A 70,898-nucleotide genomic window follows, 5' to 3' on the forward strand; every position below is an offset into this window, starting at 1 on the left:
GGTCAAGGGCTAGTTTTCCTTTTCTCCCTTCTCAACAGCCCCGGGGGATGCTGCAGACCCCAGCACAGGAAGGGCCTTCCTTGTCGAGGGATGGGATCCCCACCCTGACCTCAGGCCCAGACCTGCACGCTGGGCGGGTCACTTCTGCCTCCTCCAGGCCAGGTTTTCAGTGGAGGGGAAGTCGGATCGGATGGTCGGGGCCCAGGTCCTTGGTTCCAGAAAGCACAGGCACCCTCGCCATTTCTTTCTACCCCGCTCCGTGTGGCAGCTGTGCCATCATGAGGTCGAGGCCCACGAAGTTTTGTGATGTGGATTTCTTCCTTTCCTACAAAACTCACCTGCCACGCAGCATTCCTGGGCCCTTCCTCTCCCCTCACTCATCGTGGCAAAGTCAAAGGAACTGAACAAAACGTTTAACTTAAGGCAAAAGCTTCCTGCAGCCTGCTACTAAATTGTCTTTAAATTAACAAACTTTACTCGGACATTCTTCTCTTAAGCCCATCATCTTCTGGGGGCTTCTTTAAAGCCTGTCTAGCTCCCCCCAACCTTCCCCATGAGTGGCTGACCCTCTGGATGTTGGGGTTGCCGGGGGGAGCAAGGCAGGTGGGCCACCCCTGTTTTTAACACCTTTTCTGGGCCAGCAGAGCCCTCCCCACCAGAGGTCAGCAAAGAGCTCTGAATGGTTGTGCTTTATCACAGGAAGTGGGATCACTTAGAACTCTCTAGATGAAATGTAGGCAGCTCCAAAGGAAAAAAAGCCCCATGGCTTTTTTGGGAGGGCATCTTGGATCTTAGGTTGGGGTTTCATCCCATCCTGGGCCTTTGGGAGGTTAACACCAATCCTGCCATTCTGTGCTTGGAAGACATGGAGAGCTCTGATCTGTCCATTTGGGGTGTCTCTGCCAGTCCCTAGCACCCCAGCATACACACACCTTTTCTTTTTAGGGGCCCATGCCCCCTCAGAACTCAGGACCTCCCACATGGTGCCAGATTGCCCACTTTTGCTTCCCACAGGACTGGCTATCTGCCTCATTCCTGCCCTTTGTCTTCCAGAAGTTGTACTTATTGTTAAAACGACCTTATAACATTACAGGAAATCCCCCTACCCCACCCTTGTCCGGCCATGATTTTATTTCTCCTCTTCTCTACTGAAACGTGTGGATGTTTCTGGAGGGTATTAACCACGGTGTGCAGACAATTGTATTTAGTCCCTGCCCTCCCGCCACACACAGACTCATTTCCTTCGAGTGTTTTCCACGGTCTCCATTGTATTTTTTCAACATGCTTTCCCCTGCTCAGGCCTTTCACTGAGGCGGGAAAGGGGGTGGGGGGATCCGAAGCCCTTGGTTTTGGCTTCTCTGAACTTTTGAAACCCAGGCATCCTTGTGAATGGCTCAGAAGTTAAAAACGAACTTAGCCAGTTCTTCGTTGTTGAAACAGAGAGAAAGAAGGAGCAGAAAAGGTCCATTTATCTCCTAAGAGATACATTTTTTGAAAGGGAAAGAGAGAAGGAAGGAAGGCCGGGGTGGGGGAGAGAAGGGGAGAGAGAGCAGAGAGGAGCGGGAGGGAGGGACGGAGGGAGGGAAAGAGGGAAGCAGTGCCTTTGCTAAGTTTAGCTTTGACCAGATGGACTCCTGCCCTGTAGGAACTTACAGTCTGGAAGAGGCCAAGGGAGGATCAGGTTGCAAGTAACGGGAGTGGCACCCGGCAGGAGCTGGAGGGCCGCCAGTGCGAGGTGGCGGCCAGCACAGCTGAGGTGCCAGGCTGGCCGTGACCCGGAGGGGAGTGTGGAGGCAGGCCCAGGGCTGCAGGCCAGGGGGTGCCATCCCCCTCGTCCCACTGCCCATGGGGTCCCAGGTTGGTTCCAGGAGTTTGGTGAGCAGGACAGGGGCTGGGGGACTTGGGGTGGTTGCCAGGACCGAGGCCCCCGCCTCCCTTCACCAGCCCTGGCCACTGCCCTCCTCTCCCATGTGGGTCCTTCTCCCGTCCCTAAAGCTTCCTCTCCTGATCCTAAAAGGATGATTCAATTCTCGTTGCTTTTTCTTTAACTGCAACAAGCCCCTTGTACACAACCTGATTTTCCAAGTGTTTTCACATGCCTTACCCCACTTACTGGTTTCGTTTTGTTTTAAGAAACCTGGCACACAGTGGACCTTTTGGTCCTTAAAAAAAAAAAAGAAGAAAAAGCCAATCACGAATTCTTTGATTCAATAATTACTCGAAACAAAACACAGCAAATCCTAAAGTTAAAAGCACACGCCCTGTACATTACGTATATATCTCAGATGCTGAGGAAATCCTTAGAAGTTTACAACGTGATGGCCCCAGCCAGACCCAGTTTATAGGCATTGTGTTTTTTTTCCTTCCTTCCTCCCTTCCTTCCTTTCTTCCTTCCCCCCACTTTTGAAAAACAAGTTTTATTCTCCTGGGTATGTTCATTAGAGAGGGGAGACAATTCTGTTTAGTAAGGAAGGGAGGCGGGGGAGGGGGGCGACTCTGCAGGCAGAGACTAGGCTAACGAGGGGCCATGGACATCCTCACACCCAGATGCAAATCTCAGGCTGGAAAAACGTGCACAACACACTGGGGCTGACCTTCAGTTTCCTGCCGTTCACGGGGAAAATGTTCTGTCAGCTGCCTCTGTGTCCTGTGCTTTATTCATTAGCACCAGTGCGAAAATAAAATCAAAATCTTGTTCTCATTTGTTGTGGTAGGACCCCCCTTCTCTCGATCGTTTTTGCCTTTTAATTAACCCCCTCCCCCCTCAAAACACAACACGGCCCTCAAAGGCTGAAGCAGTTTGCTAGGTTGCCCATGCTTCTATTCGTTCTGGAGGTTTAGTTTCTCTCCTCCAGGAAAAGTTCACTTTCCCAAAGCGCCCAGAGTTAGAAATGTGTTACTAATTGATTTGAGCTAAATTTGTATTGCTTTGAGATTTAGCAAGATGGCTGACTAGGGACCAGGGGGTGAGGGTGGGGTGGGGTGCAGTTGCTGTTCCAATAGCCAAGAAAAGGGACTCACCACAAATATGTTTATAAAATGGGCCTTATGTGACACTCAGGCATTGTTGGGGGGAGGGGAGGGGTGGTTCCAGGGGAAAAAAGGTGGTCGGGACGTATTTAAATGGGAATTTAGCATAAATGACACGCCTGATTGAGGAAAAATCATGGTTCCAAAGGAAAACAGTTGTCATGAATTTCAAATTTTTGACTTGGCAGATCGGAGGTTTACCTCATGTGTAGATGGTGTCCAGCTTGGCAAAGAGCATGGAACGCTGCCCAGTTCCTGGTGCATATGTACCCATTTCCCTTACCGATACGTTACTTTCTGATTTGGGGGTTTACATTGGACGCGGAAATAGCCTTGTTTCCTTTTTTCGCCTTTGTAGTAGCATCTCTTAGCTTGCAGCAGCCGCTCGTGTGTCCGCCAAGCCTCTCAGGAGGATGAAATCCTTGCCGGGTCGGTGAGTTTGCCTTTATTTGGGCATTTCATTCATTCATTCATTCAATCAATCAATCAATCTGTGCGTGTTGAGTGCCTAATACGTGCCCTTCCCCATGGGGAAGACAGAGGTGTAAGACACTGCGGCTCCCTTTGAGGGTCTTTCAGTCCAAACGAACCCAGAAAGGGGACAAGGCTGGGCAGTCCCTGCTGGGGGTCAGTGGTGTCTAAGAGAAGATGGAAAGATAGTCAGAAAACGGACCCCAGCGACCTCCAACCCGACCGCGCAGCTCGGGCCAGACCTGGGACTTACACTGCAGAAAACCCGGGGCGACCTGCGCGGGTCAGAAGGAACCCCGGTACCCAGGCGTGTGGCAGGCACAGCCGTGCGGCTCCCATGCCCGGCGGAGGCGGAAACTTAACCACGGACGGCAGGGCCGGACCTCGCGGGCCTCGGTGGCCGCCGCCGGCCCTGGACGCAGCCTTCCTCCCCCGGGCGCGGAGCCCGGCGGGTCGCTGTCTCGCGGGGGGCGACGCGCTCAGTCTCGGGGCGACGCTGGAGGGCAGGCCGCGTGCTGTTCTGTGCAGGGCTTCTGCCTCCGCTTCCTTGATCCCGGCCTCCGCCTCAGCCCCTGGCCTGCCCGCCATCTTAGCTTCCCCTCCGTCTTACATCCTGGCCCGCGCGCCATCTTAGATGTTAGCCCGGCCTCCATCTCAGACCCTGGCCTGCTCCGCCATCTTAGCTTCCGTCCGCCTCAGACCCTGGCCTGCCCGCCAGTTTCATAGCTTTCAGACTCTGGCCCCTCCAGACCCTGGCCCGCTTCACATCTTAGCTTCCTCCGTCCTACATCGTGGCCCGCCCGCCATCTTAGCTTCCCCTCCGCCTCAGACCCTGGCCCGCCCGCCATCTTAGCTTGCACCGTCCGTCTCGGCCCCTGGCCTGCCCTCCCGCCATCTTAGACCATCTGGGCCTCTTTTTCCTCATCCCTAATGCAAATGCAGGTATTGCATATTCAAGGACTGTAATTAATTTTCAGTCGTTGCGGAAAGAAAAACATTTTTAATTTCCGAGCTTAATCTCCAGTTTCCTCTCACAAATCCTCCTAGTTGCCTATTCATTGCCCCTGGGACACCGCGTCTTCCTGCGGGCCGCGCCGCGCGCTCGGCACCGGGTGCGTGGCCGGGTGTTCCTGACAGTGTCCACAGACAGGTGGGGGGCGCCGGACCGCAGGGCCTCCCCGGCGACTGGGCTGTCGCCCTGGCTGGCGACACGTGAAGCCCCGCGCGCGCGGATGCCCGTCCCCGGGCCCCCTTCACAGCGGTCGGGAACGGGGCCGCGTGAATCGGAGCCCCGGGTGTCGGGATGAGCCCGTGGCACGTTTGCAACGCGGGGCTTTGGCCCCGGGCCTGCTCACCTCCCCGCAGGTGGCTGTGTTCGGTTCAGTTAATCCCATGAGCCAGCGGCTGCGCTGCACGGACATCTGCATTTTAATAACGAGCGCCGTGAGGCTCGAAGGCTGGAAGAGTCGCATTTTTAATAGCGAGGTCCCCCTTAGCCCAGGGGGCCTTGGGGAAAGGCTGGGGAGGGGGCGTTTGGCTCTTGACCTCCTTCCCCACCCCTAGTCCGGCTCTGTGATGGCCTAGCAGCCCCAACGCAGTGAATTCAGCAAATTGGCTTTCTTCCCCCCCCCAGTGACCCCAGGACTGGGTGAGGGTCCCTCTCTCCAGCTAGCAGCACGATGCCTTGTTGGGTCTTTCGAGAAGTTCCCTTTGGGGCGGGGGGCATCTGAGCAGCAGAGCAGGTCAAGATGGATGAAGCCTTCCGGTGTCTGACTCATCCCAGCTCAGGTCGATAAGGACAAGCCCCATGTTTTTCTCCAGTGTCCACTGCTATGACACACAGAATCGTCAGGAAATAAGAGGCTTGAGTATTAATACAGTTGCTTTGCTCTCTTTAAAGATGGGGAAAAAAAAAAACCCAATGTTGGGGGTGGTCGGAAGAAGGAGCGGGGAGGCAGGAGGCCAGGCCCGCAGATAATCAAGCAGCAGAAACAACCTTGTTGCTGGCGTGTTACATAAGCAGCGCCCCAGCTGTCCTGCGTTGCAGCCGTCAGAGGAACTGGTGCTTGGTGACACCTGGGCCGACTTCACACCTTAGCCCCGGGTCCCTCAGAGGGGCATTAACAGCTAAGGATTCAGGAGGGAGGCCTGGCTTGTCGTTTTGTCTTGCCAGTTATTAACAAGCCCTTCCAGAAACCCGGAAACTTGCCAGTCAAGTTCTCCAGCATAGCTCAAGATGAGCCTTTCCAAGATGCACAACCTTTAGGAAAGGGAAATCAAGCTAATTTTGAAAGCTGCTGAGTTTCCTTAAAGTGTGCATGGTCAAAGGCTGGGGTGGACGCTGTGAATGCCTCACAGAATATGTATTTGAATGTGTGTCAGGATCCCCACGGCAGGGCTCCGAACTGCTCAGGGCCATGGCTGTTTTTCTCTTTTAAAATTATTTTTCTTTTTTTTTTTCCAAACGTTAATATGTTCCCCACCTGAAATGTTCTTTTTAGGAAGTTTTGAGGTGGCTGACAGGATTAGAATGACGTTTTCACATTTTGTGAAAATGAAATGAGATGCCACGGCCAGAACCCCGAAACACCGTGGTGTCGGTGACAGGCTTGGGGGGCCTGGCCGGGAGGAGGGCGCTTCATTGCCCTCGTAAGTGACAGCTTTATTTCAAACACGGACACGGAGGCCGGCGAGGATGGCAAACACGCAGTCGTGCTTTTCCTCTGAGCGTGAAAGGCGCTCGGATTTTATCTTCCCAGATCCAGAACCTATTTACTTCCTTCTAAACAGCTTCCTCCTGCCCTGAGATAAGTCAGCAGGGAGACTCAGCCTCCAAATGGCACTGGGAGGCCGCCCCTGCCCCCCACGATGACTGCCACAGGGAAACCTTCCTGCGGCCGGGCGCAGAGGTGGCAGCGCAGCCAGCGTCTTGCCGCAGAGACGGGCCACCCGGACCCTCCCTCTCTCCCAGGGCTAGGCTCCTGCTTGGAACGCTCTGCTTCCAGCTAAAATTTCCATCACCGAAGGGCCTCGTTTCAGGTCGAGAAAGGACCACTTTAGCAAACGAGAGGAGAGGGATGGAGAGGGTCATTTCAACTCCGCAGAAATCAGCCACGCCGTTTTCCCTGACAGCACGTTAATTAGGATGAAAGAACAAGATGTTTGGTTTTCACAGAGGAGGCTGCTGGTGGGGGGAAGGGAAGGGACCTCTGAAAGAGATGTTAGCTGCCGAGCCACACAGTGCAAAGTGGGCTGTCACCTCGCGGTGATGGATACACTCGGAGAAGGCGTCGAGGGAGGCCACCTCCCGCGGTCCTCGGTCCCATCGCCAGCTCTGTCCAGCTCTGTCGGTCACGCCTTGCTGTTCTTAGCCAGGGCTGAATGGCGAACAGGAAGGGCCCCTAGGGCAGAACTCCCCAGTGCTGGGGCCCCTTCCTTCTGTGGGGTCAGCTGTGACCTGAACTCCGGGGGTGGGGGGGGGTCGAGCTTGTGTTCTGCCCCACTGGCTTTGAAAGCAGTGGAGGGGTTTCAAGTGGTCACACGCCCCATTGTTAAAAATGGTGTTTTTCTTTAGAGTCAGGTGCGCGGTTCCAGTGGACATTCAAGGGCCTCGGAGCTGCAGAGGGAAACAGCCCTGCAGGCGTGGGGCCCGGTGTTCTGACGAGCAGAGGCCATGTTTCCGGGACGGCGAGAGAGCTGGGAAGCCAGATGTCACAGGCTTCACGCAGCCCGGGCAGGAGTCAGGGGAAGGCCCGTCCCAGCCCACCCTGTCTGGTTCGTCTGTGATTCCTGCCCCGACCTCACGCTGAGTCCGTAGGCGGCCCGCCCCCCGGTGGGTCACCGCAGCCCCCAAAGGTGGCCCTGGGTTCCAGGCTGGCAGTGTTTACAGAGAAGCAAAAGCGAATCCTAGACTGTCTCGGATGAAAAGGGCTTTAGCTTCTGAGGATGGGAGCGCAGAAAGAGGGCCAGGGTGCATCCAGGTCAGCGGCCGCGGCCCCGGCCCCGGGCACGCAGGGAGTGGAGGACAGCGGTGGGCACCGGGGGCGCATGGTCCCCCGTGCGGGGACGCAGGCGGCACAGAGTCCGCGGAGCGGGAGACGCGGCGTGGGGCCCGCTCGTCCCAGCTGCCTTCGTGTAACCGAGTCGCACAACGTCTGCCAGGAGCGATGTCGCTGCCTCGCGCCCCCCGCGGCCTGCGATTAACACCCCCCTCCCCAGGAAGGCCCCCCAGGCGGCACCTGCCCCCAAACGATTCGTGATTTTCTAGGGTTCCTTATCTCCCTCCTTAAATTGTCGTGATGCCGGAGACACTTCTAATTTTGATGGTTATTAACAGGCAGCAGATCATGAAATAGCAGGGCCTTGGGGGTACGTGAATTAGGGACGTTTACGAGGACAGCCACTTTATTTCTTGCACTTAACACGAGGATTAACCGGCACAAGGCGACATCTGCAGAGCCTTCTGCGCGGGGAGGGTCTCGCCGCTGCAGGCGGCCGTGCTGCAGGGACCGAGAGCCGCCTCTCCCTGCAGCAGCTGCGGGCTCCCCATCCCGGCCGAGCCGAGATACCGATCCTCGCTCCATCCAGGCTCACGGCCGTTCTGCCTGCTGCGGAGATGGAGGGCCTGGTCGCGCTGCTCACAGCCGACCGGCCGACGGGGGAGCCGCAGAAGCAATGCGTTTAAACCCCTCTTCTCCCCTCTCCACTGGGAAAACTCTATGGGGAGCAGGCAGGCCAGTCTGCAAGGAAGAGGGTTCCAGGGCAGCACCCTCAGCCATGGCCCCCAGGGGGCTGGGTTTATTTTATTTGAGAGCGATTTTAGTTTGAAAGGGGAGAAAAAACCCAGATAAATAAGATACAACAGCTCACAGCGTCTGGGGGTCAAAGGCAGCCCACTTTAGATCGTGCCTTTTCAATGTCAGAATAAGGGGAAAGTGTGAGGGTTTGTCAGACCCTCTTAGGAATAAATAGGCACTTTGGAAAAGGACAACATCCTGTTTTTTGAGAAATGCAGTGCGGTGACCAGTTAATGTCAGGGTGGTAATCATAACCCTGTGTGCATAAGCAGCCGGTCTAAAGCATGACTGTCGGTTGAGATTAGATGGCTTCTTCGTTGGGACCACTCACTTCATTTCGTGGAGGGCTGAGAAGGAGGGCCTCCAGCGACAAAGCCCAGTTCGTAGGGACAATGTAACCTTAAGGAAATCCATTCTCTGCTGTGGCTTTGCTCTGGCAAAGTTCGAATCATTTAGCACAACTCGCATTTTCATTGCTAGAAAAATGCGTTGTTTCCTACTATCGTGTGGCTTTGTGTTGTCCGAGATCTCCTATTCTGGTGACCTTTTCGACTTGAATTTTTGTCTTCTTGACACCGAAGCGTCCCATGGATTTGGTCCAAAGTTCAATTGTGAAAAAGCATCTGGTGGTTTAGTCTACAGGTGGCCTGAATATTTGAGGGGGTCGGCTCATCTGAACACCTACCCCGAAGTCACCCCAACACAAGCCCACGTGCTGTAGATGAGCGTATTTTCAGGGACGGGAGGGAACAGAGGTGGAGGCCAGCCTGTGCGCCGAGAGACGAGCGAGACGTTGGGGTCTTGCCTTTTCTGCGGTGGGGGCCGGAAAGCTGCAGCAGAGGGAGGTGGGGATGAGGTAGCCCGCCAGTCCTTGCCTGCAGGCGCAGGGAGGGACACCGTGTGCAGAGAGGTCTTGACGACTGGGCTCTCGCAGCATCGTGATCAGGGTCCGGATGTGTCGGTGCCTGCAGCCATCTTAGAATTTAGAGGAAGCTGAAGCCACCTGCCCTTTATGTCTTAGGTTACAACCAGCTCAATCTAGCCCGTGAAAAATAAGGACGAGAAGTGCTGTTTTATAGAAAAAGGAAAAAAAGTCCATGATTCAATTTCTCAGAAAAGCCGACACCGTTCCCGCCCCCGGCATATCTTTTATCTCAGAGGTCACCAAAACTAGGACTGGATCATCAATCTTTGTCTTTCTCATGTGGATAGGCAATTTAGACTCTCTGGGCTACACTTTTTCCTGATCTTTCGATGCAGTAAGCAGCCAGGCAGGTGGGGGCTGATGGAGATGGGAGGGGAGGCGGAGGGTGACAGCTCTGTGGCACCGCTGCCCACACACCTCGGTCTTGTGCCGCTCACTCCCGTCTGCACGCAGCTTGGCTCAGAGCCCTGACGTTGCCCCCCGGGCGCTGCGCCCCAGCCTTCGTTCTCATTTTCCCTCTGCAGTGCGGGCAGGGGGGAGCCCAGGTGTGCTCAGACCTCCAGAGCCACCCAGCCTTGACCCTTTATTTTTAGGGTGTAGTCACAGAACCTTGAAAATGTGTTTTCAGCAGTTTACCACATACCGTGAATTTCAGGGGGGCGGGGAAGGGTCTGAAATCGGTGACTTAGACTTATTAGTGGCCCCATGAGACAGACCTCAGAATTCTAATCATGGGTCTTCCCTAGGCAAATCAATGTCACTTTTCTAAAAGGAAAAGAGTGACGGCTGGGTGATTTCACAGAATTATCAGGTTTGGGGAGGAGGGGTAAGCAAGGGTTCAGTTACCATGAATGAGAGTGATTTGTTTGTTTTCTTGGGTTTTGCTGCTGCTGCGAACTTTTTTCTCTTTCATCTGTGTCTTGGCTGTTTTGCTTTCCCTGTCTTAGAGCTCATACACCTGCCTCCCTTTAAGAGTCCCTCTACCTTCAGCAGTCATTGTAGAAACGACATTTTTGCGTATAGTTTTGTCCTTCTCTGCCTTCTGTACCCTTAGTAAACCTAATGGACGTGTGGTCATGCCAGGTTGGGGAAAACAGGTTTATTTAACACATTTAAAAATGTGCAAGGTGGATGAACTATAAAGGTATTTTCTAGCTAAGATTAAAACATTAAGTGGTCTTCGGGATCACGCTAGTCAACAATTTGTTTTTTTCTCATTCTGCATTCAAGTAACCCCGGACAGCTCACTGAAAGGATGTGTTCAGAATAACTTCTGATTTCATTAATAGCCAACCAGTTAAGAAATGTGCTTTTAAGGCTGAGAATGACTTTAAATTACCCTGCTCTGGGGTGTCCCCCCGAGGCATGGGTTGATAACATGGTATGATTTGGGAACCACTCGTGTTTTTCTATGCTTCGGGATATTTCTAATAGTTAGGAGTAAATGGGGTGTTCATTTACCTTGCAGATTAGATGTTTTTGGGTCCCAACTAAGTTTTACATTAGCTTCCTTTTTTGAAGCAGCTCCAGAGAGTCCAGTTATTGAAAAATCCTGGTCCTCGGAAGGTAGCGATTATGTTTTCAGAGTGAGGAAGCAAAAAGACCTCGCTGTGCGTCCAGTCGGTTGATACCTTCAACCACCATCGTAGTGAGAAGCATCCTGACCGGAACCAGTCTCCAAAGTGGGAGGCTTGGCGGCACCTGGGGCTGCTTCTCTGTCCATCAGTCATTCGTCGTCGTCTTGCCAGGAAGACAGGGACTAGGGGTGGACCGAGGAAAGCTGCATCTAGGACCCCTCTTGGTGTGACAGAACACAGCGGGCCCCCCTCCTTCGCTCTGCAGGCCAGGACACCCTCTGGGCATGGTGCAGTTTGCTCAGGCCGCCCTTTGACCTTTCACAGTTGCCCTGTCCCCCGCACGCTGATGTCACAGCCGCACGTCCAAGGCCAGGTCTGGAGCCCCACTTGCCTTTCTGCACTGTCAGCAAATCCCCGCAGACGCACCTGCATTCGCGGTGACCGCCGCTGTCTCAGCCCAGGCCAGGCCGAGGGGCTCGCGCAGCCTCTGTCGCACGGCCCCACCCCCAGGTGTTCACGGCTGGTTTCTGTGAAGGGCTAATTTTGTAGAGTTTTTATTTCTTGGTGTTAGGTCACTGCAACCCTGGGATAAAAATAGGGATAATTAGTATGTTACGGATTAGACTCTGCATTTCTAGCTTTGTGCCACTTCCTCTAATAATACCAATTTTGGTGACACATTTCCTAGAGTCCCAGACTTGCTTCGAATGCTAAAACCCTCCAAAAGCCGATTATAGGATAGACCTGTTTGCTTTAAAACCTCGAAGAAGGGTTTGGTCCCGCTCCGACCTCTGGCTCCTACTTTCTCTTTCCCCTGCCTTCCGAGGCCCGTCTTGATTTTCCTGTTCTCCGTTCAGGCGCTGCTTCCTTTCTCCCTGAGGCTGGTGTTTTCGTTGATGGCTGAACACATGGGCTCTGTGTCAGTGGCCAAGGGCCCTTTCCTGGCGAGCTCCAGAGTCTCCACCAATTAATTGGGTGGGAAAACTTGAGTTAGGCATCCCAGTTTCATCCACGCTGGGAGTACATCGGGTGCACCTGTCACTTGAGCCCCGAGGGTCACAGCTGTAGCATTATTTCAGCATGAGCAATTCAGTATTTAATGTTCCTTGGAAAAATGAGTTACTCCAAGCTGCCGCTGTTCACCTATTAACCCTTATGGTGTTTCTTGGAGGGCGGGCGGGGGTTGGGGTGCTGTCCGTAACTGGCTGGGCCCGCACGAATGGCACACCCTTCCCGACCCCCCATCTTTTAAAGACTGTTCTACCTAGTGGAGAACGGGCTGTGAGACAGCATCTTATGCTTCTGCCGCCGCCACAGCCTTCTAGGGGGAGAAGTCAGAGTTTCATGTCACCCATATCTTTACCTGCATAGTCCGAGCACTGCTTTCCACGGGTCGGCACTTAGACCAGCCTGCCATCGTTGGCAAGTCTTTTCTTCTGGCGGGGTGGGGGGGTGGGCAAGTCTTAATTTACAGTTGTTAAGTGCTGGGGCGGTGGGGAGTCGGTCATTAATCAGATCTTCTCTTTTTATGTAAATGCCTCCCAAAAGCAACACGGATTTTAAATGTGTCCTCCCAGTAGCTGAGCCCTTCTGTCACCTGGGTCTTCGTGAGTGAATTGGCCACCTGCAATTAATCCATCTAGTAGAAATGGTTTGAAAGCTGAGTTGTCTGCCTTCTGAAAGAAACTGGCTATATTTAGTTTTTAAAGCAAGCCTGCTTTGTGTTCTTTGTAAAGTCAGCGACATTCTTTCAATTTTTCGGTGTAATTAGCACAAAGGAGGTAATCTGAGAAGGTAGCAGAGACTAAAGCCACCGAGAGACAGGAATGTTCAAGAAAAGTGGGCAGAGGCAGCTTTCCCAGTGGCGAGTGGCATGCAGAGACCAGGACGTGGCTGTGGGTACGGCTCAGGTCTGCAGCTCATAAAAATGTCATCTTTTCGTTGGATCCTCAGGCTGGTTGCGAATGTTTGATGCTTTAGCTGAATAATTTTCTCCTAACTTCCAGAGGTCGGCAAGGACCGTAGAAAGCCACATGCTATCTGGGCTCTGCTGCTCTCGGGCGGGCTCCTAACAAACAGGCCAGGGTGGGAGCTGTGAGGCCTGCCAGGCCCTCGAGAAACTGCTGAATTGGCGTGGGGGTGGGGCGGGGGTCAGCCTCTGGGCTCCCCAGCAAACGCTGCATTGTGACCAAAGGGAGGCCAAGTGGAAATGGGGCTAGGAGGGCAGGCAGGGCTTGTGTGTAGCCACGTGCGAAGGAGGACACCGCCTTCCTCATCTGTGAGCCAGGCCTTCGCATCCCCGCGTCCCCATGGCTCCCCCCCCAAAGTCAAACCCAGGGAGACAGGTGGAACTAAGCTATAATTACACATTTTTTATTTCAATTTAAACGTGTGTGGGCAAACACAAAAAGATGAAGAGGTACCTACGTTTCTAAATGAATTAAACGTGTGACTAATTGTCACATTAATTGCTTAATGCAGGGTTTACCAACAGCGGATGGGACTGGGACAAGAAGGGGGGTTTCAGTTGCAGAGGCAGATGACACCCGCAGCCTCACCCCCATCTCTGTCGTCCCAAACTGAGGCTACTTCCTAATTGCAAGGCTGTCTGGGAATGATCAGCCACTTTGGTTGGTAGGTAAATAAAGACCCAAGATATAAAACTTGTATTTAGCCGTTGTTTCATCTGTGTATATGTAGACACAGAGCAGCACTTAAGGAAAGGAAATTTATCACCTGATTATTCCAGAGCCTTTAATGCTCTAAACTCTTAATTATACAGGGCTAAATTTGAAGACTTGGATACAATGAAAAAAAACTAAAATCTTTAAAATGAGATCGTTGAGGGCTGATCTCATTTGAGGAGGAGGTCTCAGCAGTCTCTTGATTGCACCAACTTGCTTTTTGTTTCTTTCCTGTTCTTATTTAGCAAGATGTTGGATCAAAATGTGATATATATTATCTGGCACCTTATAAATAAAAACAAAAGTTAGCTGGACTGTACCCTTTTAACTAGTCCTCCCTGCGCAGTTCCCATCCTCAAGGCCAAGTTAAACATCCTAGACAACAGGTTTCCCCATTACCTTCATCCTCGTGAAAATTTTTCTCCTCCAGAGAAGTTAAAGATGGTTTAGGACAATTGACTTCCCTGCTGTAGAGTGGTGACACTTTGTTTTTACCCAATTAGTGGGTCCATTGGTCTGTGTTTGGTGTCATCATGCCCATAATCCAAATTGTCCAGCTAGACACTTCAGCCCAGGCGAACGTGGGTAGTGTGTTATTTAGGTTTAAGCTTTAACAAGGACAGGGCAGTGCGCGTAGTCTGTTTTTTTATTGTTTCCCCCTTTCAAAGTAGATGCTGACTTTGTTAAAACTTTATTCCCACCCACTCTGGGGCTCCTGGGGACCTTGTGACAAAGGCACTAATGACCTTGGGAACTGGGCCTCCCAGGGGACGAGGAAGCCCCTCTCATAGATGCGTCCCACCTATCAGGGTCAAGAAAGGTCAGTAAAGGTGCAGAAATCCTGTAGCCCTCATGTTTGGGCCATGATTTTAAGTAGATGCTTCAGCAGCATCTTAAAGCCACTGGCTCAAGAAATTGGGTCCACATTGGGCGGTGCAGTGCGCCCAATTCTGTTTAGAAGAGTATATTCAGAATTTTGAAAAAATGTCTTAAAATCAGTCGATGGAAATTAAATAGGGAAATTTCATATGGCCACTAGTTAATTCCTCCCTGGAGTTCAAGTCTTCTGACGTGAAGGGCCGCTAACTTACACATTGTTTCATTTAGAGTGCAAGTTTAAGACCACTTGTGGTTGAAGTAACTAGCTAGTGAATATGACAAGAAAAAAAAAAAAAGCCCTAGGTAATCACTACAGTCAGTTTTTAAGAACTTTATGATCCTAAGGAATAGGACCTTCTTGCCAGGAACTAACTGGGCCTGGGAGAAGGCTTTTTACCATACCTGCCTTCGTCACCTCTGCAGCACAGGTGTCAAGCCACACGTGCAACCATACTTCCAGTCATTCTAGGGAAATACAAGTGCAGAATGTGCTTTAAAGACAGCGCACTGTGGATGCACCAAACACTATTATTAAAACCTCACAGTCAAGGTTTCTGCTTCGGTGCAAACCTATTTATTGTTTCCTAGGCTATTAAAGTAATGTTATAATTATATTTTCTCTGGGCTCTTACAGCAGTCTCAACTATTGAAAGGCCAAAAAGAACACTCTTGTCCAAAAACCGAATTGCATCATTAAGCATAGTGATATTTTCAAGATTCTAGTCTGTTGCTTATAGAAGCAAATGCGTTCTCACTCAGACAGGAAGATGCAGAAGCGCCAAGGACACGTCCACCCATAAATAGGACGCTTACAAGACCACGAGACTCAAACCCTGACATGCGAATTCATCCGTTGATTGTAAAACACGCAGTGTTGGAAAGGACATTTGCTAGGCCGTCCCTCCGTGCAGCATGTGACACCATCTGTTTGACCAGGCTGTATCATTCGGTGACCTAGTGTTTTAGGTAGGGGTGTGTTATTATCCCAACTTGCTGGCTTCGGCTGGAGACAAATCACCTGAGCCAGGGACCTGTGCCCTCCCTAGGCACTTCACACCCAGGACATTCTGGCCATATGTCCCTCTCCGGACCATGACGTTTCCACCACTTCCATCTCTCCCTGAGCCAGATGAGAGGCCCCTCCGTTTGAAAAGTCTCTAGCCTGGGCTGTTCCAAGAATTATGCTAATGCATTGTTCTACTCTTAAAGGATAAACCAGGTACTTAAAATGGTAATGACCTAGTAAAATAAATTACTAATTCATATGAAAAGGTCGCACATGATGGCCTCCAAATCAGAAAGACTTTTTTTTTTTTTTTTTTAAATTATAATCGTTAAGGCCTGGGTAGGTCAAATGCAAGACTGAAAAACAGACAGTGTCAGCTCACCGTGCCAATTAAGTAAAAGCTCATCTTTCCCTTTGTGTCGAGTGAAAACAGAAAGCGGAACAGACCACAAATGGGCCTGTGTCCCTGAGCTCGTAGTGTCATTTGCTTACCTGTAAACCCTTGAGTCCACCTGCTGTCATTTATTTACAAAGTAAATGCTTTATTTGTCCATCAGTGGTTGGTCATAATAAAATATAGGTGAAACCTACACTTAAAAATTTTTTTTTCAAGGATGGCCTGCCAGGTTAGAAGGCAGAATGACTGAAGCCTGACCTTGCTTTATACACTTCTAGGACAATAGTCCCGATTGTGCTTGGCCTGTAATATGTGTCAGTATGACATGGGACAGTTTCATTCCTTTCAGAGTTTAGGCCTGATAACCCAACTCAGGGATCCCCGAAGGCGACTCTGCGTGACGGTCCTCTAGTAATGTGTAGCTACTGGCCTAAGTATCAAGGTGGATGGAGCTGGTTCCTATCTACCTTGTTCCGCTTAAATACAACGCATTTGTGCTTTGACACATTAGAAGCAGGGAGGAAAATGCTTTGAACAAATGGAGCGTAACAAAAATCTCTGATCTGTTCCTCCTTAATCTTCATCGGTTTTTTTAAAAAAGACAATCGATTAATGAAATTCAACCAAGAAGTTTTTATTTAATATGTAAAGATATAACACCGGGGCCCTGTTTTCGAGTAGTTACTCAGCTGGTTGGTGAATGATTGTGAGTTGTACTCTCAAATAGCCACGTAGGCATTGACTGTAAGGCCTTCCTCGTCGCTCAGCTTCCCAGTACGTGCGGGTCTATCGGTTCAATATTCTTATCTGCTTGTTTATGTGAAAAGCATCAACCTAGGAGTTGTGCCTTTGAGCTTTTTTTCAAAGGGTGTATTTTTGTGTGGAAAAAGAGGCCAAAATCCAAAGCGTGACAAAGTCCCCGCTCAGTTTGGTTTGGACATGGGGGGAGGGCAAGCGCAGCGACTTTGCAGCAGAGTTCGAAAAGTCGGGAGGCCCCGGTGAGGCAGAGTCGCAGCTGCAGGTGATGCCGTCTGGCCTGCAGCTTTTGCTTCCTGTTCTGAATCCCAAGTGTTCTTTGGTGACTTTGAATTGTTCTTGTTGCCCATCCAGATCCAGATAGAAAACGAGGCCTTGTAGAATGCCAGCGGAGGTGTAGCTGAAGGAGCAAAAGAAATAGTAGTCTGTGACATCTGCATCTGTCACGCTTTTCCTTTGAGTAGAGCAAGCGGGATAAGGGCAATTTTAATAGTCTTCTCGAATGGTTAGTGGTGTCTTTCTATTTTCAAAGAAAACTTAAAAACTATTGCAACAATTTGCTCCAAGGCCTCTGGAAGTATCAGACATCACCCCAGGCCCCTCGATGTGTCAGGCGTGTTTTCCCTCACGGGTGGCCTCCCTTCCTTCTCTTTTTTCCCTCAGCATCTGAAGTTTTACTGTTTAGAAGTCAAGGTTGAAGGTGGCCGAGTTCATGATCACTCTGTCCACCTGAGTGTGTCTGCAGGTAGGCCTGCCCCACACCAAAGGCAGTCGCCATGTCTTAGCCTGATCAGCTGGCTACTCCAGCTCACCTGGGCACCAGGTGGGCTTGGTGGACCAAACAGCTATTGAGTGAATGAATGAATGAATCAATGAATGGTACTGAAGACACCCGGGCGGCAGCAAGTGACTCAGCCAAGGTCCCGGGAAAAGTGAGCAGCGGCCCAGTCACTGGTTGAGAACTTGGCGTCGGGGCTCTTAACCTGGGGCTCTCTGCCGTACCCTAGTGTGGGGACAAGAGTGGGGCGGGGGCACTTTGGGATTACAAGCAATCTGCAAAAAAAAAAAAAAAAAAAAATTCTTGTTCAATAAACTACTTTTCCCTCTATTCCAGACGCCTCGCCCGCGCGGCACCCAGAGCGGGCCGCGGAGAACCGGGCCACCCCGTCTCCTGCCTGGGAAGACGCCGCGTGCGCTACTCCGCAGCCGCGGCCACCACGGCTTGGCCCGCATGCCCCCAGCACGCTGTCCGCCGCCTGCTGCTTCTGGCAGTGCTAGTTCCGCGCCCGCAGACCACCTCTCGTCCGCTCTCAACCCTTTGCAGGCGTCGCAATTAGCCAGGCTCGCCGACAGCCACCTCCGCGGGCGCGCGCCGCCGGGAGGGCGGGGTGGGTGGCGGTCCCCGCGTGCGCTAACCGGGAAGCTGGAGGTAAGGAGGCGCGCAGCAGGGGTAAGCGCCGCCGTCGCACACTTTGCACGCCGCCCAGGGCTACACCACTCACCGAAAATTGGGAGGCAGGTCTGGGAGGCGGGGTCCGGTGCCCACCACCTTGGGCGCCCCCGCGTTCCCCGTTGCTGCGCCGCCCGCGCCCCGCGCCCACTCCCGCGTGGCCCCCACACCGGCCCGCACCCCCAGGGTGCGTGGCGGCCCATTTGGGCGCGTCTTCCGCGCGCCGATTTTTCGGCTTCCCCTTCGGTTTATATGGGCCGCCACTGTGGGTCCGTCCTCTGAAGAGGCTGGGGCGTCATCGGGCTGGTTAGGAGCGCTGGTCTTCGGCGGGGACACTCAGTCGCGTCGGCACCGCGGAGCGGGCTGCGTCAGGTGGCTGGCCCCGCGCGGCGCTCGTTGGCTCGCCGGCTCTCTGGCTCCGGGCTGCGGCGCCGCGGCTGGAGCGAACCCCTGTCCCGGCGCGGGGCGGCGGCGGGCGGCCGGCAGGCACTGCCTTGCGTGTGAGTGCACCTCACTCACATGTAAGTCCGGGTGCCCCGTGGCCTCCCGCGAAGTGCGAGTCGCCCGGCGCGGGCAAGAGCCACCGGGGCCGGGACGGGGCAGGGGCGCCCCGGCGCTGCCGCCTTGCCCCGCGCCTCCCGGGCACCCCCCAATCCTCTCTTTTCTCTTCTCTCCTCTCCATTGGCGCGCCCAAAAGAGCCCAGCCAAGGAGCGCCTGAGGGTAACGGCGACCTCGCGCCATCGCGCCTCTCCGCACTTTTGTTGTTTGAGTTGTTTGACATTTCTCGGTGCTTTTTGGTTTCTCGCTGTTGTTGGGTGCTTTTTGGTTTGTTCTCGCCCCTTTTTCGTTTGCTCATCCTTTTTGGCGCTAACTCTTAGGCAGCCAGCTCAGCAGCCCCAAGCCGGGCAGCCGCGCTCCGCGGCCCCGGGGCAGCGCAGCGGGGTCCCCCGACACGGGGCGCACGGGGGCCGGCCAGGCGGAGGCTGGGGGCAAGCAGGGCGCCCGGGCCAGGCGGGAGCCGGGCACCCCGAGGTGGCCGAGCCACCATGCTGAAGATGGCCATGAAGATCAAAGCCCGGGCGGCGGAGAGCGAGGAGAAGGCGGCGGCGGCGGCGGCGGCCGCCGAGGTGGCTGCAGAAGCCGCGGCGGCGGCTGCAGCGCTGGCCGAGCCGAGAGAGCCGCCCGCGCCGCGGAAGAGCGGGGAAGCCGACGAGACCTCGAGGAACCCCAGGAACCCGGCGCGCGAGGCGCCCCCCGAGAAGTTCCTGACCGAAAAGGAACGGAGAAAGCTCGAGAAGAAGCTTCTGGAGCAAAGGCGAAAGGAGGAGAAGAAGAAGGAGAAGGAGAGAAAGAAGTTGGAGAAGATGCAGAAGAAGAAGAAGAAGAAGAAGAAGGGACTGGATGGCCAGGACGAGGCCCGCGGCCCGGAGGCCGCCGCCGCCGCCGCCGCCGCCGAGGGCGCCGCGGAGGGCGCCGGCGGGGGCGCAGAGGGCGCCGGCGTCGGGGGCACGAGTAGGGCCTGGGCCGAGTGGGACACGGACTCGGGCGACGAGGACGACGCCTACTACGCGGCGCCCCGCGTGGGGGGCGTCGTGTGGCGGCCGGGGCCGCTGAAGGCCGGCGCGCTGAGCGCCCACCTGCCCCTCGTGGTGTTCCTGGTGTTCTCCGTGCGCAGCCCCTCGTGGGTGCTCAACTTCCTGCTGCAGAAGCGCACGGAGCACGGCCGCGGCTGCGGCTTCGTGTTCGGGGCGACCTGCTGCTTCCGACTGTTCCTGGGCTGCGCCTTCTTCTCCTACTTGGGCGGCCGCGCCAAGCGCAGAGGCCGCGGGCGCTCCGGGGCCTCGGGGGCCTTCGGCTCGGGCCATGGCGCCCGGCGCCGGGGGCGCGACGAGAGGCTCATCTAGTGCGCCCTCCCGCCCCCACCGCCACCGCCACCACCACCACCACCGCCACCACCACCGCCGCAGACGCCACCATCGCTGTGCAGTGTGGAGTTTTATTAAGTCTTTGTGTGTGTGTGCGTGTGTGTGTATGGACACGTTTTCCTTTTCGGTTGCTCGCCTCGCTTTTTCCACACTCCCTGCTCTCTGGCTCTCTCTGTGTCTCTCTCTCCTTTTCGAAAATTTTCCGAAGTCCGGGCTCGGGCTGGCGCTCCCTCCCCTTCCGCCCACCCCGGCCCCTCGGCGGCGCCCGCGGCAGAGGGGGGGGCGGCGGCCTCGGGGGCCGCAGGGCGACGCGGCCCGGGGGGTGGAGCGTTGGCGTCGTGCGAGGGGTCGTCACTGGCTCGGAGCCGCCCCCTCTCCCCCCGCGGCCGGCCCGGCAGGGGCCCGGGCCAGGGGGGCGAGGGGGTTGGCTCCCCGGCCTGTCCCCGTCCTGTCCCGGGCCGGGCGCGGGCGGAGGGACCCCCCTTCCTGGGCACCCGGGGGGCGCCTCCCTCCGCCGGCTCCCGCCCTCCCAGCGCCGCGGCCGCCGCTCCTCACCCCTCCTCCTCCTCCCACCCCCCTCGCCGCCGCCGCCTCCTCCTCCCCCCGCCTTCCCCCGCCCGTCGCGGCGGGCCCGGGCCGAGGCAATAAGAGCGGCGGCGGCGGCAGCGGCGGCAGCAGCTCCCGCAGCTCCTGCTCTGCTCCGCCTCGGCCCGGAGCGGCCATCAGAGCCCTCGGCTTCGGCTCGAGGGGCGGGGAGCTGCGCGCTCCCCTTGGTCCGACCGACACCACCCTCCCCGCGCGGCCCGCAGTCCGCCCCGCGAGCTCCTCCCCGAGGAGCCGAGCCCGCGCCCGGCCCGCCCGCCCGGCGCTGCCCCGGCCCTCCCGGCCCGCGTGAGGCCGCCCGCGCCCGGCCCGCCGCCGCCGCCGCAGCCCGGCCGCGCCCCGCGTCCCGCCGCCGCCGCCGCCGCCGCCATGGGCTGCCTCGGAAACAGTAAGACCGAGGATCAGCGCAACGAGGAGAAGGCGCAGCGCGAGGCCAACAAAAAGATCGAGAAGCAGCTGCAGAAGGACAAGCAGGTCTACCGGGCCACGCACCGCCTGCTGCTGCTGGGTAAGGGCGGGGCGGGGGGCGCCGGCCCCGGCCCGGCCCGGGGGCCCCTCGGGGCGCCCCGCGGGCCGCGCGCGCCGAGCCCGCCCCCCGCCCCGGGCGCGCGCTCCCGAGCCCGTCGCCCGCTCGCGGGCTCTGTCTCTGGGGGGCGAGGCCGGAAGGGGGACCCTGGGCAGATTCGGCTCCGGCGGGGCTCAAAAACGGGCTGGGGGTTTCGGTGGCGCGCGGTCTTCTCCTGGCCGAGCCGCTCGCCTCTCCCCGCCCCTCTGCCTTCTCGCGGGAGGCTCACACGACGCCGGGGCTTGGGTGCGTGTTGGGAGGAGGGGAGCCCCCACAGGCTCTTGGAGACTGCGGACAAAAAGAGGGTTTTGGGGACAGGAAATAGGGGTGGCGAGCAGAGTGGGAGGACCCGCCTCCTTGGGGTGTGATTTGTTGGGAGAGGAAGGGAGAGAGAAGCAACAGAAGAGGGAGGGGGGTGACGCGGGGGGCGCTGTGTGGCGGAGGGGCCCCTGCCTAAGGGAGGGTTTTGGCGGGGAAATGGCCGGGGCGGTGGACATCAGCCCCTCGGAAGGGATCGGGAGGGTAAAGGTGGTGCAGTGAGGGGAGGGGGCGCGGGCGAGTCGTGGCGCCGGAGTGGGGGGTGGGGGGGGAGGAGGGAGCGCGGCGGCCGCTGGGCGCGACTTGGTGCGTTTCGGGCAGGACATACTGTGTGTGTGCGCGGAGCAGACGTGTCCCGTGCCGGGACGGGCGGTGGAAGGAAGGGGAGAAATCAAATAAAATGAGACCGAAAAAAAAAAAATGGAGTTAGTACGCTAAATGCCCAGTGAAGCCAAATGACACGTCATTTTTACAGTATGACCTTTTTTTCCCCTTCCAGACATGCAGGCTTTTTGAAAAGCAAAGAAGAGAATTGTAAGCAGCTGCTCTCGCTCCCCCCGCAGCAGAGTCCCCCCATAAACCATTAGCACACACACATTTTCGGCCACATTGAGAGTGCTTTGTGGGGTGGGGGGGAGACGTTCACAAATTAGAACTGGAAAATGACATTTGTCTGTAAATGGCTTCTTGGTCTGGAAATGGCGTTTTTTATCCTTTTCAGTGAGAGGGGAGGTTGAGAGCGCTCTAAGGAGAAGACTTTTTCCAGGTGGAAGGGGATAAAAGACGTTAATTAGATGTCAAGTGCTATTTGATTGTTTGGTTCTGGGTTTTCTCTTTTGATTGCGGGTTTTCCTCTGGCTGGGGGAAAAAAAAGGTTGGGGGGGTTGACTATAAGGAGATGATCTTTCCTCCTTTTTTCTTAAAGGTGCTGCTTTGGGAAAAAAATAAAAATAAAAGAAGCGTAAAAGACATTGTTGAAATGCCCAGAAGAATTACACAAGCATTAATTAGTATGGAAGTTTTCCACTTCCTGAGTAATGTGGCTATCTAAGTTAATTTGGTTAAGACCTAGTTCATGGTCACATTTCAACAAAACAGTGAGATGATGAATATAATGTTAAAAGCCTGGGGTGTTCTTTCTGGTAGTGTTTGGGGTTTTTTTGCTTTGTTTTGTTTTTTGGATGGGTCATGTCTTTGTTCTCCTGGGTCCAGATTTATATAAAGCGGAAAATAAGTCTCTCTGGTATTTGTGCATTTCAGTAATCACATAGACACATACATTGAGGTCTTGTCTCAAACTTCTAAAGGTAGGATTATGCTATGTGAATAACATGCATATAATTTGATTTCAAAGTATAAGCTTGGAAAAGTCTAGAATCCCCTAGGAATGCTATCTTGCTATCTGAATACTAATTTAAAACAAGTGTGATGCTAATAGTACCTAAATTTCTAACACCTTTGGGCAGTGATTACAAAGTCTCCACTTAATTTGAGACTGTGACTGAACATACTTTGCATCACTATGGGCTAATCTTTCCCAGGCGTAGTAGTCTGGCTACGTTTTAATCACAATTTGTTAGCCTCTGGCACAGGTGTCTGCAGCCCAAGCCAGGGCAGCACAGTTTGCATTTTTAAGTGGTGATTCTCACCAAATAATGCCCCAAGTCCTGTTTTTTAATTCATTTTAATTTGGTGACATAAAAATGGAGTGAATTACAGTATCACAAAAGATCCTACAGTAATTTTTCAGCCCAGTTCTCTAATTTTATAAATGTGGAAACTGAGGCACAAGTCTGTTTGTGCTTATGAAAGAGAAGTGTAACATAGCCTGACACTTCTGAAATAAGAATCAGAGATTCTGATGAATACGACGTTTTCTCTTCATGGAATCTCTTAATAGTACCTTTAATATTTTAATTTATGAGAGTTAGGCTCATTAAGATAGAGTGTTTGCTTTGAAATCAATGTTTCTGTGGAAACTAATTTTAACTTTTACAGATATTGATTACAGCCTTGTGAAAAGGCGAGAGGAGGAGGAATGCTTTGCTCTCTGGGCAGTAAAACAAAACAATAAAAATAAAAGTGAAAAAGACGGTAAAAAACCAAACAGGTTTGTGTGGGAGGAGGGAAAAAATATGGTTCACACAACAATTATTTGATGGAGAGGGAGCGTGTGTACAAAAAGAAAAAAAAATAAATGCAATCCTCCTTCTGGCTTGGTGGAAATGTCTTGTTTTAAAATGTATTTTTACAAATGAAAGGTGATTTAAAATGGAGGCGTGTGTCCCTTGGGGAAGGGCTTGAAATCTTTGAAAACGCCGTGGTTTCCAGGAATGTTCTTTCCTTGTGATTAAAGTCTCGTCCTTTTAATAATTTTTTTCCAATTGTTGCTGCATGTTAATATGGTCGTCCTCAAGCGCTCTGTTGGATATTAAAATGTGTTTTTTGAGAAGATGACAGAAAATTGGTGGTCTCCCGTCCCCCCCCACACACACACACACACAACGTGGTTGTGGAAATCCAGAGACTTTACACAGTTTGCGGGGAAAGGAGGGTGGACAGCTGGATGAAATGTCACCCTGCGGCTCGAGGGGCTGGTTTTTCAGGAGGCGAAGGGGGGAGCACGCTTCGCAGAGGAGTCTCTGCATTGTGAAGTCGTCTGGGGGGGCTGCTGCGTCAGTGCGCGCTGGAGGATACTGCAGTATCTGGCATTGTTTGTGAACCCTGGGTGTTTTAACCATGAAAAATCCGACAAACAAGGCATTGGGTGGCGACGTACGTTTTTCTCTGTGCGCTTGCCAGTGACTCCCCAGACTGGAAGGGGCCCGCTGCGCAGCTCGAACTCAGTCCCCCCATGGCAGAATTGCGTCATTCCCTTTGCCCCTTTGCTACCCCACTCCGCAAATTTTAAAACAACCAAAAGAAAACCTGAAAACGGCAAAACCTTTCATTCTTGTTTGTTATCGCGATGGGCAAATACTGCAGGTCGAGCTGGACGTTAATTTCATTCTAGATGCGTCGACATGTCAAGGAAAATTGCAAGTCTGTTATGTTTGTCTTGTGTGTGTTGCTTCTGTGGAAAAAAACAACAGCCCTCTCACTGCCCAAAGTGTGTAAAATGCCTCCTTCATAACCTGAGACTGACTTTCATCTTCTAGGTGCTGGAGAATCTGGTAAAAGCACCATTGTGAAGCAAATGAGGATCCTGCATGTTAACGGGTTTAACGGAGAGTAAGTGTCAAAGCCAGGCTGCTGTCGGGGCACATTTTACGCAAACCTTCAGCAAGTTCAGGTCGCCTTGGGGGGGCCGGGCAGTCTTTCCCGTAATTTCTTCAGCCCACATGTTGGAAAGTCCTGGAAAACGCTCTTCAGCGCCCCCACCCCCACCCCCCACCTCCGGTCTTTGGTGCAGCAGCAAATAATAATAATAAAGCACCAGTCTTGAAAAAAAAAAGTCTCTTCCCTGGGAAAATAGCGCCCGTGACAGGGTCTCCTGCAGTGGGTCTCCAGCGTGGCTAACACCAGCCATGGCCAACCCCTTAGTCAGGCAGCACTGACCACTGCAGAGAGAGATCCCTCACTGCCCCCCAGCAGATTGCAGCTCAGTGCGCCAGGACAGGATGTTTTAAACTAACGGGGGAAACATTGTTTCATATTCTTACATAAAATTGGAAGAGGCGGTCCTTATAACCCTCTTCCCCCTTTTCGAAGTTGATATTACCGGCAAATCGTTGTTTCCCTGTTTAAAAATCAACTCTTGCTTAAAGAAACCAAAAAAAAAGACCATTTAAATGATGGGCAGGCTTGGAGTTAGGTACTTCCGGCCGGACCAAGGGGCATTTTTGCCTTTGAAATGTCCTTCCAGGCATCTGGGTATAGGACAATGTGACAATACCGCAATGAGAATGAAGATTAAAGGAAAGCACACGTGTATTAGGGGTGCAAAAGGTAGATGCGGGGTCCTGCTTGCTGGGCAGGGAGCACTCACGGTACCCTGAGAAGGTGCTCTCGTCCCGGGACCCCGGCAGGGTTCGCCAGCCTTTGTTTTCAGCAGTTAACCCCTCCTGATTACAATAACCCGAAGGCCCTAGTTTGCAGTTACTAGCTGGTTAACTCCCATTTCCTTTCCTAACCTGGATTCAATGGGAAACTACCCTTCAGATGCATCAGAAGGGGAGACTGAGTCAGGGCAGCATGGTTTAATTCAGTCACGCACCGGCGAACCCAGAAAAGGCCCAGTGAGAACCCCTTACTGTCGCCTGCCATGCACCCAGCGAACAAAGAATGGATTGTGTCACCTTTCAGAGCTAGAACTGCACTGAAGGTAGCTCTTCATGGAAAATTCTAGAATTCCTTAGATCAAATAATGGAGGGGCGGGGAAGAAAAGCATGACATTCGTAGACGTGGACATTTCGGTTGAGGATGTTTTTTATACTTTCACAGTGAGTTCAGACGGATGGGCTGTCTTAACCCATCTCACGGCTGACTCAGTGAGTTATTAATATGCACATACGTGCCACTAATTAAGTCATAAGTCACCTTCTTTTGTCACAAACCAATTCTGAAATTCTTAATTCTTTACCTTTCAGTAAAGTCCGGCCACCAGAGATGGCCATCGGTCAATAAACAGAAAGCCAGAAACGGGCATCTGGCTACATGAATTTGTCATTTAGAGAAAAACCTTGCGTCACAGTCCCCCTGCAGCCTGCCGGGGGTGCTTCTTCGCGAGGCTAGCTAAGCAAAATTAATCTGACCCTCTAATGTACCCTCTAGAGAAATATTTTGATTGAAACTGGACATTTTTAAAAGGATTTTGAATCCGCTGTTTACCTTAGCTCAAGTCCGACGGAAGGTAGCACATCCTTGAAATAATTTAAAGTTTTATCACTTCTGTAGATTGCTCCAAATCATTTTCAATTTTTAGAGACAGTATTCTCCCTAAGTGAACCCGTCTGTAATGCAGACGAGGCATTTAAACCAGAACTTCTCTTTTCTACTTTTTTTTTTTTAAAGAGGAAGCGACGTCCCCAGTTTGCCTGCTTTGTAGAGGAAAGCCATAGGTAATCTCCAAGGATGTTAAATTTAGCCTGTGAAAGTGACATACAGGGGAATTCTGCATGTGAGTCTAGAAACCTTATTTTTATCTCGTCCAACAGAGTCTCCTTTTTTTCTTTTTCCTCACTGCGGTATTGCAACAAAACGGCCTCCTCCTCCTCCAGGAGTTCCCTGTGAGACGGTGACAGCCGTCCAGCAGGGCTGCGGGGTCTTCTGCTCCCGCAACGTGCGCTTTGTTCAGTGCTGGCCTGAGCTATTAGACTTGCCTGACCTACTGCAGACTGCCGCGCGGTGCCATTTGCAGAGAAGCTGGTAGTTCTAATCTGACTTTGAGAAGCAGAGGTCAGATTCGGGGTTTCCTAACTCAGAGCTAACCCTTCCTTCCAATGAGTGCCAGAAGGAAAAAAAAAAAGTGCCATTAACACTGGTTGAGCTAATCAGCTAATCGATTATAAAACCGGAGAAGGCTTAGCCATGCTGCCTTCGCTCCCAGCTTCAAGGGAGGACCCAAAGCATTTATGAAGATGGGGTTTTGAGAGGGGGTTATTTTTTGTTGGTGGTGATTAGTTTGGTTTTCACAGTCCTGACACGGTTTTAATGGCCGACAATTTATGGGGAATTGTTACTTGTAAATGAAAACATTTTAGAGGCAGTCGCCCCGGCTGCCGGCGTGTGGGAGGTCATTAATATCGCTGCCCAGGATATCACGGGCAGGAGTCGCCGCGCCTGTGCCTGTCCAGGTAAACACTGGGGGTCAAGGTCTGGGAGCACGAGGAGCCTCCTTAGGCGCTGCAAGATAAAACACTGCTTTAGCCAGCTCCCCGATGCATGTACGGTTAGTGAAAGCACAAGAAAATAATTACCGGTCCCTTCTGTCCCAGACCAGAGTCTCCAGAGGGCTCTGCTAATACTGCAGCCAAGGTGTGGAATTCCTCCCTCCATGCCGGCAGTCCCAGGAGACGCTCCGAGTTAGCCAGAAAGGCGACCTCAGAATTAACGGGGTGGCGGCCCATCCCCGAGGAATGTAGAGGCTGGGTGGGGATTTTGTGAAACCGCGGTGCCTTGCAGATTAGGTGAGCTTTCAATCTCTCTTTAAAAGGGGCGGCGAAGAGGACCCGCAGGCTGCCAGGAGCAACAGCGATGGGTAGGCACATTCGAAACAGAAAAACTTCTCATCAAACAAACATGAAGCTCACACTGGGAAACTGAGGGCACAAAGCAGTCACTTCAGGCCATCGTCCATCTGGGTTTACATTCGCAAATGACATGATTTCATGACATTTCATAGCAGACGAAGTGCAAAACCATTTTTGGGGGGCCATCTTAAAGTATAATTAGCTCCAGCTGGGGGGAAGTTACAGATTTCATTATTAGATGGTCAGTTTAGGATTTTGCAAATTGATGTTTTTCCATATTTTAGCTCACCTGATTCTCCCCACCCCACCCCAGCTCCACTTGAATCTGCTACTTGTTTTTAAACTCCTCAGTTCCATCCACCTAGTGTGGTTGGTCTGATTTTAAAATTTCAGACCTTTTTGGGGGGAAAAAAAAAGTCCTTCTATTAAAATACATGATACCCCATCTTTCTTAATTTGGGGGTGGCGGGGAGAGGAATGCCCTGCGCCTTGCAGGAGGCGTCGTCAAGACTGATCTCAAAGAGCCTCTGGTCTTTTAAAGTTACCACGTTTCAGTCCGAGGCACTCTGCTGTGTTAGCTAGTGGATAGGAAGCGAACGATGGCACCCACCCTTCCCATTCATCGCCATTTCCCCCCACTTCCTGCATCCCCACTGCCCACCGCGCATGCCTGCCAGGGGACGCGCTCCGGCTCTGCTTGTGTCCATGCACTCACTGGGCAGCTGTTTCTCGGGGAGCCCATGCGCAGCCATCGACCTAGCCCAGGGCGTCTCAGAGCTGTGGCCGGGGAGGGGCGGGGCAAAGGCTGCCGGGGTCCGGACAGTCACTGACACATGTTTGTTCATCTGTTTTTTTTAGAAAGTAATATCCCTAGATGATGGCTACAGTTTCTCATCTTCCCGGCTATGTCCCATCACACTTTGCATGCTGGAATTATCCTGTCTTAGGGACTTCTAATAAGAATACTATTCTGTGGTGGGGTTATGGGGGAGGGGGAGGGGAATAAACGACCACCTAACCTCTAAAAAACTAAAAAACAAAAAAAAAAAACACAAAAACTCAAAAACCCACCAAAAAAAAATGGCATGAAATCCTTAATTGGCAAAAAATGTAGTGTAACAATTGAAAAATAGGCATCTACATAAAAAGTGACTAATTGTCAGTTTACTGTACCAAAAGTTGGCATTTGAGAAATGACACGTCTTTACTGAACAGCCTACTGTGTGCTAGATGCTGTGCTAGACCCTCGAACCCTACTAATACCTTGCCTGCACTTGTGTCTGTGACTGTTCTGCAAGTAAATATAACTATTAACATGCGTGATAAATAAAACTTCTCTGCATGTCTCCGCAGTCCCTGTATCTTGCGTCTGTCTTCTGTCTTTCTTCTTTTGTCTGTCTGTCCCCACAAAGGCACAAAGATAAGGTACAGAACTGAACTAGTGCCCCTTAGTGGAGGAGACAGGCGAGAACCCAGATCCTCTGCTCTGTACGGGGGGCGGAGGGGAGCTGCCATCACCAGTTTTCATAGTCCATGAGACTTCTAGCCGCAGGTGATGTGTTTTGGCTTTAGAGACATCTGAGGAACTTTCTCTGAATTTTTCACAATCAATGTTCAGTTCATTAAGTGATAGTAAAAATGACGACAAACCTGCCAGCCCCAGTATAATATCTCCATCTACATAGTAATTGCTTCAATGGCAGAATTTTATGTTTTAGTATTACACACCCGAATTAGATTTCGGATTTCTTTTTTAGCTGTTTTATACTTGATATACTCCCACACCTGCTCACATACGTAGACGAACACTGAGCACGTTCTCAAAATATCCGCATTTAAGACTGGAACGGTTCCAATTATCATACTACTACTTAGACCAAAAAATCAAGCTGAATGAAAGAGCCTCGTTTCTCGAAATAGTTTTCTCTGGCCGTATGTACTGCTGGGTATTTAATACGCGGACGCAGCTCATCTTAACTATTGTGGGACTTTAAACCCAAAGGGTAATGGCTCGTTGCCATGGAAATGGAGCCTGTTTTTAATGAATAGGAACGCATTTGTCCTGGGGTCGCAGGGGAGTTTGTACCCCTGAGTAATGAACATTGTGGGGGGGCGGTCAGACACCCACCCTTAACATCTAAATAACTGACTTGAGACTGGCACCGAGTCTGGGCATCCCTCTTAATTTCAAGAAGGAGCTTCCGTGTCCCACTCACGCGAAGCGGAGGGGGATCGAGTCAGACTTGAGGGTGCGGGCTCCTCCCCGCCCCCCGTTTGCCCACCCCTGTTGCGATCACACCTGCTCTTCATGGGCAGCACTCATTTCAACAGCCACGAGGGGGTTCCTGGTGCCACCTGCCGCCCCCGCCCCGAAACCTGTGCGGCCTTTCGCCGCCGGTGAGAGCGGCACCCCGGAAGCAGCTCCTTATTCTGGTAAACGGGCCGCGTCTCACAGGCCAGCTAAACAGGGAGGGGTGAGCGAGCTCAGAAGATGAGGACCCACCCCCCAGACAAATAAGCAGACACTTTGAAAGAAGAAAATGCTCAGGGAACATTAGCTATTACAGTTCGAAACAGGAAATACCAGGTTGCGGGCAGGGGGGAGGGGGCCTTTCAGCAAGCAAGCACATCACCCCCACCCCCAGTGGGGCCCCCCACCCACACTCCTAACACTGCAGCTGCTGCTAACCCCTTGCTTGTCCTCTGCACTGACTGTGACTGTGTTTTGACCCCGAGCTCCATGGCTCTTGGTGAATCAAGCAGGTGAATGCTTCAGAGATTGGGGATGGCAAGAGGGTCTTTTAAAAATTACAGCAAGAACGAGATAAACTCTGTCCCTTCTTCTGCCTCTGTGACTCACTTTCCCTCACTCTCAGTTTCCTCCTCGGGATGACAGCCACATGCCAGGGCCCAGTACACAGCAGGTGCATGTTGCTTGCTCGGCCCCCACTCGACCAAGGAGCAAGGTCGGGGCCATAGACGTGACAGGATTTATACCCCAAGATTACGCTCCCAGCTAGGGGTCCATCCTTGTTCCCTGTAAACAAACTCAAGAACTTCCCCTGGCCGACCTCTAAGGAAGGATGGTCTGACACAGCGTTTCACATGCTGTGGTGGGGTGCAGACACTCCATCAAGGGGGCCCCAGAAGCCAGGGTGTCCTTTAATAGTGACTGACTGCAGATCGCTCCACACGGGCCCTGCTGGAATATGTCCAAAGTAAAATGAAACATGACAGAAACTAACCCCAACTTAAAGAGGGGGACATACCCCACAATATAAAAGTCTCGTATCATGAAGACATCTGAGGACAGAATCTTTATTCTTAGTCACATGGAAGGATCCATGTGCAGTAATACACTTCACTAGAAACAGCCACTCCTGCTGGCCGCAGTGACAGACACAGTGACTGAATACGTAAACAACAGATTCAAAGCCCTGTCGTCAACACCCCACCTGTATTCAGTCCCGAGGAAGCCCCAGTGGGACCAGGGGACGCTTGTCCCCAGCCCCACGATGACACAACACCCCACCCGGGAAGGCAGCTGGTGCCGACTTCTGGTACAGTAGCCTGGCTGTCACCTGGCCAGTTTGCCAAGTGGCCCCATCGGGCATGTCCTCCAGACAGAGCTGCGAGCTTAGAATTTGAAACGTCCCCCCATTCAGGAACCCCCAGTCCTCGCAGATCTGAACCCACCACTCTGAGAACAGAATGCTATGCTTTGAGTCGGAGCGTCTGGACTGAAGCGGCACCGTCAGCCGACGTGATGCAATATGATTTCTGTTTTCCTTTTCAATCCCACTGTAGTGAGAAGGCCACCAAGGTGCAGGACATCAAGAACAACCTGAAGGAGGCCATTGAAGTAGGTGCTTGGGTTCTTTCTCGCTCCGCCAGCCCCCATCCAGACAGTGCCGCCCCCTGACCGCTTGCTAAACCCTTTCCAGACCATCGTGGCCGCCATGAGCAGCCTGGTGCCCCCCGTGGAGCTGGCCAACCCCGAGAACCAGTTCAGAGTGGACTACATCCTGAGCGTGATGAACGTGCCGGACTTTGACTTCCCTCCCGTAAGCTGCACCCTTGGGTGGTCGCCTCGGCCCCTCCCTTGCGCAGTTGACACGCCTGTGTCAAAGCTGCACTTCCCAAAACGTGTGTCAGTGGTACTGGTTCTTGGGAAAGAGCTAATTCTATAGAATCCTGAACATTAACACAAGAAGCTAACAGTGAGGGCTTTGCTCAGGACAGATGACAGCCTGTCACCTCTGTAAACCTAGGCTCACCCACCCCCGCAAGTAAACGTCACACTGTAATGGTACAGATCTCACTTGGTTACATACATGATGACTTTTATGAGAGGAAAAACGTCATGAGTTGTACCCTTAACTGTTCCTCGTACACACCTCATGACAGACAAAGCTGTACGTTCAGCATGGCACACACACGCTGATCGGCCAGCTGCTTGAAAGTCTCCCCAGATGCTGTGGACGCAGGAGTGAGGTGCCAGCTCCGAGTCGTAAATGGAGAGCCTTCTCATTCGAAACGCTTTACCATGTCACCTTTCCCAAGGTTTTCCTAAAATCGGGCCTCACCTCGGGGCAAGTGAAAAGAAATCTTTTCTCGATATTTAAAACAAAAGACTTTTCACCTAAATTATAACTCAGAGTTTCTTCTGCGCAGCCCGGTTGGCCTGTGCGACACTGTTTACAAAGATCTGTCTGCTCCATAAAAAACTGTCAGGAGCACAAAACTGCTCATAAACAAGCCTATACGTTTTGACCCCTTTGTGGGAAAAGAATAGTTTATAAGAGGAACAGGAAACAAGTTTATGCAGCCCAGAAGGGAAAGCCTGGGCCACGGTGAAAACAATGACTTATTGTTGCCTTTTTTCAGGCTTTCATGGGAATTTGTGCATTTTAAATGGGTGTGGCCACAGACATACATAGCAGAGAAAGCAGTATTGATAAGCATGGCTAGGTGAATTGTTTAAATAGCGTTTGTTTGGGAAAATGTAAACAGTACACATAAAGCGACACGCAGACTTCTTCATGAAATCCGATTCTGTTTCTAACAGAAGAATGGCAGCCTGTTAAAAAGGCAACACCTTTCATTCGTCCTGTTGATACCTAGACTTAAGTTCCCGCCTACTTCGAGCCCTTCTCCAGCTGAATTCACGCTGCGGGGCCACCCTTCCCTCCCCGCTAGTCAGAATGTCTGTGTCCCAGTGAAACGCAAGCCATAACCTACTGCGCTGTACAGCAGCCGGTCTAACCCCTTCTGGAAGGCCAGTCGCTGACAGGCCAGCAGCCCCCAATCACACTGTTCTTTTGGTAAAATCCTAGTTTTCCTTGAAGGCAAATTCAGTCCCAGCACATCTTAGGAAGGTTCTTTCTGTGCGTTAGTCCCTCGACCCGGCCGGTTGGGGAGCATGCGGGCTGCTGGTCCCGGCGGCCGTGGGCCCCAAGCCCCCGGGACGGGCCCTGGCCGTGCGCAGGCTCCCGCCCTGAAACACTCTCTCTGTGTGTCCTTCAGGAATTCTACGAGCACGCCAAGGCTCTGTGGGAGGACGAGGGCGTCCGCGCCTGCTACGAGCGCTCCAACGAGTACCAGCTGATTGACTGCGCCCAGTAGTAAGCGGCCTGCACCCCAGCACACGCGGGGCACACGCGGGCACACACGGGCGGCACAGCCCTGACTCCCACTTTGAAAGCCACTTGCAAATGAGTTCTTTTCACAGCAGCCAGCCAGTTATTCCCACCTGCAGTTAGAAAGTTCTCCTCTGATTCATTTGTTTTTCAAAGCCCTTAATTGCACTTTTTAGTGCAGTGACATTATTTTATATAAACAATTAATGCCTGTTAGAGCAGAATGATAATTATGTGCAGTGAAGTGACGTTCATAATTAATTAGCTTGAGGTAATTAATTGAATTGACCTTAGAGTATTTAGGGAGATAGGGCAGCTCTCACACTTGGGATAATGTAAAAATATTTTATTTTATTGCTGTAATCTTTTAAAAATAACAAACACATGCATCCCCCATCCTTGGTAGCTGGGGATCACTTGGCTATCTCTGCTGCCGGGGAAGTGACTGCAGTAGCTGCCAGGGTCCGATGTCACCTGGAGCCTGGGGAGCATTGGGAAAAGCAGTGGCATAAACCAGGGAGGAAGAGACAGCGGGGTCTCCCAGACCATGCTCCCCACACGTCGCACAAGCTCGTGTTGGAGTCTGTGAAACCTGTCGATTTAGTCTTCCCTGGCCCTGCCTTCCTGTAGGAAGTGCGTTTGATTATTTTCAATTGTCACATGTATAGGTGCTTCATAGCGTTTACTAGATGAGGAAGTTTGTATAGTTTTCACCAGGGACAGAAAAACAGCCCCATCTTGGCCAGTCCCTACGACCCCCACCCCCACCCCTTCTCCAACAAAGTCCCTAGTTTTCTCAAAAGTTTGAGCTAAAAGCTGGAAGTGCTAATTATAGTAACACAAAACAAATGGAAATCCTGGAATTGTTTGCGTTTGTCTTTTGGATCTCAGTCAGAAGTACAGGTTCAAGATGAAGGTTTTGACCGCTCCGGGAGGGGGCGGGGCGGACCGCGCATTAGTAGCAGTTAGGGCAGGTCTGTCGCCTTGTTTCTTACACCATGTAAAAGTTGTCTAATGCAACTTTTAATGTTTAATGCAACAGTAAGTTACTCTGGCAACTTTATCTGAAAATGGCAACACTTGCCCAGTTTATGGAAAGTTTTAAGGAAACTCGCAGGAAAAAGGCCATAGCCTAGAACTTTTATAAAATGTCTTCCGGGCCGGAGGATCGAAGCAGCCCGGGCACCAACCAGTCCGTCCGCAGCGGAACCGCCTCTATGTTAAAGCTGAGATACTGGTACCTTGCCCATTTCTTAAGCTGCCTATTTTTATTTGTTGAGCTGGGGTTTGGCTGGCCCCACTCCAGATGTGTCTCTCACAAGATTTGGTGCTGCTGTTCTATTAATAGAACTGTGGTTCTGTTGCCATGGCAACGCGCTGGAGGCCAGGGCTGCTGGGGAGCTATTTCTGGACTGGTGCTGTAATGTAAGACGGACTGGGCAAGTTGGCGTGCCCTCCTGCCAGACTAGCCGAACTGGTGGAGAGGAAGCAGGGGGAACTCACAGAATTTCGTTCAGGAGACTTTTCTCCCTGGGGCATTTTCTTTTCTGATCAGCCGGCTTTAAACAGTTCTTACGCCAACACCCCCTCCCTCACCACCACCACCCCCAAGAAAAGCTAGTTTTAGCTTTAATCTTTCCATATTAATTAAATCAGCCCCATCTTTCAAAAGTGACTTCTCCTAATGGTGTGTCCAGCCGAGCAACACGAGGGAACTAGCTTTCGCTTTGGGACCAGCCGCGCCTGCGGCTGCGGCTGCGGCGGGGGAGGGGGAAGCTGCCCTTCCGGGTGACACTTTCATCTTAGCGGGGGCCTCTGAGACCCCAGGCCCTGGGCGGGCCCGTGCCCCGGCTGGCCCTGAGGTTTTTTTGAAGCGCTCCGTGTTTCATAGCTGGAGAGCTGCATTTCATGGACCACATGGAGCGGAAGGACACTGTGTTGGCTTCCTGTTCGGTGTGGTTGGGGCAGAAAGGGCTCCTTCGTGTCAGCCTCTTTTGTTCTCTTTAATAAGTGAGATGCTTACAAGGTGGAAGGAAGGGATGCCCGTGCCGAGTAACTCAAGCCGTCTCCTTGTCCCTCGTCCCTTGCGGGGACAGCCCTCATTTCTTTTAAGGGTGCCTTTTTACGTTGTTTTAAAAAACTGACGTGGAAGTATGTAGATTTTCAAACTACCTGCCATTTGTCAAAGCCAGTGTGGAACTAAATTTTTTAGCCATCAAATGGCACAAGATCCGACAGGCGTGGCTTGGGACACGCTGCCGGTTGCTTTGCACAGAACCGACCTTTTACAATGCAGGCAGGACCGGGGCCCCTCCCTCTGCCTCTGCTGTAGCCCGGGGAGCCCCCGAGCCCCGCGGGCGCAGGCGGGCTCCCGGCGACTTCGCTGCGGCGGCGGCCGGTTGGCGGGGACTCTGAACACCCCGTGTGTCTCTTCCCCTCCCAGCTTCCTGGACAAGATCGATGTCATCAAGCAGGCCGACTACGTGCCCAGCGACCAGGTGCGCACAGGTTCCCTCCCCCCAAGCGAGTCGGGGGTCCGCTGCCCGGGCGACTCGCAGCGTCGCGGCCGCCGGGCTCGGGCCGCTGACTGGGCTTCTGTTCTAGGACCTGCTTCGCTGCCGCGTCCTGACCTCTGGGATCTTCGAGACCAAGTTCCAGGTGGACAAAGTCAACTTCCAGTGAGTGGCCGGTGCCCCTTTTCCCGAGTCAGGGGGCCCCGGGCGCTCCCTCCGGCGCGGGGTGCGGGCGGGGACGGCGTCGGGGTGACCGCGCCCCCTCTCTCTCCCGCTCCCGCAGCATGTTCGACGTGGGCGGCCAGCGCGACGAGCGCCGCAAGTGGATCCAATGCTTCAACGGTAGGGGGGACAGGCCGCTCCCCGCGAGGCATGTCGCTTTTTAGTTTGGGGGGGTCGTCTTCGCTTCTAACGCGCGTCGCCTTTGTTTCTCTCGTGCCGCAGACGTGACCGCCATCATCTTCGTGGTGGCCAGCAGCAGCTACAACATGGTCATTCGGGAGGACAACCAGACCAACCGCCTGCAGGAGGCTCTGAACCTCTTCAAGAGCATCTGGAACAACAGGTGGGTGGGGTGACGGCGGGGCCCCCGCCCGCGGGGTCCGGGCCTGCGCCCCGGGCCGTAACCGCGCCCCGCCGCCCCCTCGCCCTCCGCAGATGGCTGCGCACCATCTCCGTGATCCTGTTCCTCAACAAGCAAGATCTGCTCGCCGAGAAAGTGCTCGCGGGCAAGTCCAAGATCGAGGACTACTTCCCCGAGTTCGCGCGCTACACTACTCCTGAGGATGGTAGGTGGCCCCCTGCAGCCCCCTGCATGCACCCCTGCTGGAACAGGGCCCCGGCCCCCCAAAGCCCCGCTCCGAAGGCCCAGTGGGAGCGTGGAAAGCTTCCTTCGCCGGCCTGATCCGGCCCCTCAGTTACTCTAAGGGACCCAATCTCTTCTTCCAGCTACTCCCGAGCCCGGAGAGGACCCGCGCGTGACCCGGGCCAAGTACTTCATCCGCGACGAGTTCCTGGTGAGTTCCCAGGCCGCTCCTCTCTGCATTGCTCTCCCCGAGATGAAACCGTCCAGCCCCGCCTCCCCCTGCGCCCCGCCTCCCCCTGCGCTGGCAGCCGGTGCGAGTTCCAGCCCGCGGGCCCTTCCCGTGGTTTTGCTGGAACCGGCCTGTCGCCAGCCGGTCGTGGGGCCTCAGTAGGTGGCCCCGTCTGCCGCGCGGGGAGGGTTCTGGAGGGTTCGGGAGGGTTCTGGAGCTGCTGCTGAGCGCGTCGCGTCCTCTTCTGTCCCGCCGCAGAGAATCAGCACTGCCAGCGGGGACGGGCGCCACTACTGCTACCCCCACTTCACCTGCGCCGTGGACACCGAGAACATCCGCCGCGTCTTCAACGACTGCCGTGACATCATCCAGCGCATGCACCTCCGCCAGTACGAGCTGCTGTAAGAAGGGAACCCAGATTTAATTAAAGCCTTAAGCACAATTTATTCGAAGTGAAATGTAACTGTACACGCGGTTAGTCACCCACCATAGGGCGTGGCTAACAAAAGCACCCTTTCCTTCCCCCCGTGATTTTGCGAAACCCCCTTCTCCCCTGCAGCTTGCTTAAATATTCCAAATTTAGAACGCTTAAGGCGGCCTACAGAAAGAAAATAAAAAGGCCACAAAAGTTCCCTCTCTCTTTAAGTAAATGAAATAACAGCAGCCGACAGAATTAAATAAATATTGTCTTGTGCAGCATTAAAAAAAATCAATAAAAATTAAATGTGAGCAAAAGACGTGGCCTTGTGGGTTCCTTGCGGTTCCTAGCGAACACCTGTCACTCAGGGTGTCGCCTGCATCCACACACAGGTGCGAAGCCCATCCTGGGGGTTTGGAAAACAATTTGCAGATGCTACAGAAAGTCCACCCAGCCCTCCCAGACCCGGCCCCACGGGAAACCACTAGACTCCGTCAGGGAGTTCTGTACCTTTGACCTTCCCGCCCAGTCCAAAGAGCTGCCCAACAGACCACCACAGAGTGTCTGTTTACCCAGAGTCTCCCCAAAACAGGTGGTAGGTTTTTTGCTCCATGTCCAGCTTTGAGATAGGGACTCAATTATGTGGGGGGAATCTAGAAATGCAGTGGTTAAAATCAGAGAAAGGGGTTGGTCGTTCAAGCTGTAGGGCACAATGGACGTGTCCGGCAAATCACACTACACTTTAAATACCTCATGGTTTTGTCGGTTATGCCTCACGAAAGCTGGGGGAGGTGGGACGAGAGACAGGAAAGCTCGTGAAACACCTGGCTGGCCACCTAGGGGGAGTTTAAGTGGGATCTCCACCTCGTCCCATACACAAATAAGTTAAATGCGGGACAGTCACGTGTTTGATTACAAAAGGTCCTTTAAAAATGACTTTTTACAATTAAAATCTTGGTTCCTAAGAGGTGGCTTTAAGCAGGAACTCAGACCCAGAGCCACGAGGGGAGAGGGCGCGGTGGGAGCACCATGCGAAAACACCTCGCGTACAAAACACGACTGGGGGTGGGGGCTGCGTAAAGATCTGCGTAAAGAAGGGTTCGTTTTCCCTAATTAAGCAAAGCGCTAAGAATATAAAGCAAGCCCATCACAAAAATGGGCAAAGCACACGAACATGCAATTTAAAGATACGGTAACTAACACCGGGTGTAACGTGGAACCTCAGTCACAATAAAATGAAAGGCAAAGCGCCACGGCTGGGGGGCGTGGGGGCGTGGGGGCTGGGGTCATGCACATGCCACCCGTAGAGCAATGAGGGGCTGCTGCACCGGAGGTCCACTTGGGTTCCCTGGTCCTTCATCCCCACTGTCATCCCTTCAGCTGTGCTCACCCACGGTGTAGCTTCACAGATGAGTGGAAGACACCAACCTGTCCCCAGCACCAAGCATGGCACCCTCGGAAACTGGCCCGGTGGGATGATAACCAAGTCGATTCCATGGTTGAGCCCAGAAGTCCACTTCTGTTTTCTAGGTCAAATTAATCCCAGCCAAGTTAAACGTCAAGCAGAATTTGTCAGAGACGAGCAAAACGAACCCCAATGAGAGCAGAAAAAGTGCCAAACACACCATTCTCCATGAACCTTCCCGAAGCTTCCTATGTAAAATTAAGTCCACAAACACTGAGGGCTTGCTATGCAGAATCAGTTAAAAAACAACCCTCAAAACCCCTCCCAAATTAACATACAATCTACATAAGTGCTTGCTATGCAAATATAGCCAGAAGAACAGCCCACAAATTCCCATAATCCCCAAGTACTCCAACAAACACAACTAACGAAAACCCGGGACCAGTTATCAAGCGTAACCACAAGACCAGCCCACCATACAAACACCCATCCAAGGAAAGTCCATGCTAACAGAAAACAGATCCAACACCAGTCCCATAGTCCCCCTTTCAAGATGGCCACCTATCCTGCCCTTCTACATGGAAATTCTGGAACCTTCTCTGAATAATCCACATAAGAAGTGCCACAGCAGTAGCCGCATATCCATCAGAATCGGAAAACAAATTCCCAGGCCACAGCAGTCATCCCAAGAAGATGATACCCCATCCTCACCCCCAACCCCCTTGCTAGTCAAAATCGGCAGAGACTTAGGGAGAACTTCTAGAAGGAGGTAATAAAAGCCAGTCATCCGCACCTGCTACATGCTAATTGCCCCACTGAGACAGGTTCAGCTATGACCGCCATTTACCAGTGAGTAAGCGGGGGCCTAGAGGGGCCGAAGTAACTTGCCACAGGAGACATGGCCAAGAAGCTGGGAAAATGGCCGTCAGACTCAGGGAGCCTAAGCCCACTGCTTGATCGCGACACTACACTGTTCTGGAAGACACAGAAAAAGAAGGGTCTCCTGATGTTCTTCCCAGGGGCCGGCTGTCTGGAGTCCCAGACCTGCGACTCCGAGGGGACTCTGCGGGGATCCAGTGGTGACGATGGGGTGGGCGGGTACGTGGCGGAGTGGCATTGGACACACACCTGCCTCCCACCAGCTCAGAGCTCTGCCGTGGGGCCCCCTCCCGTCGCTCGGACGTGTCTGCGGGTCCCCTCCGTTCTTTAGCCCCCACCCCTTCCCTCTAAAGCATTTTCATTTCCATTTGCCCTTTGACCTGGCACCAAACCTAACTTTTATGGGGCTACTTTATGATCTAAATTCTAGGATCTTCAGAAAGTCAAGAAATTATGAAGAAATTCATCTGAATCTTTGATCACGAGAAGCCATTTGTTTCAACATTTTTAGCTGAATTTTATTTATATCTATTCAAATGCTAAATGACATAGTTTTGTAAAGGTAACCATTTGCACCACACTTTATAAAGGTGTGTAGGCCAATTATTACAAATATCTATGCACTGACCTTTTAGAGATTAAATAATAATATAAGAATCATAAACCACTAAAACACTCCCCATAAAGCCTAATGAGGCCTAGAATTGTGCAAGATTCCTGCCCACATTGACTTTTATTTAAAGATGGACAAGATTATATCAAAAGAAATGGCCACCTCTGCCCAAGCCTTCTATGTTAAGTGGCCTCCTTTGATCATAATGTTTTCTTGGACATTTTTGGTCATCTTTTTATTAAACAAATGTAGAGAGAATACAGAATCTCTGCCAGCCACTGGGAGTTCTGGTTCATGGCATTTATACTCCACTGGGGACAGACATGCATTTACCGAATAAATAATCAAAAGAATTGCGGATGGTGACAAGGTCTCTGAGCTCATAAACAAGATGGGGGCAATGGGGACAGGAGATATTTGGAAAAGGATTCCACCTTAGATAGAATAGCCAGGAGGGCCTCTCGGAGGAGGTGACTTTTCTCATGAGAATATCAAGACGAGAAGAAGCTAGCCATCCAAGCGCAAGTAGCTAGGACTATTTTTGATTAATATTAATTATGGAAACATAATTAACATTGATGGAGCACTTTACCCTGTGCCAAGCACTGTGCTAGGCCCTTGATAGGAATTATCTCATTCGATTATTTTGAAACCCTATACCCTTTTCATCTGTACAGGATGTACCCAATCTGTACCCCATTATACAAAAGTGAAAAAGATAAATTATATCTAAAACACTGTGACTACTCCATGCCGGTTATTCTTTTAAAAATGGATACACTAAAAGCCATTGCAATAAGCACTTAATTTGAGTGATTGCTACCCAGGTTCCCATTTTGGAGTTGGGCAAATCGTTTCCTTTCGATAATTTTCCTGTGTTTAAACAGTCATACCCTGGGAGCGACTAAAGTTTTCTGGTTTTGCCTGTCTGATTCTCTAGGTGTTTGGCTGCAAGCAACAGGATCCTGACTCGGAGTGACGCAAAAACAGAAGCTTATGCCTCACTTACTGAGAATTCGGGATGTGAGATTTCAGCAGCTCATCAACGGCAGGGCCGACGCTCCCACAAGCCCCTCGACTCCTCTCTCCTGGCTGTGGAATGGCATTCGGTCTTAGCCCAAGGCAGAGAGGACAGGAGGAGGGTAGGTCCGGTGCACTCTTTCTTTTATTAGGAATACGAATGCTTTGTTGACCTTCTCTCCCTGCCACTCCAAATACACACAGACACCTAGACAGCAAGATAAATAATTAGGTAGTTAGATATAAAGCTAGCTAGCTGGACAGGAAAGTGTCTGTTCAATAACACTACCACGCACACGCACACGCACACGCACACGCACGCGGGGATTTATAATTTCCAGTTGCATGATGGATTTTTGATGGAACATCCAGAAAGATATATCCAGGATTAGGGGAGTACAATGATAAAAAAAAAAGAAAAAAAAGAACTTTCAAATCATAAAAGACTAATTTGTGTTATTCTGTGTAAATTAGTTCGAAAGCCTAGATGGAATGGATAATTGTCCTGAGAAATACCGTTTAGCAAAACTGACCCTAGTGGAGACAAAAAAAAAAAAAAAAAATCTTGACCATAGAAAAACTACAGAGCTTGGTTCGAGAGCATCATGGGAAAACAGCGCCAGGCTGTGTTGGGAAGGATATATGAGGGAAGCTCTTTGGGGTGCTAGTACCTGTTTCATAATCTAAACGCTGATTAAACAAATATATTCCACTTGAGAAAATTCACTGAACTGTCCACCTATGGTTTGTGCAATTTTCAGTGTGTATATTATACTTAAAAAAAATTTTTTTTAAATGGGGAAAAGGAAAAAGGCACCAGGCCCAGGAAGTTTTACAGGGACTTCCACTAAATCTTCAAAGGTCAAATGATTTCAGTACTACTTAAATTATTCCAGAGTGTAACCAAGGAAAACTTCAAAAATATGTTTATGAATCCAGTTTAATATTGATTCTAAAACATGTCAAAGATCACATCCCACAACAAAATTACAGAGCCGCCCTCGCTTGTGAATATCAAGATAAAAACCTTAAAATATAAGCAAGCGGAATCCAGTATCAGATTTAAAAAATAATACATCATGCCTAGATGATGAAACTTATTCTATGAATTTAAGGTTGGGTCAACATAGCAAAATAGTAATAGTTGCCAAAATTTAATACCCGTTGATATTTTTAGAAATCCAATAGCAATTAATAAAGTTTTAATATAATGACTATGCAACACACATCTATACTATATATAACATACGTGTATGTATAATTTACATAGTACAGTACATATACTATATATGTATATATAAAATATATTTTTCTCCCCAAATCACCATTTTATTTAATGAAGAACCTCTAAAAACTTTTCCACTAATGTTAGAAACAAGAAACGAAAAAGATGAGGACGCTTCATATCGACACACTATTTATCCCTGTGCTGTATCCATTCGATTGGACAAAAGACAGCAACTAAGGGCCTGAGAATTGGAAAGAAAGAACTATCCTTTATCACAAATGATATAATTAAATATCACGACTCCCCCCAAAATGTTCACAGAAAAATAATTACTAAAAAAATAAGAACTTAGTAAATAACAGGTTTATAAGATCAACAAGCAAATATCAATAGCCTTTCAATAATGGATGGAACATCCAGAAAGAAAATAAACATCTGATTTGAACAACACTCCAGGCCAAATGGACAGATACACAGAACTTTCTACTGAACAGAAAAACACACATTCTTCTCGAGCACACAGGAAACGTTCTCCAAGATAAATCACCTGTTAGGTCACAAAACAAGTCTTAACACATTGAAGATCAAAATCATTCCAAGTATCTTTCCAATCCAAAATGGAATGATACTAGCAATCGATAACAGTAAGAAAAAGAGAAAATTCAAAAATATGTAGAAACTAAATAACATATTTTTGAATAACTATTTGATCAAAGAGGAAGTTAAAAGGGAATTTTAAAAGTATCTTGAGACGAGCCAAAATGAAAATACAGCATCCCAAACTATGGGTACGGCAAAGGCAATACTAACAGGGGAGCTTAGAGTGATAAGCACATACTTTAAAAAAGAGGAAAGATCTCAAATAAACAACCTAACTTTACACCTCAAGGACCTAAAAAAGAAGAACAAACCAAGCCTAATGTTAGCAAAGGGAAGGAAATAATAGATTCGAGTAGAAATAAATCAGATAGAGAATAAAAAACTAGGAAAAAAACTAGGAGTTGGTTTTGCAAAAGATAAACAATATCGACGAACCCTTAGCTAAAGTAAGAAAAAAGACGACTCAAATTTTAAAAATCAGAAAGAGGAGACATTGCAACAGATGTCTCAGAACAAAAGGATCATAAGAGATTATTATGAACAATTATATGCCAACAAATTGGATAACCTAGAAGTAATAAATAAATTTCTCTAAACATATAATCTACCAAAACTAAATCAAGAAGAAATAGAAAGCCTGAACAGACCAATAATGAATGAGGAGATTGAATCAGAAATCAAAACCCTCCCAACAGAGGAAAACCTGGGCCCAGACGGCTTCATGAGTGAATTCTACACAACCACCAAACATAAATTAATACCAATCTTTCTTAAACTCTTCCAAAATAATAGAAGAAGAGAGAACACCTCCAAACTCATTTTATAAGGCCAGCATCACCCAGACGCCAAAGCCAGATAAAGACGGCTCAATAAAACAAAACTACAGGCCAATGTTCCAGATGGACAGAGATGCAAAGCTCGTTAAATACCAACAAACCAAAGTTAACAGCACACTGTAAGGACCACACGCAATGATCCTGGGGTCAGGACGGCTCGCCATATGCAAATCAACCCATGCGATGCGCTCCGTTAACAGAATGAAGGGTAAAAATCGTATGACCATCTCGACTGATGCAGAGCAACAGTTGACAAAGTGCATTGACTTGGGGGTCAGGAAGAGTGTAAACGATGCAGAGACTCCCATATCAGGATCTGGAATAAAAGGCGCTGGACACAGTGCCCAGATGGTGCCCGCACCGAAGTCCCAAAGAGGTGCGAGATGGACCAGAGGGAGAAGCAGGAGGGTGTGTCAGCCAACTTCCTCTTGAAATTAACAAACTCATCAACATGGCTCTTTTGATAATGAGTGGGTGACCCCAACCCCCACCTGCCAGGACCATGTACACACACACATGCACGCGCGCACACACACACATACACACATTTTGCTGCTTCAAAGATGAAGTCGAAGTTTGGGAATAATTGAGGTCAGCTGCTAGAAATGAGAATCCATGAAACAGACAAGAATGGTTTCTTCTGTTTTTCCAAGAGGAGAGAAATAATTAAAGAAAAAAAAAATACTGGGACCCTGTTCCCCAAGGTCAAGGGAGCTCAAGGGAGACAGAGTCTCCACTTAGTTGGGTGTCGGTGAACAAGGACCTTGAGAAATGGAGAGATGCCCACAGGGTCGGATCACCCAAACACCCTGGAGCACAGGCGGAGGATGCTTTTGTGTTGTCTCATCATTTACTCCCTGGTCATCTTTGGGACTTTATGGCCCGTTACAAGCTGAGGATCCTTGGACATTGCAATAACTGGCCAGTGAGGGGACTCTAAACGCTGTTCTTTAGGGTTTTATGATTTAATAGTGTTTGGCAAACATCTGAAGGCCCATTAAAAATCACATTGCATTTGGTAAATCTGTGGTTATTCAATATTCTCCCTCTGCTTTGTCTTTCTCAATTATCAAGTAGCCCTTAGTGGCAGCACTCACGATGACAATATTCTTCCCATGGCTCACAAGATCGCAATGCCCGGGGCTCCTAGTGTTCGAAGGACCCTTCAAGGCACTTTCATTCACATAGTTTGCTGCTACGATTTTTCCCTTAACTTCAAACCCAAAACCTTTTTAGTACTCGCTCACGAACAGATTGACCATAAAAAATAGTAGATCGAAGAAACGAAGTCTCCTAAAGAAACAACGGTAACAGACTGGGAGAAACCAGACTGCGGGTCCAGCAAGTTTTAAGGAAAAACTCAAGTTTTCTTGCCGTCCTCAAAAAAAAAAAATTGTCACCGGAATAGCTAGAATAATTCTTATTTATCTCCAGGCACAAGAATCCAATGGGGAAAGAACACATTTCACAAAAGAGAACAGGCCTTTCCTTAATTAGCAACTGGGAATGGAAAACTCGGCAGGTAACGCAGGTTAAATTTAAAATGACGGTACATGATAGCAAAGCATTACACCTTTGACCCTAAAATTATAGCTCACTGTACCACCGGTTGAGAATTACCCCGCATAGAATTTTATAATTGCTTCCATCCACAACTACAAACATTCCCATTGTCTTCATATAGAGGTGCGGATATTCTTACAAGAGTTTCGACAATAAATTGAAGCTGCAATAGTAGCTTGTCATTTGCCTGATGGCTTTTACTTTTATTAAGAAGTAAAAGTAGTAGGGAAACTAGAGAGTCCCTGGTGTGACGATTCTAACTCTCCTGATCAAGGCATAAACCTCGGTGACCCCCTTCTGCATGCGTTGAAAGGGAAAGCTCAGTCTTGTCTTTCTTTCTCTGTAAAAAAAGGAAGGATTTGTTTCACACCTATAGACCTCAAATAAAAATTGGACTCACAGGTCACTTACTTTTGTTTGGTTCCATTAGGAGTTTTCAATTTGGACAGAGAATTAACTCGGTTAAGCACGTGTTCAAGGCGAGGGCTTTCCAGGTAATTCGGAGCATCTTCTGAAACACAAACCTTCACTGTAAGAGTTCGAATTCAAACGAATGAGTTTCGAGAGTTCGTTTCTCTTCGCGCCCTGAAATAAGGTATTCTGACGAATCTCCTTTTGCATTTCGCTGCAGCTTTGGGTTTGTCAAAACTGGTTCAACAATTTGATATTTAGAAGAATGCTGTCATGTCAGGCATTTTATATACATAAATAGATGCACATAAAATTTATATATATAAATTATATAAACATTTGTTTTTATAGATTATTGTTATAGTTATATTATTACATATTTATATTTATGACATATTTCATATAATTATACATGCATAAGGTGTTAAGTTACATATTAAATTATACATATTTATTATACTATACTACATTATATTATATTTTATGGTAGATTGATGATATATTATTATATTACTAAATGTTTATATATTTTTCATCATGTTACGGTTACATGTATAGAGTGGGATATAATACCACACATTAAATCGTATACAGTTTATATTATACTATATTTTACATCCCACAATTTGTAGAGGCCGAAACCGAGGCACAGGGAGCCGTCACTCGCCTGAGGCCGGGCAGGGGGTCAGCTTGCGGAGCTGGGACCCCACCCCGACTCCGGTTCTAGAATCCCTGCCCTTCACACTGCCCTCTGCGGCCTCTCTGGGAATGAGACGTCCTTCAGCTGTGGGGAGCTTGCCCACTCTCCGCCTTGAAAATAAACAGGAACAGCTCTGCCGAGGACCACGGGTTACATGACTGTGTGTCTGCGCGTGTGCGCGCGCACGTGCAATTTAAAAAATTCCAAATGACCCTATTCTCCCAGCCGTGGTTGACTGAGGGAGGGAACAACACCTGGCCAAAATGCAGAGGACCAGCTGGCCGGTCACAAAAGGGGCAGCGGCGCCATCGGATTTCTTCCCTCGGGAATGGGAGCAAAGAGACCCCCAGGGAAGCAGCCAGGTGGTGATGGGCGGGAACACCTGCGAGCTGAAATTGTCCGGCTGCAGACAGCGGGAGCTCGCGGGGGAAGCCAGGAGGCGAGATCAGCATGGACTGGTGAGCAGGTGAGCAGGTCGGCCATGAGGAGGAGCAGGGGACCCCACACACCAGGGAGTGTGAGCAGTGTTCTTGGTTCCCACTGGCCTCCCATTTCAAGTGTCTTTGGGGACTGCCACATCTCCGTCCCTGAGTCCCTGGCCACCACGCTATGTCCCCACTCCTGGTCAATATACGCTTCGATCCGGCTACTTTGAGAGAGTCCCCATTTCTTGCACTAAATAGACCCAGCCTGAACATCGCTCGGTGGCTGAGTGCAGAATGAACACACGCACACGATCTACAGCACGCACACTAACAACGACCGCTTACAAAGCGTAATGGGAAAAAGACACCAATCGCAGCAGCAAGAAAAATTATACCTAAGACTAATGTATCGAGAAAAGTGCAGAGTTTTATTAGCTAAAAACCATCATTTTACTGAAATACATAAAAAAATTTTGAATAAATGGAAAATGACTCCTTGGTTTTGGCCAAGAGGACTTTATATTTGAAGACGTCAATTCTCTCTAAGCTAACCTCTAAATTTAATGTGACCTCAGAGCACCCTGATTTTTTTTTTAATGTGGCCAAATTATGTTATAGTTCATCTTTATGGAAGAATAAACCTATATAGAACAGCAAATGAAATTCTGAAAATAAAGGTCGTTGAGAGGGGTATGTTTAGAAAATGCTTATAACATATTCTAAATGTCATAAACATACTATGACCAGACAGAGCATTGAAACAAAACGGGAAGTCCAGAAACACATCCAAGTGGATGGAAATGTAATACATGATCAAAGTGGCATTTGAATGTATTGGTCATGACCCATTTGGTTATGTGTAACCAAAACTCAATGTAAAATATCTTAAGAAAATGGGGAAAGATCGCGGGAAGATGTCCCGTGCCTCAGACCTCCCAACCTCGCCTTCAGAAATGGACCCAGCACCAAGCACCACGCAAACAGCGTACCCTTGGGTGTGCTCCCGTTTGTATAAAGGGGCTGCATGGTCGTGGGGGCGGGGAGGGGGGAATCTATACATTTGTTGGAATGTGCTTAAACCCCCAGCAGGTGACATCGTGAAGGAGTATTATGGGATGCCTCCGAAAGGAGACGCAGGAAGGCGGAATCTTTCTCGCTTCCTCGGAGGAACAGAGCTAATTCTATTCTCCAGCTGCCGGCCCGACCATCTCTGGTCTGCGCCAGGTGCCTCTCGTTCTCTCGATCTGCTCATCCCCCTTCGGCTGCTGCTATGCGCCCGCCTCGCTCCTCGTTTCTGGCGTCTACCTGTGGCTGCTGTGGCGGGCGGATAGGATGGCACGTGCTCCCCAGGTTACGATGGTTTGAAGCCCCAGACTCACTGCTCACGCCTGCTACACGTCCACCGTGGACACAAGACTGTAGCAAAGTACGTGCCGACTCTCGATTTCCATCTGGAAGGGACACACATCTCTCCTGCCCGTGTTTTGATGCCCCGAGTACGTCACATGGGTCCACCGAACCTTAAGTGGGAGGGACATTCGGTCCTATCCTGTGACTGTGGATAGAGAAAGAGCTGGAATACGTGTGGACAGCCCTAACGACCACCACAGACCCCCAGGTCACCTCAACTCCCTGTCACTCCAGACAAGGGTGTGGCAGACACCCCCGTGTGTCCCCCACAGGCCCATGCGATCACTGCATTGGACACGCAGCCCGAGTGGGATTTCTGGGCAGCAGAGCATGCACTTAATGTCACTGAGGGGTGTCAGATCACTCTCTGGAATGGCTGCTCTGGTCTCTGCCACAGCAGGGAGCAAGGTGGACGCATCCCATCTTGCCAACGCTTGGTAATAACCAGCTTTTTCAAATTTGCCTGTCAAGTAGGTGTAAAATGATAGCTATTATTCTAAATTGTAGTTCTCTGATTTCTAATAAGTTTAAGTATCTCTTCATATGCTTATTGGCCTTCTCGATTTCCTCTCCTACAAAGCGCTTGCTCATATCTTTTCTTATTTCTTCCTATTCGGATTCCTATAATTTTCTTGTTGATTTTCAAGAGTTCCTGTAGAGCTTGTTACTGTACATACCCTTGAGTAACTTTTGGATGTTAAACAATATGAATATTTTCCTGTTCCCCAGGAAGTCACATATTATTTTAATGGATTGTTATCTCATCTCTCAGCTCTTTGGGGAGAAAAATCTCAAGAAAGGAAGACAGGCCGGCTCGAATCAGAAGCCATTCCTGAGCCAATCAAAGGTGGCTGAGAAGGTGGGATCTACAGTATGACAGCTTCTATATAAACCACAAGGCTTAAGCAGAAGAAAAAACTTTCCCAGAATAATTGGGTGGGGAGGGGGGAATGGCAGAGACGGATGCTGTTCTTCTGGGCGGACAAAGCAACAAATGATCCCTGGCTTAGCATTTGACGCAAAAAATAAGATCATGCACCCATCAGGATTATTCGATTGCAAGTAACAGCAACTCAACTGAAACAATTTTTTTTTTTTTAAGGCAATGTAGTGATTAAGGTAACTCACAAGTCCAGTGGGCAGGATAGCGGGGTCTAGGTTCTCAGACAATGTCATCAGGCCTCCATCTTTCTCACCGTCTCCCCAGTAACCTCTCTCCATTGTGGGCATGGTGACCTTCAATAGCCAACAACTCCAGCTGAGGGCGGAGATTCTTTCCTAATCATACAGTAGAAAAAAATCCTGGGAAGGATTCTGATTGGCCCACCTTAGATCACATGCCTCTTTCTGAACCAATCATTGTGGCCAGAGCCATGGACTAGTGCAATTGGCCAGACATGGGTCAAGTATGGGTGGTGGATGGACTCAGACCACAACAAGAGGGCGCCCTATAGGAAAGAGGGGTTCTTATCAGGGAATAAGAGAAGACATGCGGGTCAGGCGGAACCCAGAAATGCCAGACCCCCACCTATTCCTTACCTCAGTCTATATTCTGTACGGACACGATTAAGGTGGGTGTGTATGGGGGGGGGGGGACCGCAAAAGAGCTCAAATAAAGTATTGCTGATTGAAAGAATTAGGGGCTCGGCAAATACCTTTCTAACCGTGACACCAAATCAGACACCATGAAGGAAGAGACTGACGCATACTAAACTGCTAGAGCACAAAACACACCGAACGACCAGAATCTAGAGTAAGAGACCAAGCGCAAATTGGGAGGGAGGGGAGGATTTTTGTGAACTACACGTCAGACAAAGTCCTGGCGTCCCATACAGGGCAAGGAGTTCCTAGAGATGAATGCTAGATAGACACCCCAACAGATGTCTGAGAAAATGGCACAACAATTCACAAAAGGACAATGACAGCACCGTAAACGTATGGAAAATATGAGTCAACAAAATGTAAAAGATTGCCAGCCCGCGGCAGAAAAGGCAGCGCGCTCGGGCGTGGTGGGCTGGAGTATAAATCTGTCCAACCTTTTGAGAAGATGGGTTGGCTCTATGTATTTGAACGGGATTTTCATTGTTCGTTCATTCAGCAAATTTTAATCGGGACGTGAAGATACTGCTCTAAGTGCTTGGGAGACCTGTGAGCGAGCAGACGCGAGGGGCCCCTGTGTTCGGCGCTGCTGGGGGGTCCAGTGAGACGAGGTTTTCACCAAATGGTCACGTGGTGGGGGGCGGGGAATCAATCAAACGGGATTTGCACCGATTGCTGATCTTCCGCGCCGGGCAATGGTCGTTCACGATACAATTCTCTGTGCTGTGAATACGTTTAGACACTTTCGGAACATCACACAGTAAAACGACAAAAAAAAAACACCTCTTTGTTTTATAAACATGGAAATCACGTGTGACTTTTGCAGGAGCAGTGAAGACCAAAGCCAGACTGGAGGGGGGAGGGGCTGCGGGCGCCGAGGACGCGACAGTAAACGTGGAAGGCGGCGCTCCCCACGGTGGCGTCATTTCAGTCCGACGCCCTCCTCCGGAACCTTGTCCCTGCTCATCCCACCCCAAACCCTCGAACCTCAGCGCCCTCGTGCCCCCCATGAGCAGAGAACAGGAGTTGACGCCGCGTGGCTCGGGAGGCTGCGTCACACAAAGGACACAGAAGGCCGAGGCCTTCCCGGCTCTCTCCCGCTCCCTTCCTCTCGCGGTGAAACGCACATAACATACAATTTACCATTTCAGCCATTTTTAAATGTGAAATCGGTAGTGTTAGGTACAGTCACATTATTGTGCCACCTATCTCCAGAGCTCTTTTCAACTTGCAGAAGGAGCTCCGTACCCATGAGACACTGATCCCGCCCCCATTCGCCCGCCTCCCCGGCACCTGGCTCCCCTCTACAGATGCGACTGCCGGTTCTTTTTCTTCTAGTACATTCACCCTTGGATTCTCGAGGCCACGCTGCGAAGAAGCCAAAGACCACCTGGCAAGTCATCAGGGCCCCCAGCTGACAGGAGTCATCCACCTCCGCTCATGTGAATAAAGAAGTCTTCAGGTGACACCAGCCCCAACTTTTGGGATAACTAGCTGAAGCTCCCACGTTGTGGGGCACAGCTAACCAACCCCACCACGCTCTGTCTGAATCCCTAAGTTTGGGGGTAAGTTGCTAGACAGCCGTAAGAACCAGAACAGTAGATAATTCTTACGAGGAGCTCGTCTGCGAAGGAGAGAAGAAAAAATGGGGCGGCGACCAAGGGCAGTCGGGTGGAGGAAAGCAGGTCTTTGCTTCATTTCGCTTTCTCAGACGGAAGCAATCTGAGTATGTTTAAAAGTTGAGGGAAAAAATCCGTCAGAGAATGAGGCGGTGAACGCGCAGTGACAGAGGACAGGCCCACGGAGGCAGAGCGGAGAGGACCCCAAGCCCGGGTAGGAAGTTAGCCGTCCGTGGGGAGGGGACACTTCTCTGTCACAGTGTGTGGGGAGGGGGCGCTGTGGCAGGGGGCAGATGCCGGCAAGGATGTACCTGTGCAGTGTGCCGGCCAGGGCATGTGAGGGGCACCGTGTGACGGCCTCTGCACTTCTCTGCTGTAGAAGGCGACCGGGGTGGGGAGCAAGTGGCTCAGTCAGCGGCCCGGGGAGAGAAACACCTTTGCAGAAAGGGTGAGAACGTGCGGCACAGAAGGAGGAAGCAGGACTAAGGCAGAGGGCTTGTCGAAGTCGGTCATCGGGAATCCCTAGGAAAGTAGGGTGCCCCGTGTGGCCGTTCCCTTCGCGGGATCTAGCTGCGCGGGCACAGGCGTGACCCGTGGTTAGGTCCACGCGGGACCGGGGTGAACGTGTGTGTGAAGAAGAGAACAGGGCCATGGATTAGGGCGCAAAGAGGGGACGATGCACCAGGAAAGTGTCCTTGGGAAGGAGGGCGTCCTCACGGCAGGGCAGGTGACACGGAAATCCTAACTCAGCATTTCTACTTCCAGGAATTTATCTGAAAGAGCGCGCGGTGTGGACCTCTGCTGGTTCCAGGTCTGTACGTAAGGAGCGTGGATGTCACTGCTCCATCCCAACGACAAGCGAAAGGCTGAGCAGAACGAAAAATCCATAAGACAGAGGACGGCACACACAGGGCACGCCGTCGCCTCAAGAGTGGAGAGGCCGCCGACCGGCGTCACTCAGGTGTCACGAAGTCCTCGAGGTCCATCCACACTGTCTCAAATGGCAAGATCGCATCTTTTTCATGACTGAGTAGTATTCCATTGTGCGTGTGTAGATATATGATTTATTACATATAATTTATATATGGACATTCCATTGTGTCAAATATAACTTACATATATAATACGAAGTAGTATTCCACTATGTATGTAAAAAAACATAAAAAGATCGGTGAGATCGACAAACGCAGGAGTTGTCACGTACCAGAGCAGAGGCTCACACGTGACAGTCACCCAGGGGCCCGGTGCCAGGCCAGGAAACCCCATACTGTAATCACCCAATTGTGAACAACTCCGAGAGTTAAGCCCCAGTCATAAAGGGCCCCCACGATGTTGAGATTTACCTGCAAGAGCTCAACCAGGTTCCACAGTAAATATCTAAGGAACCGCTCCCGCCACTCCCCCCCGCCCCTGCCCCTGGCTTCCAGCGAGGAGGAGAAAGGGACCATGTGACTGCCCCAGAGCGCTCTGTCCTTAGGGGGAAACTAGTTATCAGAGCCTAACCTGTGGGGTTACCGGGGCCTGACCGACCCAGGAAGGGACACCCCTAGCTCCAACCCCCTCTGGCCACCCTGCCTCACCCAAGGGGGCAGAAACACTGACGAACACTGGTGACATTCCCGGCCTGGAGGCACAGGCTCACTGAGGATAGGACCTAATCACAGGCTGTAGCACGCTTACCCTCCCTGTACCGCGCACCGCCAGGTAACCAAAGGCCCATGGACGGCAGTTCCTTTAACCCAGCACATCATGTCTGGCTATCAAGAAAAATATATATATATACAAGGCACAGAAAAACGGGGAAATAACAACTGGAAAAGACAGCAAGCATCAGAAGCAGACACGGCCATGAGGTTGGAACGGTCAGCCCGGGAACTTAATCCAACTGAGAATGTACTAAGTTCTCTGATGGACAAAGGAGACAGCACACGAGCAAGGACAGGCACCGTGAGCAGAGGGATGGAAATTCTAAGGAAAAAAAATGCTAGAGATGGAAAAAACACACTGTAACGCAAATGAAGAATGCCTTTTACGGACTTTTAAGGAGCTCAAGTTAGAGGACATATCAACAGATTCCTCAAAAAAAAAAAAAAAAAAAGAAAGAACAAGTTATGGAGAAAAACCAGAATATTCAAGACTGTGGGACGACTACAAAAGGTGTAGTAAGGTCTGCATAATGAGAGTGCCACACGAGAGGAGACAAAGGAAAAGAAGGGACATTTGAAACAGTAACAACTGAGAATGTCCCCAAATTCATGCCTGACACGAAATCACAGATCCACGAAACTCAGAGAACACCAAGCAGAATAAGTGTCAAAAAACAGAAACGAAACAAACAAAACTACACGTAGCTGTAGAATTTCCAAACTACAGGAAATCAAAGATGAATAAAAAACCCTGAAAAAAAAAGCCAGAGGAAATAAACACCTTATCTGTAGAGGAAGAAAGGTAAGAATGTCACTTGACGTGTCCTCAGAAACTATGCAAGAAGAGAGTGAAATGAAATGTGTAAAGCGTCGAGAGAGAAAACCCACTGACCCACGATTCTGTGCCCTGCGAAGTTATTCTTTAAAAGTGAAAGAGAAGTAGAGACTGTCTCAGACCCACACGAACTGAGGAAATCTGTTGCCGGTAGACCTGCCTTGCAAAAAACGTTAAAAGAAGTTTTTTTTAGAGAGAAGGAAAATAACGCAGGTCAGAAACTCAGACCCACATAAAGTAATGAAGAGCGCTGAAGTGGGGTAGTGAGAATCAAAAACGTTTATTTTTCATATTCTTGATAGATGAGCAGATGATACTTTGTTTAAAATAGTAATAGCAACAATGTAGTTGACTGTCTATGCTCCTGTGTATACACACGCTATGTATTCTGTATAAATAAAATGAATGACAGCGATGGCACAAGGGATGGGAGGAAGGAGTTAGGGACAGCCTCTTACCACGCTACCCATGACATGACATAAAGTTATTTGACAGTGGATTTTGATTAGTTGTAACTGTATACTGCAAACTCTAGAATAACTACTAAAGACAGTCAAAAAATAATTACAACTGATATGCTTAGGAAAAAGAGAAAATGGAATCATAGAAAATGCTCAGTTAAATTGACAAAAGGCAAAAAGAGTGGAAAACAGAAATAAGAACAAAGAACAAGGGCAACAGGTAGAAAATACTAAGAATATAGTAGATATTAGTCTAATGATGTCGGTCATCACTTTGAATGTCAATGGACTAAACGCACCCCAAAAAAGCAGATGTTGTCAGTAGATTAGAAAAAAAAAAATGACCCAGCTATATGTTGTCTACGAGAAACTCACTTTAAATATAACGACACATATAAAGTAAAAGTGAACGGATGGAGGAAAATACACCATGCTCAGTCCTAGTCAAAAGAAAGCAGGAATAGCTATGTTAATCTCCGACAGAGCAGGCTGCAAAGTGAGGAAAGTTACCAGGGATGAAGAAAGGCATGACTCAGTGATAAAGGGGCCAAATCTCCAAGCAGACTTGACAGTCCCAGTCTGTGCGCACCTAACAGCAGAGTGTCACGAAGTAATAGAAGGGCCAACGGAAAGAGATGAATCTACTATCACTGCCGGAGGCTTCCACACCCCTCTGTCAGAAATGGACAAATGCAGCCAGCGGACAGTCAGTAAGGACACAGCTGAGCTTATCAACACCATCGATCAAGTGAATGTAGACTACTGACATCTACGGACTGCATTGCCCAGCAACGGAAGAATACACAGTCTTCCCAATCTCATGTGGAACATTTACTAACATAGACCACTTTCTGGGCCATAAAACATGCCCTCACAAATTTAAAAAAATAGAAATCATGCAACGTCTTCTCTCAGAATCCAATGGGTCTACGGCCATGTCACCTGGAACACGCCCGATCCCATCTGATCACAGAAGCTAAGCAGGGTCGGGCCTGGTTAGTACTTGGATGGAAGACCACCTAGGAAGACCAGGTGCTGTAGGCGTAAAAAAAAAAAAAAAACCAACTATAATAGAACCCAATGGAATTAAACTAGAAATCGAGAACAGAAAGATAACTAGAAAATCTCAAAATACATAGAAATTAAACAACACACTTCTAACACATGAATTTAAGAAGAAATCGCAAGAGAAATTTAAAAATATTTTGAAATACATGAAAATGAAAGTACAACTTTGAAAGAGGGGGCATCACTACAGATCTTATGGACATTTAAAGGCTAATAAAGAAATAATATGAACTCTATGCCAGGAGATTTTGATAACATAGATGAAATGGTTCCATTCCCTGAAAGATATAAGCTACCATAACACACACAGAAACAGACAATCTGAATAAAGAAACCGAATCATAATTAACAACTCTCCAAGTTGGAAAGCAACAGCCTCTCTTTCAGAGGATAGAAACAGAGGAAATATTTCCAAACTCATTCTGTGATGCCAACATCACCGTAATACAAAATCAGACAAGATATTACAAGAAAACTTCAGACCAATATCTCTCACAAACATAGATGTAAACATCTTTGACAAGATATGAGCACATCGAATCCAATGGTGTACAAAAAGAATTATATACCATGTCCCAGTGGGGTTACCCCCGGTTTGCAAGAAAGGCCAGTTCGTCATTTGAAAATGAATGAATGCGATCCATCATATCGACAGGCTAAAAATGAAAAAAATCACACAATCATTCCTATCAATACATGCAGAAAAAGCATTTGTCAAAACCCGATGCTCATTCATGATACAACTTAATAAACTAGGACTAAAAGAGACTTCCTCAGCTTCATAAAAAATATCGACAAAAACCCATAGCGGACATTATACTTAAGGATGAGGACCTCACAGCTTTCCCCCCGGGATCAGGTACGAGGAAGGACGTCCCCTCTCGCTGCGGCTTTGCGACACTGTAACGGAATCTCTAGTTCACGCAATAAGACAAGAAAAGGGAATAAGAAGGTGTATGGACTGGGAGGAAAGAAATAAAAGTGTCTTTGTTTGCAGATGACACGATTATCCGTGTAGAAGAGCCAAGGAATTGATGGAAAGACTTCTAGAGCTGACAAGCGATTATGCCAAGTTTACCGGGTATATTTTTAAAATACAAAAGTAAATCGCTTCTCTGCATACAAGCAATAGAAAAGTGGCATCTAATGTACAAACACACAGTCTCATTTACGTTAGCGCCCCAAAAATGAAATCCTTAGGCATAAATCTGACAAAATACATAGAAGATCTATTTGAGGAATTAGCAAAACTGACGATTGAAATCAAAGAACTAAATGCAGAGAAATTTCATGTTCATGAACAGGAAGACTCGACGTGGTCTGGTTGTCGGTCCTCCAAACAGATCTATAGATTCACTGCAATCCCAGTTAAAGCCTTGGCAATTATTTTGCACATATCAGCAAAGCAATTCCGAGATTCTTTTGGAGAGGCAGAAGACCCAGAACAGCCAACGCCATATCGAAGAAGAAGAATCAAGTTGGAGGACGGATGTCACCTGACGTCAAGACTTACTGTATGCCTACAGCAATCAAGGCAGGCGGTTATGGGCAAAAGAGAGACTAATAGACCCACAGAACAACAGACAGCTCAGAAACGGACCCACGTCAATATAGTCAACTAATCTCTGCCCAAGGAGCAAAGGCAAGACAGTGGAGAAAATACAGCCCATTCAACCGATGGTGCTGGAACATGCACGTGCAGAAAAGTGAATCTAGACACAGATCGTGCACCCTTCACAAAAGTTAACTCAAAATGGACCTCAGTATAAAACACAAAACTATAAAACTCCTAGGTGGTGACATGTGAGAAAATCCAAAGGACCTTGGATATGGTGATGTCTTTTCAGATAAAACGCCATAGAGATGATACGTGAAAGAAGGAATTGATAACCTGGATTTCATTAAAATTCAAAATTTCCACTCCGCGACAGTGTCAACAGAATAAGAATACAAGGCACAGAATGGAAGAAAATATTTTCAAAAGACACATTCGATAATGGACTGTTACCCAAAATCCACCAAGAACTCTTAAGACTCAACAATAAGAAAACAAAACAACTCAGTTTTAAAAATGAGCCAAAGACCTTAACAGAAAACTCAGCAAAGTTTTACAGATGGCAAATGAGCACATGAGAAGATGCTCCACATCTTCTGTCGTCGGGCAGATGCAAACTACAACGACAGCGAGACACCACCACACCTGTTAGGATGGCCAACATCCGGGGCCCCGACAGCAAGTGCTGGTGAGGATCTGGAGCCACGGGAACTCTCAGTAAGTGCTGGGGAGATAGCCAAGTGGCACCGACACTTTGGAAGACAGATTGTCGTTTCTTCCAAAACGAAACATTTCTTACTGTGCAATGCACCACTTGCTGCTTACCCAAAAGAGCTGCAAACCTATGTCCGCACCAAACCCTGCACGCTGATGTGTATGGCAGCTTTATCCGTAACTGGCAGATGTCGGAAGCAGCCAAGACGTCCTCCAGTAGCTGAGGGTGTCAATGAACGGGTCCATCCAGACGGTGGGGTATTATTTAGTGCGAAAAAGAAATGAGCCATCAAGCCACGAAAAGACACGGAGGAAACAAACGCACATCACGAAGCGAAGAGGCTACACGCGGTCCGATTCCAACTATACGACATTCTGGAAAAGGCAAAGCTATGGGGACAGCGAAAAGATCGGTGGCTGCCAGGGGTGGGGAGGGGGTGGGGGTAATCGATACCGAAGCACCGATGACTTTTCAGGCAGCAAAACTGCTCCGTGTGATTGTGGCTACTCCGAGGGAGTGACTGTGACGCAGACCGTGGACTCCCGGTGATCATGACACGTCAGTGCAGTTTCATCAGTTGCGACGAATGTGCCACTCTGGTGGGAGATGCCGGTGACTGCGGATGGTGCGCATATGTGGGGCCGGGGGACACGGGGCAAAATCTCTGTACCTTCCGCTCAATTTTGCTGTCAGCCTAAAACTGCTTTAAAAAAATAACAATAAAGACCTCAAGATTAGACTCCTGCACGTCAGTTTCAAGTCCTTTTGAGTTTGCGGGTCGTCCATCATCTCCCTTTTCCCTTCCTTGGCACCCTTTATCCCCCGCAGTCGGGACCGTGGATAATGAGGAGCTGTTCGACGTGTTCCTCGATCCTCTGGACTTCTCGTCAACTCGCAGTTGGTCCCGAGGTGTCATCGGACTCGGGTTTGATTTCGTGGGCGAGATGACGTCACAGGTGCTGCTGTCTCCCTTTCTCAGGAAAAACGGCGTCTTGTTTTCTCTCTCTTTGTTGAGAGCATGACTGACGCTCAGTATCTACCTTCGTTAATTCGTCAAGGGCGGGAGGCTTCCTAATCCACGTATTAGCTGGGACGCGTCTTTAAAGAGAAACCTTTGCTCACCTATCACTTGGTTACCCAAATATACCGCGTGTGTAGGATAGGCAAGTTAAATGCTTGATTCTTTGTCTTTATTGACTAGTTTTCAAAGTAAGTTCATCCACTAGCATGCCCTAACTGTAAACAATTAGGTTTCGGTTATGATTATTATTATCATCATCAATCTTAATTTATTTAGTATCATAATGTTTGCTTTTCAAAGGCATTAAAGACTATTCTAAAAGAAGACATCGGCTTCTTTGGAAATGTTCTCACCTGTAGTTGTTCAATGCAGACTGTTGATAGAGGCTAATTCTTTAGTCAATGCAGACGTAGCATCGACCCCTGGAATAAGCAACTGAGCAGAAACGTCTGCCCTGGTTTTAAATCGCTGCTGCTCCCAAGGTCCTAAATTCTTCGAGAGACAATTCTCAATGCGAGGCTAATGTACTTAAACGAGGTGTTTTTTTTTTTCCTTGGACACATTTATTCAGATGTTGCAATCAAAAACCGTTTAATTAACTTACCTTTTATAAAAGGCTTTCTTTCTCGGCTAACAAATGAGACACTTTATAACTTATTTTGGTAGCTGATTCGTTCTCTTATTTTTCCTTCTGTCGTAAGATACTGTTTGAAAATTTTCTAGTTTTTCTGACCCTGACTTTCCTGTGATTTGAGGGTGTGTTGGCAGATGCTTAGTCTGGTGACGTCGATGTACATTCTGGCGTTTTAGTGTGGCTGCTGTGACCGCGGTAAACGTGACGTCCTGCCATGTAATTTGATAATAGCACGGTCTGCATTTTTTACGTGTTGCAGAGCATGGCGTGCACAGTCCACTTTTCTCTTCTTTTCTCGTTTTGACATAAAGGATACGCACTGGTAGTTTTTTCTTAAAGCCACAGTATGGCGATATGTGTAGCACTCAACGTGCTGCTGAGCTATAACTGTGTGACTGCGCGTTGCGTTGTTCCAAGCACAGTGGGAAGTGACAAGCACACCCCAGACAGTCCCTGCCACATCACTCATCTGTGCCCCGGGAGCAGGAAAACACCCACCGAAAACACGTGAACAAACAGGCATGGCTGTGTTCCCACAAAAGCTTACCGATGGACACTGGGCTTCAAATTTCAAAATGATTTGCATGCGCCACAAAAGGGTGTTCTTTTATTGTTTTTTTCTTAACCATTTTAAAATGTAAAAACTGCTTAGCTCACGGGCCACACAAAAATAGGTGGCAGGTCAGACTTGGTCCAGTTGCAAACCCTGGCTTTAAAGTCGATAAATGTCGTTTTTATTTTCTTGGAGTGCCAACGATAAGCAATCACATGCGCACAGAGAGAGTCATCTCTCCTGGCAGCCCGCCCACTTCGCACCCAGCCCCCAGGGCTGTCATCAAGGACGGACGCTCATAAGTGTTGGCGAGGACAGGCAGAAACTGAGACCGTCACATGCTCCTTGTGGGAATGTAAAGCGGGGCGGCTGCTTTGGAAAACAGATTGGTGTGTCTCAGAAAGTTAAAGCTAGCGCTGCTACACAGCCTACACGTCTCCCCCACAGACACGCACGGGAGAGAAAAACACGTTCACGCAGACATCTGTACACGGATGCTCCCGGCAGCGTGACGTCACGGCCGAAAAGTGGAAACAACTCAGATGTCCATCAACTGGTGAACAGATAAACAAAATATGTTCTGTCCACATCATGGAATAGCGTTTAACCATTACAAGGAACACATTAGTGACCCACGCCACAACCTGGCTGAACCTAGAAAACACACTGCTCGTGAAAGAAGTCAGTTACAAAAGGCCACAGTGTCGGATCCCATTTCTATGTCATGCCCAGAACAGACGGATCCGTAGAGACGGAAAGTAGGTTAGGGGTTGTCAGAGGCTGGGAGGGGGGGGGAGGGGAGGGATGAAAACGCGCTGGAACCAAAGAATGGTGAAGACCCTACGACCTGCGGCTGCACTGGAAACCGCTCAATCACACGCGCCATAAAGATGACTCATACGGTGTGAGGATTATACCTCAAGAAAACGAGGTCGTGTACGATGCGTGCGCTTCGCCTTTTTCCCTTGACGTTCTCCAGGGGAGAAATGCGGGAACGATGGAAAAGAGAGGCTGCTTCATCCGGCGTCAGCGAGCTCACGACTGAAGTGCCTGTGGCCCAAGCACCAAAACGTCAGAGCCCTTGACTGGTCGTAAAGAGGCCTCGGACCACTGGAAAGCGAGCCCCAGAGACCGATCCTACAGCCTGCTGAGTTAACGGTCAAGTTCACCGTGCATAGTAGTTTTAACGGAAAGTTACCACAGTGGCTGAGAAGAAAGCCTGATGAGTTAGAAATAAAATAAAAATATGCAGAAGTAGTCTGAGCTTCCCCGTCCACCCCACCCCAGCCCGCCAGCCTGACCCCATTGTCCGAAACACTCCTTGCCACACCTCTCCTCTGAGGGAAAAGGTCCTCCCCCTTCTCGGAAAGAAAAGCATTTCCCTTGTGCCCATCAACCTCGGGTGTCTGCTCGGTAACCAGAATCCAAACGCAGGCTGGTCTGGGACTGACTTGGAGAAGCGGGCGGGACGAAGGGTTACATCTTTAAGAACAGCAGGAATTCGCTGCTGTGCACAGGCTGCTTCTGGAGCGTGTTTGGGAGCACGGACTTAGGGGTACCTGGGCGTGAAGGGTGGGCTCCCCTTTTCCCACTGGGATGAAGTCGTTGATTTGAGTGCATACTCTCGAGAGGCACGGACAGCTGTTTGAGCAGTTTGCTGTTGTGGTTGATGTTCTGAATGCTTCTCTGGGCAAAATGACATGAAAAGGCCAGAAAAACACTTTGGCAGAAGACAGAGGAAGGAATTCAAAGACTTCAGGAGACAGGAATGCTGAATCGGAACCAGCCTCAGCTTCCCGCTCCCCCAGGAGCCCCTCCCCCAGCCCTGCCATCACTAGGTGCCCCATTAGGCCTGCCAAAGTGACATTAACCTCCACCTTGAGGAGTGGGTTGGTGAGGAAGATGCCGGTCTTTTAAAATGGGCTTTTGCCGACCGTTCTTCCAGTCCGAGAATGCTACCGGCCGGGCTGCGATGGGCCTCGTCGATCAGTCACAGTGGGCAGGAGAAGAGCCGATGGTCCCCTTGTCCAGGTGGCTGCTGTTACCTTCCAGAAGCAAAGTGGACCCAGTTATTATAACAGGCAACAGGGCAGGCATGTTTATTGAATTTCACAAAATGGTGTGCTGCCGAGACATCTTTAGCTGTAGTTAATTAGTTATAGGGTTCTCTGGAATACAAGTGACAGATGGCTGGCCCATTTTTTTTCTATAAAATAAGTCTGGGTCTAATGACAATAGGCACAACTTAAGAAAATCAACAAAGTCAAGGCAGAAGAAAAGTTGAGGCCTTTTCTCTAATTCACTGACCAGAATCTCTGGTCCGAAGTAGCCGTCAGGCAACCTCGAGATTTTATAAGCACGAAGGCAAATTCTAAGTCTTCTTTCTTACATTCCTCAAAGAGAAATGTGCCCCAGGGGACTGGAGAGACCCAAGTCTTTGGTCTATTGGATACTTATTCCAAGGGAATGCTAAGTATTAGGACTGTCACGTGAACACATCGCCACCATCTGCCATTCGGGGTGAGGGTACATGGATCCAGAGATACATGGAGTTAAGGTCATTGCAGTCAGATGCACCAGTGACAAGCGTGTCTTTGGGCATACACACTTGGGATGGCCCTTGTCAGCCCTGGGCAGGATCCCTTCACAGTCTGACTGAGGAATGGGGTGAGCATCACCATGGCAGGCAGCGCCAAGACAAAAACACTGGAACTTCTCCCTTCGTCCAGACTAGCAACCAGAAGCAGATTGTCCAGAAAATACAGACACTCGTCCCCATGGAATAACCGGAAAGGGTGTGCTCGGTGATCCCGAGACGTCCTCACCGACTCCGCGGCGCGGCACAGATGTCAGTGGGTTGGCCCCCGCTTAATTAGGTGGTTCCTCCCATGGTGCAGAAATTCCCACTTTCTCCTTGCTGGAGAAAACCAGCAGCCACCGTGCCGACAAGGCGGTGTGCACTTCTGATGTAGCGAACGCACTCATGTCTTCTCCTAGTCTGTCACAGCCCTTCCTCAAAGTCCTCGCTCACCCCAGGGCAGAAATTGGTCCCATTGAACGCCTCGCGCACCAGCTCACTGGTCAGTTGCAGTGAAAGCATCACATTGATAGCTCAGGAAGGCACGAAAGAACAGCTGCCTTGCGGATTTTTATGGCTTTCCTGCACCGAGGTGTCCTGAGAGGGGTGGAGGGTGTTCACTCGTCACCTAGAACATCGGTTAATGAGGCAGGAGGAGAAATACCCGGGTGTGATCAAAAGCCTCGAGTATCTCACCCAGAGAGCCCGAGCTCGGAGCCGGGTTTTAATTGGATGTGACTTTGCATTATCTTCATTTGGAAAAGAAGTCAGATTTTGGAGTTATTTAGGAGACGCATATGGGGGAATTTTTAACCCTGGACATGCAGGGATTATGAGCATGTGTCTGTGCACACACATGCGAAAAAGCCAAGGGCTGGACAGCAATGAGCACTTACTGGTTTTGCCTGGCCAGCCCCCCAATGCCTTAGGGGAACAGTTATCATCAAATCCAGTCACGTGATGCTGAAGGGGGTAACAATCAGAAGACCTTGCCCTTGTGGCCACAGGATTGGGGAAATGATCCAGGCCAATTTAATTCCTTACTGTAGGAACATTTTAAGGGGACAAGACGTAGAAAACCCAACTGAAATGGATTTTGAATGAAGAACTAAGGGGCATCGATAGACTACTCCACACGGCAAGAGCAGATGGCACATTGTTTCAAGTACACATGGGACATTCACCGGGCGAGACCATGTTCTGGGGAATAAAGCAAACCTCAACAGATCCAAAAGAACGGGCATGTCCGAAGTACGTTTTCTTACCACAAAGGAATTAAATTGGAAACCAAGAACAAAAGCTATCTGGAATAGCTTCGAATATTTAGAAATGAACCAGCACACTTCTAAACAACCCATGGGTCAAGTGAAAGTCACAAGGGCCATTAAAGATATTTTGAATTAAATGACAATGGACACACAACCTACTAAAAGTTGTAGGATGAAGCTAAAGCAGTCTTAGAGGGGGAAAAAAATAAAAGAGAGAGAGCATTAAATACTATCACTAGGAAAGAAGACAGGTATCAAATCAGTGATCTGAGCTACCACCTCGAGAAATGAGAGAAAGAAGAGTAACTTAACCCCAAAATAAGCAGAAAGAAGCAAATCAAGATAAAAGAAGAGATCGAACACAGAAAAATTAGAGAGAAAATCAATTAAACCAGAAAGTGATTCCTCAGAGAGATCAATAAAATTTATAAACCTCTAGCCTGATTAAGGGGATAAAAAACCCCAGAAGATATAGATCACCGATATGAGAAAAAATGAAAGATCTTATACTATAGGTCTTAGACATTAAAAGGATAAAGTAATATTTTAAACATTATACCTTTAAATTTGACGAATTAGGTGAAATGCACAAATTCTTTGAAATACATAAACTTCCTCAGCTCACTACCGAGGAAATAGGTGATCTAGCTATTCCTAGTATATAATAAAGAAATTGCATCTGTAGTTAAAAAATAAATAAATAATCTAAAAGTCCAGGCCTAGTGGCTTCAGGGGTGAATTTCATCAAAATTGGAGGAAGAAATAATACAAATCGCCACAAAATCTTCCAGAAAATGAAGAGAAGAAATTGCATCCTAACTCGTTTTTGGGGCTACTACCCAATATGGAAACCCAAAATAAATATTACAAGAAAAATTGACCTTCAGAACATTATCCCTTATGAACACAGATACAAAAATAATAAAATATTAGTGAATTGACTCCGGCAATACATAAAAAGAATAATACATCTTGACAAAGTGGAGGTTACCCTGAGAATGCAACCTTGGTTCGATATTCAAGAATCAACTGATATAATTTGAGAGAGCAAAGAAGAAAATCCATATGAACACCTTGAAACAAGCAAATAAATAAGAAAGATTTCAAAAGCATGTGACAAAATTCAACATTAATTCATAATAAAGACTTTCCACAAACTAGGAATAGAAGGAACTTCCTGTACCCAACCCAAGGCAATTAACAAAATGACAACTAACTTCATGTTTAATTGTGAAAAACTGAAGGCTTTCTTCTAAAATCAAGAACAAAACAAGATAAAAAATACATTCTAGCACCACATAAAAGTTTATCTGCAAAATGTAAATGTATCATTTTTTTTTTTTAAATGTAACATTAAACACACTCATGTTGCAGAAGAAAAAAACGCAAGGATGTCCGCTGTCACCACCTCTATTATACCAGAGGCCCCAGCCAGCATAGAAACAAGAAACAAAAGTTGTATGGTTTGGTGATAAACAATAAAAATCTTGATTCATGGATGATGCGATTGTCTATGTAGAAAATACAAAAGATTCTCCTTTCAAAAGCTTCTGGAACTAATAAATGCATTGAGCAAGGTCACAATATACAAGGTGAATTCAGTCAATTAAATTTTAATACGCTAGCAATGAACAATTCCAAAATGAAAAATTTTAAAGCGACAAGGGCACTAAACATCATGAAATGCGCAGGCTGAAATCCAACAAAATATGTGAAGGCCTGCATGCTGAAAAATACCAAACCCTAATGAAGGAATCAAAATTGAAGCCTAAGGAAATGAAGAGAGATTTTGAGTTCGTGGGTTGGAAGACTCCATATGAGGAAGATGGACATTCTACCAAAATCGATCTACGAGTTCGGTAAAATACCAGTTAAAGCCCTGGGAAGATTTTTGTGGAAGTACGCGAGCCGATTCTAAAGTTTATATGTAAAGGCCAAAATCATGGTGAAAAGAAGAAGCGGGTCCCCCGTTTCCGGCCTGGCATGGAAGGGGCTGCGAAGTCACCGTTCCGTCCCAAGGGGAAAAAAACTGAGCAAACCGAAAACATTAACTATTCTTAGGTCCCAGGGCCAACTGCTGCCCCCCCAGGTTACAGAGACGCGGGCTGACAGAATCCCAACTCACTGGGGCGGTCACCGCAAGGAGAAACATCTACCTGAACCAACGGGAAAACCCGAACTTCAGCCGACACATGGCTGGCGGCTCAGTGTAGACAGTGCTGAGCGTTGAAAACTCCAGGGAGACCGGGGAGAGAGCCTCGCTGTTGTGGCTGTGCCTCGGGGAGCTTTCCCAGGTGGTCTGGCTTCCAGGGGCGGGGGGAGGGGAGGGGAGAGGCAGCAACCGCTATTAAACACCCAGGAGTGTCAGGCCGCTAACCAGGCCCACCTGCAGGAGAAACCAGGCTGCCAGGGCCTGGGCTTCCAGGGCTTGATCGCCATAACCTACTTGGGGGGAGGGAAATCTCCACCGCCAGCTGCGCCCCGGCTGACCTGCCTCACCTGAGTGGGGGTTGAGGGGGAGAGAAAACAAACTCTGGTGACATTCACCGCCCACAGGCAGGGTCTCACCGGCAGATGGAGACCAAGGCCGGGGACCGCAGCTCGGCTCCTGCCCCACCCCTGACTCAGCACTGAGTTACTAACGGCGTGTGTGCTGCAGGTCCTTCTACTCAGGACGTCAAGTCCACCTTCCGACAAAACATTGAAAGGCATGCTAAAAGGCAAAAAGTACGATTTAAAGGGACAAAGCAAACATCAGAACCAGACTCAGAGGTGGCAGGGAGGTTGGAGTTAACAGACCAGGAGTTTTTGAAAATTATAATTAATATGCTCAGGGCTTTAACGGAAAAAGTAGACAGCGCGCAAACACACAAGCATAATGTAAGCAGAGGGATGAAAAATTCTAGAAAAGAATAAAAAGGAAAAGCTGGAGATAAAAGGAAAAACCCACGATGACAGAAAGGAAGACTACCTTCGATGGGCTCGTCAGAACCGGCGTACCTTGTTTTACTGTGTTTCACAGGTGTTGCGTTTTTTTACACATTGAAGACCAGACTCTCCACCAGCAAAAGCTTATGACTCGCTTCACGGCCAGACTTGCTTTATGGCAGTGCTCTGCAACAAACCCGTGACGGCTCCGAGGTCGCCCTGTACACTGGGCATGGCTGAGGACAGACTCCGAACTCGGGGATGTGACAATAGAAACTGAGAAGCAAAGGGAAAGAAAACACTGGGGGGGCGGGGTGGGAACCCGAACAGAATATTCACACACTGAGACAACTAGGAAGGTGGATGGGGACACCCGTGATGGGGACACCAGAACAAAGAGGAACCGAAGAAATGTTTGAAACCGTGACGAGAAAGAATTTCCCCAAATTAACGTGAGACAACAAATCCTAAGTCCTGGAAACTCAGACAAGACCAAACAGGGTAAGTGCCAAAAAAATATCCGTAGGCAGGTCACGATGAAACTTAAGAAAAAAAAATTTTTTTGGAAAGAAGCCAGGGGAATGAAAGCACTTCACCTACAGAGGAGCAAAGATGAGAACGGTACCAACTTCTCAGAAACCACGCGAGCAGCAAGAGTGGAATGAAATATTCAACGGATTGAGAAGAAAGAAAATCCACCAACCTACAAAAGAGGTCACATTCTGGGCCATCAGACAGACTTTAAAACTAAAAATCATCCAATGCCTTCTCTCGGACCACGATGAAATTAAAATAGAAATTATGAACAGAAAGATAGCTGGAAAATCCCCAGCTATGTGGAGATTCAACAACGTGCTTCTAAATAACACATGGATCAAAGGGAAAAGCTCAAAAGAAATTTTAAAATATTTTGAACTAAATGAAAATACGACGTTTCAAAATTTGTGGGGTGCAGTAAAAGCAGACCTTAGAGGAAGATGTGTAGCATCGGATACATGTATTTGAAGAGAAGAAAGATCTAAGATCAGTCATCTAAGCTTCAACTACAGGAACTAGAACAAGAAGAGCAAATTAAATCCAAAGTAAGATGAAATATAATAAAAATGAGAGCAGAAATCAATGAAATTGAAAATAGGAAATCAATAGAGAAAACCAACAAAACCAAAAGTCGATTCTTGGGACGTTCAATAAAATTGATAAGCTTTTCCCAAGCTAACTAGGAAAGAAAAGAGAAGACACATGAATGATATTAGGAAAGAAAGAGACGATGTCACTACAGATACCATGGATATTAAAAGTATAATAAAGAAAAAAGTATAATAAAGGAATAGTATGAACAACTCTATGCCTACAGATTTATTGTAACTAAATGAAATGGACCAATATCTTGAAAGATACAGTCTGCCAAGTTCCACGAGAAGAAATAGAGAACCTGAATGGGCCTATATTTATTAAAGAAATTGAATCGATAATTAATAACTTTCCAAAACAGAAAGCAAGTTCCAATGGGTTCACTGGTGAATTCTACTAAACCTTTAAGAGAGAAATTATACCAATTTTCTATTATCTCTTTCAGAGGATAGAAACAAAAAGAATACTTTCTAACTCATTCTCTGAGGCCAGCACTACCCTAATACCCAAAACAAAGTCATTATAAGTATAGACCTATATCTCTCATGAACATATTTGCAAAAAGCAACGAAATATCAGTGTCAAATCTAACAATGTATAAAAAGAATTATACACCACGACTAAGTGAGATTTATCCCAGGTATGGAAATCTGGTTCAACATTCAAAAATCAATTCATGTAATTCATCACATCAACACGCTAAAAAAGAAAAATCACATGATCGTATCAATAGATGCAGGAAAAAATAGTCTGACAAAATCTAATACCCATTCATGATAAAAAAATAAATAAATAAACGCTTTAGTTTCAGTAAACTAGGAATAGAAGGTAACTTCCTCAATTTGATAAAGAATATCTACAAAAAACCTACAGCTAACATCATAGTTCATGGTGAGAAATTCGAAGCTTCCCCAGTAAGATCAGGTACAAGGTAAGGATGTCCCCTCTCGCCATTGTTTTTCAACGTCATTCTGAGAGTCCTAGCTAGATGATAAGACAAGAAAAAAAGGTAAGAAGGTCTACAGATTGAGATAGAAAAATAAAACCAGCATTGTCTGCAGATGACGTGACCGTCTATGTAGAAAATTCAAAAGGATCAACAAAAAACTCCTGGAATTAAAAAGCGATTATAGCAAGGTTGCAGAATACGAGGTTAATCTACAAAAGTCCATTGCTTTCCGATATACTAGCGATGAATGCGAGGAATTTGAAATTAAAAACACGACGCTATTTACATTAGCACCCAAAAAAGTGCTTAGGTATAAAACTAATAAAATATGTACAAAATGTATATGAAGGAAACTATAAAACCCTGATAATCAAAATCAAAGACCTAAATAAATGGGGAGATAGTCCATGTTTATGGATAGGAAACTGAATATTCTTTCCAACTTGATTGATAGATTTGAAGCTTGCAATCCCAGTCCAAATCCCAGTAATTTATTTTGTGGATATTGACAGACTGATTCTAACGTATATAAGGAGAGAGAGAGCGAGCGAGCGAGAGAGAGCGAGCGAGCGAGCGAGCAACAATATGGCCAGCTCAATACTGAGGAAGGATAAGTTGGAGGGATGACACTTCCTGACCTCAGGACTTATTATAAAGCTACAGTAGTCACGATAGCATGTTATTGACAGAAGAACAGACGAATAGAACAGTGGAGCAGAATAGACAGCTCAGAGGTAGACCCACACGAACACAGTCAACTGAACTTCGACCAAAGATCAAAGGGAATACGATGGAGAAAAGAGAGTGTGTTTAACAAATGGTACAGGAACAATGAACATCTATATGCAAAAAAAAAAAAAAAAAAAAAAAAGAATCTAGACACAGACCTTACATCTTTCACAAAAATTAACTCAAAATGGATCTCAGATCTAAATGTAAAACACAAAACTATAAAAGTCCTGGAAGATAAACGTAAGAAAAAACTCAGATGACTTTGAGTTTGGCAATGACTTTTAAGATACAACACCAAAGCCATGTTCCACGAAAGAAATAATCGATAAGCTGGATTTCAATAAAATTATAAATTTCTCTTCTGTAATAGACAGTGTCAAGAGAAGATGAGCCACAGAATGGGAAAAAATATTTGCAAAATACACGTCTGATAAAAGACTGTTATCCAAAATATGTATACAAGGAACTCTTAAAACTTAACAATAAGAAAGCAAATAACCCAGTTAAAAGTTAGACCAATGTGGCCTTAATGGACACCTCACTAAAGAAAATATAGAGATGGCAAATTAGCGTATGAAAAGATACTCTACATCATATGTCCTCAGGGGAATGTAAATTAAAACAACGAGACACCACTGCACGTCTGTTAGAATGGCCAAAGCCTGGGACACTGACAATACCAAGCGATGGGGAGGATGTGGAGCCACAGGAACTCACATTCCCAGCTGGTGGGAATGCTAGGTGGTACGGCCACTTTGGAAGACAGTCTGGTGGCTTCTTACAAAACTAAACATACTCTTGCACACAATTCAGCAATCACACTCCTTGTTATTTACCCGAAGGAGTTAAAAACTTACTTCCACACAAAAACCTGCACACAGATGCTTACAGCAGCTTTACCGATAACTGCCAAAATATGGAAGCAACCAAGACTTCCTTCAGTAGATGAACTGATAAGTAATCTGAGATACATCCAGACAAATGAATATATTCAGCATTAAAGAGAAATAAGCTAACAAGCCCCACCCACACGCACAAACATGGAAGAGACTTAAATGCATATTATTAAGTGTAAGAAGCCAGTCTGAAAAGACTACATGTTGTATGATTCCAAATATGTGACATTCTGAAAAAGGCAAAAAAGGCAAAAGAAAATAAAAGGTTGCTAGGGGTTGGGGGAGCGGACAAATGCGTACTGGAGCACAGATCATTTTTAGGGCAGAGAAACTACTGCGTATGATACTGTAAAGGCGGATACGTAATTTACAAATTCGTCCAAACCTGGAGAATATACAACACCAAGAGAATTGTAACGTAAACTATGGACTTTGGATGAT

General features: G+C 48.8%; 1 protein-coding gene, 1 long non-coding RNA gene and 1 pseudogene across 7 annotated transcripts; 2 read left to right on the forward strand and 1 right to left on the reverse strand.

Moving 5' to 3' along the window:
* Positions 1-16,383: 16,383 nt before the first annotated feature.
* On the reverse strand, positions 16,384-17,559 carry LOC120603883 (uncharacterized). Its single transcript, XR_005653209.1, has 2 exons — positions 17,334-17,559; positions 16,384-16,921 (listed from the first exon to the last, which is right to left on the reverse strand). It is a non-coding gene; the product is annotated as an uncharacterized LOC120603883 (long non-coding RNA).
* Positions 17,560-18,314: 755 nt separating this feature from the next.
* On the forward strand, positions 18,315-37,496 carry LOC120603882 (guanine nucleotide-binding protein G(s) subunit alpha). 6 transcript variants are annotated; one of them, XM_039864712.1, is made up of 14 exons: positions 20,808-21,008; positions 24,542-24,614; positions 27,539-27,583; positions 28,434-28,436; positions 31,383-31,437; positions 31,520-31,639; positions 33,102-33,199; positions 35,658-35,712; positions 35,819-35,892; positions 36,011-36,069; positions 36,172-36,292; positions 36,385-36,515; positions 36,676-36,743; positions 37,020-37,496. In XM_039864712.1, the coding sequence occupies exons 1-14, from the start codon at positions 20,870-20,872 to the stop codon at positions 37,164-37,166; spliced, it is 1,188 nt and encodes a 395-aa protein (XP_039720646.1). In that variant the 5' UTR covers positions 20,808-20,869; the 3' UTR covers positions 37,167-37,496. The 6 variants fall into 6 exon arrangements, with proteins under 6 accessions (XP_039720650.1, XP_039720649.1, XP_039720647.1 ...); XM_039864716.1 differs by lacking the exons at positions 20,808-21,008; positions 28,434-28,436 and adding an exon at positions 18,315-18,492; XM_039864713.1 differs by lacking the exon at positions 28,434-28,436 and having other exon boundaries at positions 20,539-21,008.
* A 17,858-nt stretch (positions 37,497-55,354) lies between these two features.
* On the forward strand, positions 55,355-55,473 carry LOC120604035 (uncharacterized; annotated as a pseudogene).
* The last annotated feature ends 15,425 nt before the right edge of the window (positions 55,474-70,898 follow it).

This window comes from Pteropus medius, unplaced genomic scaffold, assembly GCF_902729225.1.
Source record: "Pteropus medius unplaced genomic scaffold, Ma_sr-lr_union100, whole genome shotgun sequence".
NCBI classification, from domain to species: Eukaryota; Metazoa; Chordata; class Mammalia; order Chiroptera; family Pteropodidae; genus Pteropus; species Pteropus medius.

Coding starts and splice junctions, on each gene's coding strand:
- LOC120603882 (XM_039864712.1), top strand. CDS start 20,870: ATGGGCTGCCTCGGAAACAGTAAGACCGAGGATCAGCGCAACGAGGAG. Junction 21,009..24,541: donor GCACCGCCTGCTGCTGCTGG/GTAAGGGCGGGG, acceptor TTCATCTTCTAG/GTGCTGGAGAATCTGGTAAA. Junction 36,516..36,675: donor CTACACTACTCCTGAGGATG/GTAGGTGGCCCC, acceptor CTCTTCTTCCAG/CTACTCCCGAGCCCGGAGAG.